Source organism: Toxotes jaculatrix, chromosome 15, assembly GCF_017976425.1.
Source record: "Toxotes jaculatrix isolate fToxJac2 chromosome 15, fToxJac2.pri, whole genome shotgun sequence".
NCBI classification, from domain to species: Eukaryota; Metazoa; Chordata; class Actinopteri; family Toxotidae; genus Toxotes; species Toxotes jaculatrix.
The window spans coordinates 18607321-18679409 of record NC_054408.1 but is presented as its reverse complement, the minus strand read 5'-3'; the positions used below and the strand labels follow the sequence as shown (position 1 = coordinate 18679409).

The 72089-nt window shown below is 39.8% G+C and overlaps 1 protein-coding gene across 1 annotated transcript; it reads right to left on the bottom strand.

The window, feature by feature from the left end:
* Positions 1–39513: 39513 nt before the first annotated feature.
* wnt10a (wingless-type MMTV integration site family, member 10a) lies at positions 39514–63869 on the bottom strand. The gene is made up of 4 exons (XM_041057713.1): positions 63423–63869; positions 61221–61486; positions 55347–55720; positions 39514–42162 (listed from the first exon to the last, which is right to left on the bottom strand). Exons 1-4 carry the CDS (start codon positions 63482–63484, stop codon positions 41617–41619), a joined length of 1248 nt encoding a protein of 415 aa, XP_040913647.1. The 5' UTR covers positions 63485–63869; the 3' UTR covers positions 39514–41616.
* Between the last annotated feature and the right edge of the window lie 8220 nt (positions 63870–72089).

Below are 72089 nucleotides of genomic sequence, written 5' to 3'. Positions count from 1 at the left end.
TTCTCCCAATAGCTCATACACAAGATTCCCTGAAGAGCTATTGGAAAGAAATCTGTACAAAGTATTTGTTCCAACTCTGGGCAAACTAAACCCAAAATGTTTTCTAGAATTTGAGTTATGCATAGTATGCTTGATGCCAGGGAGTTTCAGTGATGTTCAAAAGACAAAACATCACCTGAACTTGTTTTACATGAAATACACTGACTAGTTGTCCATTCCTTATGTTGAATCATTGACTCCTCTTGGTCTTTAATCTGCCCTCTGATCAAAAAACTTCACATTAAAGAAAGACAATGACTTTTCAGGTCAGCTCTGTTAAGTTATTTCATGCTTGCACACTTAAATATATCTTTTGGCCAGGACTTTGCCAGCAGAACCTTTACTAGTATTGTTACTGAAGCCATAACAAAGTGTTTTGATAAACCTTCCTGCATGAGGGATTCAGTGTAGTAGGACATGTTTTAATTCCACACCCACTTATTGAAGGAGTGCATAGCACATCCTTAGGAGACTCCATGGGTGATCCAATTACCCAAAGAAGAACTGGCAACCCTCCACTACATTACAGGACTACTGTCTGATCTCCTGATACAGTCTGAAGTGGAAACAGATACAAATAGCAGTGAAAATCTAAGGCCATGGAGCCTTCAGAATGAGCTTTGCCACTCCACTGAACTGTACAGAATGTGCATATTCCTTGCTTATAATAGTCGATAGACTCATAAGTAAGATATTTCACTCTGAGGGTTATTTGTGAGGTGACTGAAGTACATACAGATAAAAATAAGAGAGATGTCCAGTAACTTTTTACAACCTTTCTTTTTTTTCACATTTCTTCCAATCACGTGAGTATTTGTGGAATTTGACTGAATTCTCCAAAAATCAGCATCCTCACTGTTACTGTAACGGACACCAGCAGCACAATCTAATTATCATCACCACCATCATAGCTCCATTGTAATAATGATCAAACTCAGTTTTGCACATCAGTAATCATCAGTAAAATGTTGTATACACCTGTTAAAACTGTCAACCAAAACAAACGTGTCAAGATAAAAAACTGAAGCAAGCAGGTGATTCAGGCCAAACAAAATTCAGACAATAATGTCCCAAAACTGTAAAATGACCCCCATTTCACACAAACTCCTTTGATCATGCCAATGTTTGATCCAACACATCATAAATCAGACGGTGATCAAAAGAAACTCTTTCATCACAAATCAAACAAAATGCAACAGGATGTGACACAGGAATAATCTCAATATATTAAACATGAAGCATAAAGCTTTTCTGGCTCTATTATATATCACTAGTCTGATACCAAAGAAAAAAAAATATCTAAAAATCACAGGATTGGGTGATACACTATATGTTCTAAATATGAAATGTGTTGCATGTCAGTAGTCAAAAAGTGAGTTAACACAATGTGGAATAATAAATGTAATGCACAATCAAAGTTGCGTTAACTGATTTTTTTTGAGCCAAATGTAACAGTGGCATGTTGTTACCTTAAAAAGTCATTAGCAACATTAGCATTCATTTGGAGCATTTCTGTTCTCCTGATGAATCTCAGCTCCTTTTAGCTCTGTTTTGGTCTCTACAAACTCCTGATTAAGATTCCCGAGTTTTCTGTCCTCCTCTTTTCAGCAGCTAGTCATTTACCTTTTCTATCATCAGTACGGTTAAGGCAGGTAGTGAATGGTGGATATACCAGACCTTTTAAGCTGGAAAACAGCTGCCTACTGTGGCTGGAAATGAGCAGGATATTAGAGTTTGTGGGCCTGAAAACCAAAATAATGATCCAAATTAGACTAATTAGCTGAAGGGAACAGCAGAGTTGGGTGATATTCTCTGTGGATCTGTCAGTTCACATTACACACAGGTGTTTGATTTGTGGTTTATATAAAACATTGATTAGTGTAGCTTTAAGTGATACTTAACTGAAATTAAAACCCACCATGAGTAAAATACTGTATGAGATCTTTATAAAAGTGGCCATGTAATTTGAGCATGTACGACAAAATGCAAAAACAGTGTAGAGTAGGTTCATGACATGCAATTTGCTGCTAAAACTAATTAAAGACCACCTGTTAACGTTCACATACAGTGATTGTGGGGAACGTCAGTCATTCTGCCTGGTATAGATATAAAATGGAATATGTTAATATGGCAAAATAACCAGAATCAAATGCAGTGTTACTGAAAGTGCTGCTTATTTTTTGGATTAACATTACTGATCTTATGATGCTAATGTTTTTTTTTTTCTTTTTACCAATATAGCATCCCTAAATCCCAACAGTATCCTTTCAGCTCACTATTGTGTGTTTATGAGTCTGAATTCCTACCACCTCACTGAAAAGGAAGTGCTAGAAACTATGGGACTTGGGGGAACTATTGCACACTTCAACAAAATCAGCTGTGTATCATGGAACATTATTGTTAAGCAAGAGCAGTAACAAGGGTGTGACTGCAAATGAGGGGCAGATTCTCAGAGGACACAAAGATAAGGATGGAGGCAAGAGTGGCATTGAAGACAGACATAGAGATATATCCTATGTTATCAGTCTACTGATTTTAGGAATTTGTGATGTTGTAGCAGTCATGTCACATAAACCTTGAAACACATGAATCAGGTAAGAAAGAAAATTCAATAAAAACATAAATAATACACAATACACATATCAACCCAGGATGTTACACCATATGTATAGATTATGATTCTGCTATATGTATATGTAATGTGTCTAACCTATGCATGTTACATAACAGCAAAATATCAAACACAACACGCCAGATATATAGTATGTTCCCTTGCTTATGAGCTACTGACAGAGCTGAAAGAAATAACAGCAAAACATCATCAAAAAATTCAGCCTCTGTTTGCATATTCTAGATTGTGCAAGAGGATTCTTCAACCAGGGACACTCACAAGTCTCTGTCTCTCTGTTTCCTGAGGAAAGTTTGCCTCCTGGTGGTGATTTAGTGCAATCATAGCAACTGCAACAACTCACATTGTCCTCTGCATTACGCATTTTATAGTATTTTCTCCTAATCAGACCACAACACATTCATTCTCAAATCACCGCGCTTTCTCTCAAACACACTGTCAGAACCCTAAATCAACTAGCTGCTGCAGCATAAAATCATAAAGCATGTTTTAACTCTTGATTTACAATGAAATAATTTTTCTTATTTACATTCAGATAGTCTCTCTTGTTGTCTAGTTTTGTAAAGACCTTTGTATTCAAGATGTGTTGTTAGATACAGTTATTTAAGTTATTCCTTCACCATTAAACTCCACAGGTTTTATTTTATTTTTACCATTTTTATGAATATTTTAAAGCTTCCATTTTGGTTGCCAAAGCAGATCAAAGCAATTAGAAAAAGATGTAACACTGAGATCCCCTTTTATTTATCTATTAATTTTATTTTCAGAAGAACAAATGTCACATCTGCAAAGGGGATCATATTTGTACTCTTTCTACTTGTTTCTGACCGGCAGCCATGCAGTGTAAGTCTTTGACAAAGCTGAAGAAATAGGAAAATGCCTAGAGACTGTCAAAGGTGGTTTTTGAAAGATTGACTGAAAAAAATGATTTTGATCACATAAAATACCTGCAGTCAAATGTGACCCTGTGAATTACACTGTTTCAGAATCTGTTTTTGTCTTTTGTGATTAATCAGCCCTAGAAACAGAGCGGTGTCTTTTCAAACAACCAACCACTGGAGGGCAGTCACATCCAGTCGACTGCAAATCAGGCCAGACTGTGTGGAAATGTTTGTCATGAGGGGCTCTCTCGTGACATTTCCTGTCAGCAGGCGTCTTCGCCAGCTCGTCCCAGCATTTAATTAGTTTTAGTGAAACTGTGGAACGACATATCAGGCAGGATAACTGAAGAGAGGAGGAGTGAAGGTTTCTGAGACCTCTGACTAATATTAGCTTTAGTGACAGAATTCTCCCATCAACCAACTGAGGTTTTGCCAACAGGACAGAGGGGGTGAGCAGGGAGGCAGAGGGTGGTGGAAAGTGCTGAGACCACTGAGAGGAGAAAGATAATACAATGCTTTAAAATTGGCTTGTATTTTAATGTTAGCCTTCAGTGTTTTGCACAGATACATATAAAACACACAGGTTTGACAAATATGGAAAAATTGTCAAACTAAATGTACTGATTATCGAGTCTGTGCTTATTTAGTTATGTCAAAGTGTTATTCTCTGCATCCCCTGTGTTTGTATATATACACACATACACATAATATTATAAAGAATATCTACTTCACTGCTTACAAAGAGAAGACAGTGGTGATTCATCTTTGGTTCAGAGAGTAATGGAAATATTTTTATTGCCTGTACGTTACAAATAATGAGTAAAAATGATCTAAACACTGTTTTGATCTGCCTATTGAAAGCATTCAGAGGGGGACCTGTCTCTCTCTTCCTCTGTGTGTGTGCGTGTTGTGCAGATCAAACGGCAGTAAAGGGATCGGGTGTCTTGTCTTATCGTAGACGCGTCTGTCAAAGCCAGTGGGAGGGATTAGCACGGCTGACACGGGCAGGTGGAGACAAAATACAATCTAGTGAGAGCAGAGTGAGAGAGGGGGCAGGTGGGATCATACAAACACACAGAGAGACAGACACACATCCACACTCAACACACACACACAGGCAAACAGGTGGGTCACTGTGAATGTCACAGACTTGTGAAAGAGCTGCCTCTCCTCCTCTTGTCTGCAGCTGCGTGGTCATGGAGTTGCTGATAGAGGTGCACACACACATTTACACACACTTGCCAGATATTCACATATTTTCCCATCCATGACAAAGCAGGATTGTTAACACCACTGAATGGGGCAGTTCATATATCATAAAGAGTCATCCTCTCATTGAGAAATATGCAGCTCGTCTGTACAGCTCTGTCAAGCTGCGTTTAGTGAGTCGCTCTTTCATACACAGACATTTAAACATGAGAAATTTATGTGTTTACTACTCTTATGCTGAGCTGTACGGCTTAAATTGATCAAATCTGCTACATTGCCATGCTATCAAAATGTTAAAGTGCTACAGTGGAAAGTATCTACAAATTGTACAGATTTGATGTACTTAATCTGCTGCTTTATTTTTGGTCTTCCATACATTTTAAAATAGAGCCTTTTATTCTGCTGTGTTCACCTGACAGCTGCTGTTGCTGGTTGCTTTGCAGATAAAGATTTTACAGATGAAATGTGAAGATTTTATGAAACATACAAACATACGTATTGCAAAGTTGAAATTAGCTTCACCTCCAACAGCAACATTATTCTCCTTAAACAGTATTGCACCAATAGTAAAACCCCTAATGATAATTCAGTTCTGCATAATGAATCTGTATTACCTTTGATACTCAAGTACATTTTACTCTCTGATATACTTTTGATACAGTGTTATGATGAGGACCTCCAACCATTCTAGATGTTTTATGATACTATTACAGTTGGATGTATTAACAATTCACCCATTAAAAAAACATTATGGATACCAACTTAACAAAGCTGATGTGGCCACGCTGTTCAGGCACATGTAACCTGCAATGACACAAAAGCAGCATCTGGTGTTAAACAACCCCACCTGCCGCTTCCTATTGAATTGTGTAACAAAAGACAAAAAACAGTGATATCAAAACAAGGCTTTAGCGCTACATCAGTTCAATCAAACACAGGCAGGTGATCAAAGGCTATGATCTCCCTAACACATACACACACTCACACACAGAGTTAGGGGTGGATGTAGGTCTTTCCTCTCATTTAAAACCAGCCTGCAGTCCTGTCCTGTACTGTTGTGGCTCACTGCTATAATTACAACAAGAGACGATAAGCATTCAAATGCTTTGATGTTCTTATCTGGGGCAGCCAAAAGGCAGATGGGGACATGCACACAGTCAAGGCTCAATTGCTCAAGCATTCTCAAGCAAGCTCAGTGTAAACCCACAGATTGTGATTTTAAATTCTGTCCTTCTTTTAGCTTCAATAAAGTGTTGGAACAACAAGACAAAGAATAATCTGTAAGTACTGTCACACAAGGTGGAAAAACCTAATGTAGAAATGTGACGGGAAAATGAAGGGTGTGGATGTAAACAAAACAAAAACAGACAAATAAATAATGAAACTGTGTGTGAGTGTGTGTTGTTTTCAGCCCTTAGTTCATGCAGTGCAGATGTGGTGGTGTATACAAGTGCAGATTAGGTGACACTACCCTCTATGTCCACCAGGCTGCGCCCTTGTCTGAATGTTAAGCAGTATTTTGCTGTCAGGAAAATCAGCTGTGTGAGTGTGTCTATAGATGTGTGTGTATCCCTGTGCACTTTCGTTTGTGCATGAATACATGCACATTCACAGACAGGGTTTATCTTCAATGCCCAATCCTCACCAGACAAAACCCACACATCATAACGGGGCCCAAGTACTGTTGACAAAACCAAGACAGGCCCACAACCACAATCCTTTACTTGTACACACACACACACACACACACACACACACACACACACACACACACACACACACACACACACACACACAGACACACATACTGTGCTTGTCATCAGCCTCTGTCTTTGATGGCATGCTGTCTAGTCCTACCAACCCCTCTTTGTTCTTTCAAAATAAACCCCTCTTGCTTCCTGTTCTCCTCCCCTGTCTGGAAGACCCTGTCACAAAATGAAACAAAAATAACAACACCAAAAAGTGGAATGGCACAAGTACAGATTTCTAAGTAAATATATTTTGCTGGTATGATCCATTCAAAAACCATTTATTAATAATGAACTGTATATATCAGTCCTGCAGAACTATACCAATGGATCAGTGTTTTGAGAGTGATACCATGCATCTTGTCTTAAAAAGTCTTCATTATTGCTTTCCTTTTCACTCATGAAGGTAAATTAGACCCAAAACAAGATAAACCTCCTTCCACCCACACCCTAATTTGCCTTTGGCTGAATTCTACAGTATAGATGTTGAGGTTCACACGCATGTTCAAATTCAATCTGTTTCTCAGTTGGAAAGGACCAGAGCGATGTTTACACAGTCGGGAGATTCCTGCTCCATAGGAACAGAGTGTGGAGCCTTTGATGCTCAATAGGAGCTACTGAAAAAGAGCAGGAAGAGGACAGAGAGAGAGTATGGTTGGAGAGAGACAGAGATTAAAGTGATGATGACCTTTTTGGAGTAACCTCGGATTGCTCCTCTTGGAAGGATCACAAAATATGGGTAACAGATGTTTTATGTTTTTTTGTCTGTGGGCTTATCGTGCCCACAGGGCAGAGGCACTGTAATCTGTCCTGGTTTCTGTGGAATTTCTGTGAAAATTTATATCACAGATATAACAGATCGAAACAGATCATTTTGCACCATATGTCATTATTTAAATGTCATTGACTCTGAGATTCGTTAAGGGCTCACCGCACAACGTATTTGCAACGTATTTGCAAAGTTGCAGGTGCGAGTGCAGCTCACAAACCAGCAAATCATTAGCTCTTCAACTGTAAGCTGTCAAAATACAAAGAAAATACTCAAACATCTATTGTAACTGCAACAAAACACAACTGCCCAGCGAGCTTCAATACAAATAGACCCTTTCAGCCCTCCCTCTAGCCCCAGGCTGTTGTATTTTCTCTGAGCCAGAGATCAGGGAGAGCTCCAAAGTTGAGCCAAAGCTGCTGGCCAGCTGGCTGATACATTTCTATCAACTGGTGGCTATCTAACTTCCCCTCCCTCCCACATCCTCCTCCTCCGCCTTTCTCTCCATCCCACTGTTGCATTAGCACAAAAACCCACAAAGAGACACACTCGCGCACACACACATAGACACATACTAGGTGGCTGTGAATGTGAATTATAATGGGAAACCCCCCCAGCTGAAGTTATAAGGTAGCATTATTGTGAAAAGCATAATTTCTTGGGCTCCAAAACTTTTTCTTTTCATACAATTGGTGTGTAACCTGCCATGATAGACATCAATTGAGGAGCAATACATGGTTTTCAACAGAGAGCAGGCATACGTGAATTAAAATTGAGACATCATGCGTCAGAAAGCAAAACTGTCTCTGGAGAGTGGGTCCATAACCTGTGACTCCTGGACAGACATGGAATCCAGAACATACTGGACCTCATCTCGCAGGTGCCCAGGGAATGCTGGGGATGAGTTGACGGAAGGTTGAAAGGGAAAAGGACAACTGCTGCTATGCTCATACTGTAAGTAAACTGCTATTGACAAATTAATGCACCAGTATTGGAAATCCAATACAGACTAACACAGCAATCATGGGGGTCATTTTTTAACATACAGAGTACTACATTTTGCTGAAAACTCTTCAACTCTTCTCCATCAAATTGTATTTTTACATTGGACACACAACTTGTAAAATGGCAGTTATAGTTTTGCTAAAGGTCATTTCTCTGTCCCTATCGATCCACATATGTGTCCCTGTCTTACCCAACAACAGAGGGCAGCATTGCATCTTTATGTTCCCTTCTCTTTCTCCCGCTCTAATAGCTGGAACACATGACATCAACCCCTGTATTCTCCCCTGTGAATTACCAGAGTCCTCACCCAGGGGTAAGGAGTCATCCAAGGAAAACAAACCAAAGCAACCAAAAGGCTCTATTACTGGAATGTGGGTTTGTTACACCCACAGTGATCTGCCATCTCTTCAACAGGTGCTGAAAATATGTGGAGGACAGTTTTCATTAGTTTGATTATTCTCCTAACGTTTTTTTAATGTAGCTTCATAGATTTTTTTTAATTGGCTGTAACCACAAATATAAACATGGGAGGAAAAAGTGAACATTTACATAACAGAATTTACAACACATACTTGTAGTCAAGTATTAGGCCTGCTTAAATGTCCTTTCCAAGGCACAAAATGCCTGCCAGCTCCTGTACAGCAGGCAAGCAAACAGAGAGGCCCCCAACACCAGCAACAGTTGTATTATTCCTATCGGATATCAAAGACATCACAAATATGAGAACAAAGTACATCTCAAAGAAGCTATATTCAACAAACTACTACTGAAAATCTCTTGCTCCAATCATGTTTGATTTGTTGTTTTTGTGCAGTTGCATCACATATCACACGGTAGTAGTAACACAGCCTAGCTTAGCAGACAGATCATACGGCTACTGCTAATGTGGATCTTGTTATTGCAAGGGCACCCAGAGGAGCATTTTAGCCCCACAGTGGGCCTCCATCGCTGGGCCGCTATCGTCCCACATCAGCCCTGGGCTCCTTGATGTGGTTTGGGAGGACATGACGGGGCCGAGCAGGGCCCAAAGTGATCAGTCGCGCAGTAACATCTGAAACCCATTTCCCCACAATTAAAGAGAGAGAGAAACTATCAGGACCAAACATCACCCGTTTCCACGGCATCGAGTCAAACATTTGCGTGTGTGTGTGTATGTGTGAGCTGCACCTCCCCACCACAATCACTCACAGACACACATACACACTCCTTTCCCACCCTAAACAGTGACAGAGCATTTCCAAATGTGTTTACTTAGAAAGAGAACCACTTGCCACCAAAAAATGAGAAATATCAAGATTGATACAGATAGAAAAATAAACAGAGAGAATGTCAGATAAAGCAAGGAAAGAGAAAATAGATGGAGGAGTCAGAAAAGATGGTGTCAGGCTAGTTTTTCTTTACACACCTGTGCTGCTAGCGTCACATACAAAGTGTTGGCACCACAGTGAGAAAACATGAGAACTCGCTCACAATATGTCAGTAGAATGGTGGCCTGTCTGAGATTTCTCTTCATCGCGTGTGTGTGTGTGTGTGAGTACATTAGCAGACTATGCGTGTTGAGTTGCTTCGTCTCGATGCTCATCGGACATCAAACACAATAAAGCAGCGAGTGGAATGGAGCTGATTGCTATCTCCAAATGTAATCAAACCAATTCAACCCACTAAAACACAGGCACATACTCTGTCTCTGCTCACACACACGCACACATGTCCACACATCCTCTCCTACTCCAAACCCAGAATAAAGGCCACACTCTTCCACTCCTTTCTCAGTGCCTCCTCCCTGGTTCAGATCATTGGTCATGATGTGCTCGCCATGTCCTTGGCCCAGGATGTACGGCACAGTCACCGAGTGCTGCTCTTTACTGTGGTATCAGTGGTCGGCCATTTTACAAACATCCTCCAAGAAAACCTGTCAGTGAAGTTCCTATCCAGTTGAGCCAAGAACTGCAGCTTCCCATGACCCTCAGCTTTCATGGGTTAGGTTGACCCACAGTGAACCCAAAGATGACCTTTTGGAACAGCTCAAGGTTTTTGATCAGTTTGTCTGTTATGAATGAGGCATGAATATGATAATATCAGGTCACGTAAAAGGCTACTTATCATGCTCTGGGTTTTTTAGGTTAAGTTGCCTTGCGCTCTCTGATCATCTTTGGCTCAATGGCTTTCCACAATGACCTTGGTTCTCTGTGAGTCTGTATGTGAATAGGAGAGATGGATGCAGACAGGGAGAGACAGAAGCAAAAAGAGTCTATATGTGTGAGACACAAAAACAGAGATGAGCTTTGAGATGTCTGAAGGTGCTTGATCGGTTTAATATGGATGATATCTGACACTAAGTGAGGAGTAAATGTCATTTTGTGGTCAGAGAAAAGCTGCCAAAGATCATTTTTGGTTTGTGTGCAGTGTGAGTGTATGTGTGTCTGGTCATACATGCTCCTGGACAAGTTATGTTTTGTTGGCTCTCACATTGTAGAAGAGTAGGCTACTTCAGACAGAACAATCTGTTACAGCAACAAATGAACCAATGAAATGTGAGGAGGTTAAGATGACAAAGAGGAAGACTGACAGAGAAAAGAGAGAAGACACAAAGAAAAAGCCAGAGGGACACCGAGACAAACCAGAGAAGAAGTTGACAATGCCGAGACGATTTAGAGAGCACCAAGATAAAACCCTGAGAGAGGGAGAGACAGCAGAGGCAGTCAAACAGAGCCAAACCATCAGTTTGAATCTTTGCTAAGACAAGCATGTTCAGAGTGTCCAGGAGTGAGCAGAACTTTCACTGGCCTTTTCTTGAAAACACCATCACAGGGAGAGGCATTCCTTAACCCTTCACCTTTTGTAACTTGGCAACAATCAGCTATCATCTCCCATTGCCTTCCTCAGGAGATGGGAGGGGAGCTGAGGAGCATGACATCAATTTGTGGCTGGGGAAAATCAAAGCTCTAAAAACAGCGAATCCAAACTAATCTGTTATGGGTATGGATTATGAGCTTTGCTTGAACTGCTTAGTGTATACAGGTCCGACGTTTTAGGGATAATTAAGATATTCTGTAACCAGGAACCAGGCTGTATAAAGGATTCAGTAACACACCCATATGCATACACTCCTGCAAACACACATGCATTCAATATGCTCCAAAAATACATACAGAGTATAGGTTTTAAAACTTTAAATGATTAGTTTGAAGTTTTCAGAAATATGCTTCTTCACTTTCCTAAAGATAAAACCAGCTAAACGGCTGCTACAGCTGGTTAGCTTGGCACAAAGACTGGAAGAACAGCTAGTCGTACCCTCTAAAACTCACTTAACATGTGATATCTTGCCAGTTGCCAGTCTGTGCAATAACCCAAAGTGTAGCTTTTACACTTCGGTTAGCTTGTATGTAACATGTTAATGTTGTTGCCTTTGGATGAAGGCAGATTGACTGTTACCCCTCTATTTCCAGTCTTTATACTGAGCTAGCTGACATGTACTGGCTGCAGCATTCTGTTTACTGTACAGACATAAGAATATTGTAGATCTTCGCATCTAACTGATGAGAACAAAACAAGTGTATTTACAAAAATGTAGTAGAAAGTGCCTATAGTACTGATAAGAAACGTCAAACTTAGCTTGGATTAGCAAGTCAAATAGATAAAAAGGTAAGGCAAGGTAGTGAGATCAAGTGCCACACGATAAATATAAATAAATATTGTGTTTGAAAATACCTGCTTATGTTACACTATCTTGCTGAGTTGTATTTGATTCAGCCTCAATCAGATATGAATCCGTTTGTAGAAAGTATAGATTAATTTTCTTTGTGCATGGTGTTCCACCTTTGGTGTTAACCTCTACAGAGGGCCCCTTTTGCAAAGTCATATGAAACAGATTTACCTGGCCAGAGCAGGGAGCAGAGAAATGCAGAGAGAGGAACAAGACAGAGCAGTAAAGAAGAGGGAGGGAGAAAGAGAAAGGGGTGAGAGAAGATCCTCTGAGGGCAGCAGCTCTGGTTTCATCCAATCACTGATGCTGACTGGCAGCCATGTCAAAAGCTAAGAAGTCAAATGATGCTGATTCTTAAGTTCATCTTTAGGGCACGTCAAAGTAAAGCTTATTATACATGGTTCTGGAGGACCAGGAATGTGCAAACACACTAATTCACATACACAAACACACATATGGAGGCACACATAGACACACACACACGACTGTGCGGCCATGCAACATATATACGTTTTTGTACTTGTGCTTGTGATGTACTGTATGTCTGTATGTACAAATGTATGGACACACACACTATACTTTGTCATAACATCTTGACTGTTAGTATTTAATGAGCAGTAAAAACTTTCAAGGTTATTATCCACACATATTGAAGAGTGGATTAAATATAATTACTGCTAAGACATCTTCATCTGGAGATTATCTGTGTGATGTAGAATGAAAAAGCTGGGCTTAGACCTTTGTTAGGATACAGGGCCCATAGATTACTGCTCATAACACGGGAAGGATAATCACGTTCTCATTTTTTTCCTGTATGACTATTACAGGTCAAAATCTTTGTATCTTCATTGGTTCCATCTTTCCTTTGTAAGCTGATGATTTTCTTTAACAGCTAAAAGAATATTGTGGTCAGTACCCATAAAAAACAAGATGTTCTCATCAGCAAAACCGTGTCTTGCTTTGGAATCTGTAAATATCCATTTTCAGTCATTGATAAAATAAAAGGATAAATGTTTGGCTGGTGTTTCTAAACTGAAACTATTATCAAAAAACACTTATTAAGTGGAATAATTGAATGATTCAATTTGCCTGTTTTGTTTTTTGAAGAACTATGTGTTCATACAAAACTACCAGTTAAACAGTAATACTGAATTTTTGAATGAGATATTTGTATGCTTTCCCACAACAGTTAAATCAATTGCTTTATTTTTTTGGCTTTTTTTAAACAAATGTTTGAAATTCAAAGTCCAAAAGACAGTCTGACTTCATTTAGACTTGATCAGTACCTAACAGGGCCCCAAGGCACATCTCATCTTAGTTAATGTCTCATTTTAGCTGTTACTTTTTCCAGTTTTTGCTGTAGTAATTTTGTTCAAGCATGACAAAACACTCATTCTCTATTTCCCTTAAAATAATTTCAAGTGGCAACATTTTTGCAGTGGCATCCTGATTTATTTAGCTTATTAAGTAAAGAATCTGTCTACCAGAGCCAAGGTATTGCCTAAAGCAAGACTGAGGCTTCCTTTGTGAAGCTTTCCTTCACTGGGTGGTAGGCTGTGGTACAGCTGTGCCATCCCTCTTTTCCTTATTTCTTTTCCTCCTGAACAACACAGGGGCTCAGGGTCAGCAGAAACCTGGCCTTGAGAGCTGTAAACCTTATCCAAGAGGGAAAAAAGTAGCTTCTTCATTCAATTTATGCTTTAAATCTAAAAATCACAAAGTCAGTCAATGAATATTTAAGTAAATTCTCATTCCATGATATGTCATGAGTTGAACATTTCAAGGTTCAGTGGTAAATAGACTTCATTTATATAGTATTTTTAAAGTCTTTTCGACTACTTAAAGCACTTTACATTACAAGTCACATTCACACATACATTCATACAGCACTTTTCAACTAACACACATTCATACACCGATGAGCACATTGGGGGTTTAGTATCTTGGCCAAGGACACTTCAACATGCCCCGAGGCAAACCGAGGATTGAACCACCAACTTTCTGATTAGTGGACGGCCAGCTCTTCCTCCTGAGTCACGGCAATATAGCGCAATATATAGCGCATATAGTTCAATATAGCGCAACTTTTTAGTATTGAGAGGTCAGAGTACAAGTTTGATGATTCATTGTCACTGTAAAATTGGTATGTTTGATGGTCTCAACAACACTGTTGCCTCAATAAATTTTGCACCATGAAAAGGACTGCTTAAAAACATTATAGTTACATAATACTGTGTAAAATGTTTCGCTTTTTTAGCATTTTGAAATACTTTAAAAATATTTTTTCACCAGTAATACATACTGCTGTATGCAAAATTTTCTGTAACTAGTACTATATACACAACTGTATTTACTGGTTTTGTCTTATCTTTTGTCTTATCCAAAATACTACATAAGACATACAATACACTGGAGCTATTCAGAAGAGCAACATCACACACACGGATGGGAAATCTTTACAAGACAGAATAAATCACCAAAGTCAGGTGCCTTTTACTTAGAACATGCTGTGTTATGCTGAGACCATTTTTCATTGTGACTTTAACGTGAATTGCTTGAGTCTCACCATTGCTGCTGAGGCAACTATACATGCTCATGAAAAAGGAAACAGAATGGGGAGAAAAGTTAAGGTGGGGAGAAAAAAAGGACATTGTCTAGCCCCCATATGTTTCATTCAATTTTCCAATGGCATTAACACAACATTTACCAAATTCTTGTGTGCAAAAAAGTCCACATGGCTTTAGCATTCAGCAATTTTTTTTATGAAGCCACAAAAATGCTCCATTTTGTTTTACAAACTTGCACTCCATTGTTCATTTTTCCTCTGGTGGGACATATACCGTTGACATTACATTGCTTACAGAGACAGCCAGTTCTACCTTCAATAGCACAGCAAGCTAAAACACACAGAATCTGAGAAATCACTTCATCACTTCTGCCACAGTGGGCCTAGGTGCCCAATGCCCCAAGGGTACAAGTGAAATGCTCTGCTTGATAGTTGATGAGAGCTATTTTGACCTTTATTTCATGTTTTAATTCAGGTCTGTTAGACACATCGATCTTATTACCCCATGGGGGGCAACCTGTCCTTGGATTGAATGGTCCTTGCCTGGGCATGTCCTGACCTATCCCTGTCCTCACCACTGAAGTGTAAAGCTTCCCACTGACCTGTAGAGGGAGCAGTGCCCTATGCTCTTGCTGTGTTGCCTCTTTCTACCACAGCTGGCTGTAACACCTGCTCTCCAGATGTCTTCTCCTGCAAGAGAGGAAAATGAGCTTGACTTTCAAACTTTGTGGTGCTTTTTTCAGTAAGTATCTCTCTCTCTCTCTCTCTCTCCCTCTCTCTCGCTATCCTAAAAAAAGTACCCGCACAAATGCAGCCTTCTTCATGAACTCTCCTCACCTTTCTCTTCTCACCTCTTACTTTCTGTCTCTCTCAGCCCTTCTTTTCCATGCCGTGATTGTTTACACAAATCTTTATTATACCCAAGCTACTGGAAGCGAAGGTAAAGTGAAGGAACTGAAACATCACCTGGCGACAGACTGCAAGAGACACAAGAGAACCTCTTCACATCACTGCATTACAGCACTAGCTCCCATATGCCTTCTGCACGCTCAATATAGCCCCTAAAACCGACAATGATGAAGTATTTGTTTTTCATGCCTCTTTTATACACTTCAACACCTAAGTGCACTGCGGCTGAATTGTGTAATTAGTATATTTTTCTTTGGGGTGAAAAGAAGGAGGGAGTTGCCACACACAAATGTTTTGTGAGTCACATAATGATTCAGAGAGAAAATTTGTTGTAACTTGAACAATGAATAAAGTGCTACATGTGGGTTTTTGTCAAGCCTGTGAAATGTAATAATGAACTTTAGCAGCAGTCAGTGAAGTGTCTTTCCAGGCTGTTGGAGTGTAAATCCTTTGCCGTCGTTGCAATTATCCCCGGTGTGTTTGTAGTAAATCTGCACGCATATGGCCCTGCCTTTGAAGAGACAGTTACTAATCCCATAACCCTGTCAGAGAGAAGAGAGAGAGAGAGAGGGAAGAGAGAGAAGGACAGCATGGCAAAGAGAGGGAGAGAGACCTGAACAAGGGACAAGAGAGTGCTCACTTGTCCTCAGGTAATGTTGGAAAATTCTGCAGTGCCTTCTCTAAGACTGTTTCAGAAAAATGTATTCTCACAGTTTAAAAGATATCACAAGAATAAATAAAAAAGCGAGCCACTGAAAGTGTTTCAACACATGTGGATGCTTCTCTGTGTCTCTGTTCTTGTATTTTTGGATTTCTCCAGATTCTTAGTCAACAAACACAAATAATGAAGATTATAATAATGAAATGCAAGATTATATTGATTTTTTTTTTCTCTTATTCACACCACCACAAAATGGCACACATATAAAGGAAAGCAGAAATGGCCAAAGGGGAAGGCCAGGTCTTTAATATTTGTCAGGAGAGGGAAGCCACAGGGAGGGTGTTTCCCTCTGGCCCAGGGGCCGCTGCTGTGGTGACCGCTGCCTGCCTGCCTGCCGGGGCTGCCTGTTAGCAACGACGTTTGATCCCGAGAGCCCAAGATCTCTGGAAAAGCTGAACTCCATTTGCCTGGGTTGGTTGACTTCTGGAAGCAGAACAGTCAAGTCAGCAGTGGATTGGCCCCAATTCTGTGCAGCTGCTTGGAGAGTGAACACCACGAGAACCGCTCAAGGAACCGCTTGGGGAACCGCCACAGTACCGCGTGGAGAACCTCGACATGTGTCATAGCCACAATTTACAGAGCTGTGTGTTGTGAAACAGATATATGATACCACGACACTTAACAAAGTTATTTTGGAAATGGTATATAAGTCCTACCAACTACGACCTTGGCTGAAGCAACGTGGAGTTTCTCATTAAAGTTTGCTCTCTGCATTCGTTCACATTCAGTTGCAGTAATTTAAATTTTTTTTCCTGCACATCGCACTGTCATGCCTTAAGGTCTTTCCAAACAGCAACATGTGTACCCAGACATGCATGGGACTGCTCTGCGTTGGTCTCCTACACTGTAATGTGCATTGTATTAGCACACACAGGGCTGCTATTGCTTACTGAAGAGCAGGGCATTGTCAAATGCTAAACTGAAAGTCATGTTTGACTAAGCTGCCCTCTGAGTGTGACACTAGTCGCACTGGTCTGTGGTGATGCATAGAGTATTTTTCACAACACAGAGACAACAGCTCTTTGCCCAGAAACAGTACATCCCTCTTAGTTATTGCACAATTTACAAAGTCAAAACACCTGAAACTGTACAGAAAAAGGCAGTCAATCTAATAACACAAACAGCGTCTCAGAAAGCAGTCATCCAGGGATTCTAACGTGGGACATCAAACCCTCCTCTACCACAATGAACACAAGCTGTCCTTGAGTCATTCTGTTCCTTCATGAGAAAACACAACACAGCTAAACAAAAGAAAGGCAAAACAACAGGATGGATTGATAATATTGCTGAAACTAAAATCAAATCATAAGTGTTGCAAGACATTACTGTGCTAATTCCTTATAGGACCCAGATAAGCTGCTGCTGACCATATGTCCTCATAAGCTGTGTAATATCACATATAAAAAGCAAAATTTTTATAATAAACACACAAGGAGAAATCCATATGCATACAGTGGAAGAGAAATATATTCCCAGGAAGATTGATAGTGATGGCGGTGTACCATTCAGGGTTAGCAGGGCAGCTGTTCCTACTATCTGGAGCAAATATTCCCAAGCCATCGTCATGACCCACAAATACATAATGATCAGTATGGCCACATCAGCCCATCAAAAATCCTACTGTACACACACGCACATATACACATGTGCACATATGAACAGAGACGGTTCCCAGACTTTCTTGGTGATGCGTGGAGCCTCATGCCCCCGTCACCATGTGTTGAAGTAGCGCAGAGTCAACCACATCAGGGTCTTTCGCCCCTCCCTGCTCACCCACAGCATCCAACACACAGACAAACACAAACACACACAAACACTCGGCTTGGTGAGCCTTTTGTTACACAAATGTACCATGAATGAACACAAATATGCAAGTACACAGAACACACGCAGACCAGACTTCTGTGTACACTTTTCCTCTATATGTACAAATACACTCACAGAACACATAAACACACACATACACACAAACAGATGTATGCTCAGTCAGACCATAGACATATGGAACCATGCAGGGGTTCAAACCAATAATGTTTTTTCAACTAAGAAATGTTCCTGGTTGAATCTGGTTGATGTTACTGTGGTTTTGGTTAGTTTTAGAAATTTTTGGAAATCTAAAAAAAATGCCGTGGGAAAGGAATGCCGCTAGTATTTGAATCATCATCAAAGGCAAGCATTAAATACCATATTTCAGATGTTTAATGAATGTTGTTTTGTATATTCTGCAGCTGTTGGCGCTACCGTATTGTAGTTCTATTTTTCGACTCAGTGACAGAAGTTCTGTAATCCAGAGATTACCCAGCTTTGACTTACTTTATGATAGCTCTAGCTATGATGATAGCTCCTACAAGGGTGTCCAGGCATCTTCTTCTTCCTTTATGCCCCAGTAATTTGGCCTGATAATTGAGAATTATTTATCGTGTAGGCATAGACGACCATAATTATTTAGTATCACATTTGGCTTCTACAGATGTTTTAAGCGCTTCAAACTCAAAATTCTGAAGTCTTGCATCCGTTTCAGATTCCCAGGCCCCGAAATAATTTTATGAAGAGTGATGGTGACCCTACTTGACCCCTGCAGAGGACCTGCAGGGGTCATACCTATTAGAGTGGTTATAAACTCTTTCTGGTATTCTTTCTGTCTGTAATTAAAGCAATAAATTACCTGCTCATGTTGGCAGGGTGTTAATGGGGGCTTTTTGGGGGCAATAACATGCAGGTGTGGCCTTTGGGCAGATGCAGATATCTTACTGACAATGGTATTCATACACATTATGAAATGATATACACATTCTATGATGTGTTAATAATATATATATATATATATATATATATATATATATATATATATATATATATATATATATATATATATATATATATATATTACATACATTAATAAAATGAACGAGACATACTTGATTCACAGCAGTGTTATTCTTGCATGGTTTTATAGACAGCTATGACACATACACTGTGTAAGGAATATGCATGTTTGTGTAGTTGTGATTATTAAGTTGTAAATTATTACGTGTTTCTAACTATATGTGGGTATCTGTTAGCTGGCAGCTCTCCAGGAACAAAGCCACACTACACTGATGGTAGCTAAATGTCTGGCCAGTGTGGAGTAAAGTAACCGTTGACTTAATGGAAATATTGACCAAGCTGTCAACGTCTCACCCCTCAGGCTGGACCTCTGGTCCGCTCGATAAAACCTTGCCATGATACAACATGTGCACACACACACACAGCCGTGATCACATTTTCATCAGCGTCTCTGTCTTGTATGGTTGCTATGGCTATGAATGGCCCTGATTTCAACCGTAACCAACCCTCACACAGATCCAAGACCAAAAAACATCATGATAACCAGTGACTGTATATTTCGGAGACAGTCAGCTTTGTTCTGCTTTCCAGTGCAGTGATTTAAAGTTCAAAATAACACGAGAAAATGAGAAAAGATGGAAATTACGCTAGATGGCTGGCTCAAGCCTGGTACGTTTTACTCCAACTTAGTGCAAAATTTCTTTTTCAATAGAAGGCCTAAATGAGATGTTACGATCCTCTGAGTCCTGCAGTGTCAGAATAAGTTGTGAAATAAGCACTGAAACTGAAACAGAAAATATCATGATTATGTTCACCCTCCATGAAGGGGATTATACGTCTACACTGTGAATTGGAAAGATAATTTTCAACTCTTCATTATGTGTCAAACCATTTAGGACATCAATTCTGGTTAAAGACATGATTACGGTTAGAAACCTTAGACCCCTTGGGGTTAGCATCAACTGAAAACTGACAGAAAAAGCACCTTGACTCACAAGAAAGTTGTAGAGACTGAAAGCAATTGTAAACACAAATCCACCACTGTTGACTTTACACTCTTACTTTTCGCTTGGGTTTCTTTAACTGTTGGTGCACTAAGCAAATTATTTCCATCTCAAGACAATGTACTCACATCATACTGGTAATGGTAGTTAGCTGCAGGGAAATCCTAGCGACATCTTATGAGAAGTTTCAGTTTTCAGGAATGAAACTTAATTGATTCAAATTCAACAATGACTAAACAGACATGAGGACACCCTGATGTAGGAGTATGGCTTCTCTGTGTTTGATCAACAGATGATGAAAGCACTGCTTAATTATGATGGTTATCTCAATCAGAAGCTCCAAGTCAGTTTGTCAGTTGGATGTGTGCATTTGTAAAAGCAAGTTAAAAAAGTTCCTGTGAGAAAAGACTTTAAAGAGATCCTCCCCTCCATCAAGATCATCTGGATACAATTGTGTCATTACAGCCGACTTCTGTCTGCGAATGAGGGGATGTTAAATACCACGACGATAAGGCTTCAAAATAAACTTTTATTTTCTCACTCCAGTCCCTGCTTGACTCCCTCTTTCTGCCCTGCATCCAATCTCAGGAGCCACACAAGAAGCTTGTGACTTCAGGAAATAAGGTTGCTCCTGTCGAGGCAAGCGGGACCTCATTTGACCTTTGACCTCACTTTGTGACTGGCTCGCGAATGGTGACTCAACGCAAACACACGCAAACATTTACCGTAACTCAAGGTTCTTGTTCCCGTAAAACATTTTCAGATAAATGAGACAGCTTCCAACTGTGTATAGAAGCGTTGGATGTCACAGAGCAGCTGCTGGAGTTTTACTGGGAATACTGACGAAAATCACCTGGTTTCAAGTATCTATATATCAGGAGCTCTTTATGGTAAAATAACATGATCTTTACTAAAGTACAACATTATAATTCCTAGAGTGCAGCTTTTGAAAAGAGTTTACAGAGCACCAGCCTCTGAGCAAAATGCCTGTAATTTTCCCTGCAGTGAAACGAGAGAGGGTGTTATCTATTCTCACCAAATTAGTAATTTTAGCAGAGAAAATGACGCAATTAACCTAACTATAGAGATGTTTTTCATTTTGTGTCAGCATGTTATGACTGTGCGTTTGAAGTGTTGATTTCATGCAAATGTGTGTATCCATGTAAAGGGACCACGCATGTGTCTGTGAGCACATGTGCGTATGTGATTGTGGCTCATTTAACAAATAATTTTCTCTTGATCCTCATAAGTGACAACTACTCATTCACCTGTTATGGGAGACAGCCCCACCCTGTTATTTAGCTCCAGCAAATAGCCCTCCACCTCAGCACGGGTCAATACTAACCTCTTCATCTAATGACTCCCATGTTATTACTTAGTCCGCCCCTAGAATCAAAGACCTTCAACCCACATGCAGAGCAATTTATGGTCATTTCAGACATCTTAACGGTCAGAGAGATTTATACTGGGGACACAGTGTAAATTATATCGAGAAAACAGTGGTAATTTATCAGTCAATCAGTTTTGGAAATAAAACAGATGGGCAGAGTGAAGAAGATTTGTTTTTCACAGTGTTTAAAAAAGTTTTTCAATCTGGCTCCAATATTTGGGAAATACAGTCTCATCGTGGGACACATGCTTATTGAATCATAGAGTACATGTGGTGACCCAGTGGACACAAACCTGTGACTCATTTTGCAGTTGCAGTTCTATGCAACAGACATATTTGACCTGTGGACAAATATAGGATTTTGGATGAAATAGTTCAATGGGTTACTTGGAACTTGTAATTAAAGTTTTATTTTTTATTTTAAAAAAGTAATTAATTCATTATGTATTTTACTTTTAAAGCCTTCAAATTTGAATAATTAAATAATCTATAAGCCCTACACTTCATAGATATATTTACAGAAGTGTCAGACAGCTAAAGTGATGGGGCTATAGCTGTAGCTAAACATCTGCCCCTTGTTACCTTTTTAATGGTCTTCTTAACCATTTGGAAGAGCACACACTGACTAATCTGTTTTCTGAATTCATGCTTGACTGAGTGGCAGAATTAGTAAAGTTAATTTTACTTTAATTGAGAAAAATTCATGCAGATTAAAAGCTTGTTGTTGTAAATAAACATCTCTACCGTTTGGTAGGTGCTTGTCATAAAAAAAATTGTCAACTGGGAATAAAATGTAGTTGAAATGCAAATAAGTAAAGAATCCATTTTTGATTCAAAAGGGCAAATTACATTTGTAAATCACAAATTTGTGCACACTAGGTAAAAAGAAGTTGCTCCTGACACCCGTGGGGCTTCATAAATAACGTATGGGAACATCTTATGAAAAACAAAAGGATTTTCCTCTACTTCTCCTTCCCTTCCCTCCTCAGTAGCTCCTACTGCCACTGATTAACAACATCCTGAATCCACTGTGTGTATGTGTGTGATCAGTTCTGGTTACAAGATGACTGCTTTGATCTCACCATCACCTCCTATGAACAGACACAGCTGGCCACAGCCCTGTTAGCATGTGTGTGTGTGTGTTGTATTGTATAGGCTCTGCTTGAATAAAATGTGAATGGAATATATGGCATGAACAGCTGAAGGTTTTTTTTCCTCTGGAAAAGAGGGGGCATGCTCATCCCATTCACCCTTCACAATGTCATGTTTTCAACTGCTGGAACGGTGAAAGTCAGGTCAGGTAACAAATGTGTGATTCAACTAAACCTTTTCAAAACATTATGGTGCATTGATCCTCCTTGGTATTCATTTCAAAAAAACCACAAAATCCTCAAAATAAAGCATATTTCAAGCAACCCATGGCATCAAAGAATCAGGACAAACGTTCCTCCACTTCATTTGCCTATGACTGGTGAGTTGTTTTGTTGGTCTTAAGTGTTCTCTTGGTTCCGTATGTTCAGCTTGCATTTCTCCCAAGCGATTCAGCAGCTACAAATCTACACATTGTTCTACTTTCAGTCTTGTGTAACCACATGTAAAAGGTCTCTGTTGCATTGTAAACACTGTCCTCGATGTAGCATGATGCTGTTGGAATGTGGAATACTCTCCACAGCACAGACGCACTGCTGCTCATGGGGTTTAACACCATACACATGGCTCTGAGGCCTGGATTTCATACTGTGCTGTCAAGAACATATAAGACAAAACATTTATTCAGTCTCTATTCAATTAGTGAATTTTAACTTAGTGCTGTACGCAGGAAGCTGCTTGAGCAGTTTTGTTTACACATCAATAATGCACCTGAAGCTGTCTGGTAAAAGCGAAAAATTCTCCAGGAAGAATTACCTGTACGCCTCAGCAGTTTGGTTACAACCATCAATGTATTAACGTGAACTGGACACTGTGTACAAAGATGGCGCCCTGTTACTTCCTGTGAAGGGCTTCCTCATGCCTCCAGTCATTCTCCAGTCAAGCTGATTGAGAGCATGTGCGTCCATGACTTCATATCAGCTCCCCACACACATAATCATACAGCTCTATAGACTTTCCAAATATTATTGGACTGAATAATTTACATTCTGATAATAAATAGGAGTCATTTCAGAGCACTTGAGATGCTCAGAAAAATATATTCAGTGTTTAACAGCTGCTCCTTTTCTAATAACTATGTTTGGGGGAAATGCTTGTGCATCTCTTGACGCTGATGGAAGTTGCAATACAGACCATGGCCACTGTGCAGCTCAGGGATTCCTGGTTGCTTTGTGACAACAATAGTGGTTTAGCTAGTTAGCTAACAATAATTCAGTGACCTGGGTCAGTCATATAGTATACTGTGATTTCCCCAGAAGACAAGAGAAGAGAGCAGAAAAGTTAAATTGAAATGTTGTTACCTAGTGGAAGTTTACAGTGCAGTTCTATCAACTAGTAAGTACTTCTCACAGTTCAATCATAATGAGAATTTTAGGCCTCTGTTAAAAACCTTTTGTTGCCACTGCCAGCCCATGGAGATGTTGACCATATTACAGATATTACCCCACTTTCTTTATATAGACCTAACCCTGCCTAGCCCTGCCAAAAGCTTTCCTCATGGCCCCAAACCTGAGAAGAAAAAAAAAAAAAAAAAAAAAAAGAGGGAAGCAGAGAGAGTGAAATATATTAGGACACAGGGTAATTAATAAACAAAATGTTTCTGAGGATGACATAGTCTCTAAAGATGGCAAGTGGGAAGATAACTGAGGGAGAGATCAGAGAAGGGAAGAGAGACGGACAGAGTCTGGATCTGAGCTCTGTAGAGGAGGAAACCGCGGAGAAAACCTCTGTGGCCAAAGCATCCATCATCCTCATGTTACTGCGATGGGAAGAGATTGCTGACCTCACCAGCAGATGTGCAGCCTGCAAGCTGGGCTGGGCTGGGCTGGCCAGGGTTGGGCAGAGAAGAGTTGGACTGTTGAATTTACATGGATGTTCCCATCCAAGTTCTTGCATTGGTCATTTTGCTTGTATGCTTCTTGCGCTTATGACTGAGTGGTCATTTTGCTAGAGAACCCATGATTTAATGGTCATTTAGCTTTTATGTGTATGACTGACTGGCTAGCTAGTACACTGATGGAGAACATGATATAGTCTATATTGAATATTTTGTTGGTTGGGGTTGCTGAGAAAAACATCCAGGAAAGGCTGTGTCAGAGGCAAATTGAAAATATCAGCAAATCATTTGCTGTCTGTATTTAATTTTTTTTCTGCAACATCTACTTTTGGCAACTAATGTTTTTATGGTTGTTTAGTCCACTCAAATTACTTTAATGTCGTGGTGATGTTATGGAAAGTCCATGGTTTTGGTTAAATATTTGAAAAGATTAACGCTGACTTGATGCATTAGATCAGATAAGTTGACTTTTTAAATACTTAACAAAAACCACCACCTTATTCTAACCTTAACCGCGTGTCTAAGTAGCCTGAACCTGACCACATGTGGGACGCAGGGCTCAAACTCCTGTCAAGTAAAGTCAAGCCAGTTTTATTTATATAAACCAAAATCACAAATGACGAACACCTCAACATACAAGACCCACTATCAATTTAGACAAGAAAAAAGTCTCCAGAAAATACCCCTTAATGTCTGCTTTCAAGAAAATGTTTGGAATTAAAGTCATCAATCCTCTGCCTGCCCAGTAAATTTCACATCAGTAAATATTTCCTCAGATGTGAGAAGCGTTTACAGATAACTTTGCCCATTTTCAAGTCAAACTTCTGTCAAACTTCAAACAAATTTTTTGAATTATTTGCCCAAGTTTTCCAGATCTCTTTCTCTCTACGCTTCTGCACTTTTCCTTTAACCTCATTCTTGTCTTCTTATCTGCTGTCCTTTCCTGTCTGGCCTGCATGTTCTTTTGTTCTTTTTCTCATTATTTGTTTTCAAGTTACCTTGCAGTCTTTACCTCCCTTTATCTTCCCCCCATCTTGTAATCCCACTGTTCTCACTCACTTCTCTACTGGAAAGTCCCCCGAGTTCTGCAGTAGCACCAGGAGCTGCAGCAGCAGTGTTTGGGTCATACTGGTGAGGGGAAGGCACGCCACTGGCAGCTGGCCTACCACATGAGAGGACTTTGGTGTATGTATGTGTGTATGTGCATGTATGTGTGCGCTTGCATGTGTGTGAGTGCATGCATGTGTGTACAATAATAAAAGCCCTGCTGCCTGTCAGCCACAAGGCAGCAGCTGCTCAGACCCACAGATTAGAGGCTTGCACTGCACTGGATGCCCTTAGTGAGTGGTTAGATGGATGGATGGATGGATGGATGGATGAACGGATGAATGGATGGATGGATGAATGAATGGATGGATGGATGGATGGTGGTGAGAGTTTGAGAGTTTGGGAACTGACTGTTCACTAAGCCCCGTGCCTCTCAGTTACAATTTCTACACCTGCCAAGCTTTGCATTATAGCAAGCAAATATACAATGATAATACTGGGAAATGAACAGGTAAACCTCTGGGGTTCTCTGGGGTCATTATCAAGGCCACTGATGTCATTTGACTTATTAGTGCTCCTTGCTGTTGTAACAACAAATGTTTCCACCTCACTTATTTGAAAATTACCACCTGTCTGTGACATGCTATTGCACAACAGTGTCGCTCAGCTCTTCAGGGAGAAGGTCATGCTGTAGTGATGGCCACAAACTAACTTGGACCATGATGGTTATATTTTCCAGTAATTTCAGTGATCTGAAATTAACCACAAAGTTGGAAGATCAGAAAATAAGAGCAATAAATATGTTGATGCACATAATTTATTCTGTATCTACTTGACTTTCTTTTCCAAACAATTAAACCAACAAAGCTCAAATTCTCTAAAGTGAAGTCATTTAGCTCTGATTATACTAGTTTGCCAGTTCCATTAAAGTAATAATAAAAGTAGTAATAAAATAGGTCTTTATACTGCCATACATGTTCATTTAGTTGCCTTCACTAGTTCCCCCTAGTTTTACCTCCTTGTAAATATAACTCAAGCCCGTAGTGCACTGTAAGTCAGTTTTGTGGCCTTTGGAATCTTGACAATGGCTCAAAATGCAGAATACTATATTACTAATGGATGGATCTTCATAAAAAAGAGACTAAAACACCTACAAAATAATATAATATAGAGTATAATTACTTTGAAGCTCAAAATCAGTACAGGTATAAGTAAACATCCACCCTCAAGTATAATTCCTCAACGTTATTTCAGTAGTTTGAGACATTAATAATCTCAGACATTATTTGAATGTCTCAATAAAGTGTAATTCAATCAAGGATCTAATCTGCCTTTGTTGTTGATAAAAGAAAACCTACTTACTGTAACTGCAGACAAATTACTACAATGTCAGTGAACAGGAAACAGGCTTAGTGGCTCCTTTGATGTTTGTGCTTTTCCACAAAATGAAATATTCTAGTGCTAAATACTACGATAATACATTCCAATGCTAGTGAAATCATCAAGTCAAACCATAACCAGACCCACTAAGACCATTTCCTACACACTTTCCTTTGATATTTTACAATAGAGTTGTGTAATGCCTCCAATTAAAAGCTGCCACTTTGGCTTAGTGTTGTTGTTGATGCATTAAAAAGCTTATTCTTTAACTTTAAACTCTGCCTTCCAGTCATTTAAAGTAGCTGAGATAAAGTGGACACTTTGCCAGCGTCTAAAGTCAAGTCATCACACATCGGCTGCTCCTCCGACTGCAACAACATTTTCATGTGTTCAAACTGACTTTAATTCTGTTGCCAGCAACACAAGGACCTCTATAAAAGAGTAGGTGTCTGCCGTTTATCCCACCTGCGCATAAAATCTGTTTTAGGGTGGAATTCCCCTTTAGGCGGGACCCATCAGTCATATACCACTGAAGTATCCCCCTTGATCCTCTGTTGTGGTTTCTCTGGGTGAGATAAAGGCTATTGCTGTGACTCTGGGAGGCAGGCGCACTCTTAAATGCTCCCTCTCTGTGTCTGATCCATCTGATCTCTTTGTTCCCTACACTCTGGCACGCGCATACAGTACACGAATGGAAACACACTAACACCAATGAATGAATATCCAATGAAGTACCTGCAAGAGCACGCACACACACACACACACACACACACACACACACACACACACACACACACAACCACACATTCATGCACACGCCGTTTGTTGATCCTGGTAAGAGTATACTCTTAATGTCATAACCTCAATAAAAGCACAACCCTCCAGATGTCTGGTGTGTGTATCATTGTACTGGGCAGATCACGTAAGCTGCATGCTTACTCACTACATCAGAGAGTATTCTGAATTCCCTCACACACTCACACACGTCATCCAGCCAGAAGGTGTGATCATGTCAGTGGTACAGTGGTGGTGAGACAACCTGTAGTGGCTGCCTCATACAAAAAGGAATGTTGTTCAGAAGACATCTGGTGCAGGTAAGGATGCAACCTGGTCGAACATTATGTCATCATGTTCAGGTGCTGGTGGTGAACAAGGGGAGTGTTTCATACACCTCATTTCACACTTAACACACAATGACATAAACTGTCTCACTTGCTTACAAAGCACAAGCACACCCAATGATAAAATGCCTTTATACTCTTTACAGGGATCAGTTCACAACTGAATTTTCAGTTTTGCAGGCAAAGACATGCAAATACAGCTAAAATGTAAGTGAGACAAGACATGATTAGATTACTGGATATCAGTATAATATGATGTAAACATGTCAAAATAAACTTATTAACCTTATCAACATTTGTCAACCATATCTCTACATTATTGTGACGCAGGGGCACATAAGAGTAAGGAGGAGTCAGTGCCTGTATTTTACTGTAAATGTGTTAAATTATGTTTCTTATCATACACCCAATAAAACATATTTAATGTAAAATATAGACAGTTTAAATTATTCATATGTGTAGCTTGTATATTTTTGTATGAGTGCTGTAAAAAACCATTGTGCTTTTAGGACACATTCACATGAAAGAACAGAAAACTGAAACTGCTATTTATGCATGAAAATGACTTTTGTCTATGTGGGCATTTAAAGCATTGTTCCTTGTCATTAATGAGTTTGCCCTGAAATGTAAAACCAATTTTAAAAACGGCAACATTTCTCTGTCTCCTTTAGGTGAAAACAACAAAACTTTGCATGACACCTATTGTCTGTTGAGGAGGGACAGTCACTCTATTCTATTCTTTTCTGTAGCCACTTGTTTTTTGTGATCACCTCCATTTCACAATTACTCTTGTTCTTACTCTTGTTCTTACTCTTGTTCTGAAGAAGTGAGCTTACCCGACCACTGTAGCCCACTCCTCACCTTTGCTTGAAGCTAGCGCCTCAAGGCTACATTAGCCACGACTAGGATAACACACCTGAACTGTTGGTCACATTGTAAACTGAATAATGCAGGTACCAAGTTTTGACAAGGAAGAAGAATGCATGGAGTAAAAAGGTGATATCTTTGGTTCTGCTGCATCAGTTTTGATCCTTTTTTAGTTGTAATTTTATTTAAAAGCAGAAATCACAACTGGGGGCTACAGAAAACTTTCTTTCTTCCATCTAGAAACCACTCTGAGTAAGCCTAATGTCCTCATTTCCTAAAAGCATTGTTTTCTATGTCCACACTTAACTGTCACTGTCAGATTTCAGAAATGCATCTGCAAAAAACATCCCTTTGGGAACAACACTGATTTAGTGTGTTTAGTGGAAATCCAAAAGGAAAAAAATGCATATTCACATTTAACTCCTTTGTGCTGTGGTTTTTATTGACCATCATTAATGCACTTCATAATTAAGACAAGAGCCTAGCATTTAGAATACTCTGCCTACCTGTGGCTTAGGTCTCTCACACTGGGAGGTGTCTTATCTGCAGAGATACATACTTGGAAAAGATTGTATATGTGTGTACATGCACATATACATGTGCAACCACACACACAAACACAGTCACACACCCGCCTTCAGCATGGGGCAGGTTTGAACACTGTGGTAGCAGTGAAGCCTTGGCACTCCCCTTCTGACATGTTCAAATCTGTCCTCATCACCGATTTTCAACTTAATCTGCACCGGATCACCTCTGTCTGTCACATCAAAAAGAGAAGGGAGGGGTGGCAGAAAGACAAATGATGCATTCTGTGTGTGTTCTTCTATAACATATTATATTCTACTAATAGGAGGTCAGTAAAGCACCTCTGAGTTAAACTGAAAATGCAGAGAACAGCATCTCCAGGTTTAAGTGGTGGTGGAGGCGGCGGGTGGTCGGGGGGGGGGGGGGGGGGGCTTTGACATGAAACAGGAGCTGTGAGTTCCATTCACACCTGTATGAAACAGAAGGTGAAAGTGTGTACATTCCTCACACTCTTCCCTTTAGTTAAACACATGGAATGTACTGTATGCTGTACAGACACAAACCAGCAAGAAACTGTGTGCACACATGCTTTTCAGAGGTAGAAGTTAGGCACAGACATTGCAGACAAAGGATCATGTACGTTTCCACTGGCAAAAGATGTCGGCAAAAGTGAGTTTATTTGAATTTGAAAAATTGTAAAAGCACTTACTTGCGAGAGATACAGATGTGCCTGTGCACTCAGACATCAATAATTGACTGTATTTCTAAGTCACAGAGGTGGCAAGTGCTCTGTATAATATATACAATACATTCAGTTTGGAAATAATTCAAGCCAGTGCGTGGGTGTATAAGCTTATATAAAGACTATATAAGCACACAATAAGTAAAATAACGCCAGGTGATCCAGCCTGTTCCTGCCCACATTGTGGCACAGTATGCAGACAGCGCTGCCCTGCGGGATCATGGGAGAGAGAAAGGAGGGATGGACAGGAGGGAAGAATGTGAGGAATGAAGGGTGAGCTCAGTCTGGCAGGTCTGTGCAGCGACAGCCTGTGCAGTGAACTCTAGGTAAGGTAGTAGAAATGGCCTAGGGACACATCTTTGCCTCTGCCTCTGCACAAAGAACTTGCTACTGATTAACCTACGATCAAATCAACTCACACACCCATTCTTCGACACTGTCTCCATCCAAACCTCTGATTTTAAGTGTCAAAAAAATAAGGGAAGTGATGCATCTGTGTGTCTCAGCAGAACAGAATAAATTGGTTAGATTTAGAAGTCTTGAACTAAAGCCCCCTTGTTGCCCCATAGTGTCACAGGTAAACTACCTTCTATCTCCCTTATCAGATTTTGTTGATTTCTTTATAAAACCTGCCATGCTTCCCAGCTTACATTAAAGATTCCACTGATTTGAGAAATTAATCATCTGCAACTGGACTCACAGTTAGTGTTTTTCTCCTCAAACATACCCTGTCTTTATTTGGGAAAACAAAGTTATATAGAAAATCTTCCTATACAATTTATCATTGACCTGGCAAACCTCTGTGACCTGTGACCTGAGCACAAACAGGAGATTTTAGGCTGACGTGTTAGTTTTGTTTTAAAATCAAACCCTGAATTATCCTAAATGTTTCATGATGGGTTTTTCATGTTTTATGGATGTCAAAGTTTACCAACACTGAACTTGTCACAAATGATTCATGGCAAACTATTTTGCCCCTCTAAGTGAATCTACTGATCATGGTGATTATTGAAATTAATTGATCTTGATGCAAAGTTTTGCTGTTTTAAATGCTGGCGTGACCAAAAATCCTACTGACAGATATTCCCAGTCATCAGCACTTCATAACCAAAATTTTACAGTGGGCAAGTAGTGGAGAGCTGTGAATCTTGAGCTCCAGTGTTACTTAAGTGTTTCCGATTTATTGGGATAGTGAGCTCCACAGCTATGAAAACACCCTCATGATGGAGCTGATACTGCTTATTATCACTGTATTTTTCCAAAACACTGACATGAGGCTCATTGCAGGAATCAGCCAACTGACTGTGATTAGGTCTCATTTACTTAAGAATCCTCTGAACTACCTCTAACTTCTCACAGACTTCAGAGCTGGGTTTAATGTCACAAAGCTTGAAGAATTGGAGGAGACCAAACCCAGTTAAGACTAACATGCCCATTAATTCTTAAGCATTTTTGTGAGTCTAGCCCCTGATATTTACCAACTCTGAGGATGAGGAGGAAAACTCAATAGTTTCTTTCAAGTACTCATCAAGGCTATGTGAACAGCTGAGAACAGTTTTAGTAATGAACATGATTGAAACCAAGGCCATGAAGTTGAGGATCAAGATTGTGACCTTCAGTGCTACGGATAACTGGAATTCCTGTGTAGTGTTGAATCTCCAGCAAAATTGCACTATAATTGCGCTAACTATAACTATGTGACAGTGTTATAAAAATAGTCGGTATGATGTGGCCTTCCTAAACAACACCTGTATCTTAATGAGGATGAAGTTTAGGACTTCAGAGTTTTATGACGACCAACACATGAGAAAAACATGCACATGTAGGCTAGTTGCATCGTCCTTAATGGCATAAAGGTTACACAGTGTTACTCCTGATCCATGAGTGGAGACAGCTCATCAACTCAAGCTAAACAGTACAAATTATGCAATTTATTTTGAATCAGCCAATCAGGCTGGACCACCTACTCTGCAAACAGTTCAGAAGAGTTACTTTAACTCCTCCGTGGATGCTTAGCATTCATTAGTATCCTTTGATGCATTACAGGTCATCTAAGGCATTACAAGACTACAAATGAGAAATTACTCACAAATAAAGTTGTTTGGCTAACCACTAGTTTTCAGGTCTGTCTCAAAAATCATACACACCCTCTCTCTGAGGCTTAAAGTCTAGCCTGGTTCAAGACTGTGGGTTGCAGTTTATCATGGGTCACTTGAAGTAAAGAAGAAGGTAGGAGGTGGAGAGGAGAAGGGACATAAAACAACCCTCTGAAAAGCTTAAGATTAAAGGGTACCAAGCTGCTTGTCCCTCGTTGTGTTATTAATGCCAAAATTACTAATTATACAGTCTCAGATGTTTTTAAGGCTTGGTTGATGATGCAGCAATTTAACTTGTTTGGGTCAGATAACTGATCAAAGCCGAACACCCGCCTGGGTCGTAAAGGGAAAGGCTGAAGTCCACACAACTTTGAGCAGAGGAGAGAGCAAGAGAGAGAGGGAGAGAAAGAGACAGAGAAGAATAGAGATACTGTATACATAGGCTATGACATGTATGAGCAGAGTAAAATCACTGCAGTTTTGCTTGAGTTTAGAAGATGTGACTGCTTCATTAATGTGACGTCAAGTCATCAATACACTGAATATAAAAGATGGATTATAAAAGTTTTATTTTTGTTTTGTTTTGTTTTCTAGTGACCTCAATTTAAGACCGCACAGTGCAGGCTTAACCATGGCACCCATGCTTTGCTTAAAAGAAATTTGTTTCAGCCAAGGAAACAGTTGCAGCCATTCTGGCTAACTGATCCTGCTAACTATACACTTGCCACCTGTATAGGGGAAAGCCTTCAAAAGCTCTGGTAGTTAACTACAGAAGAATCTATTGGGGCACCTTGGAGGAAAACCAGGTTGTTTATTCAAAGGCAGTAACAACAAACTCTTATTAATTATAATTTTATGTATAGCATGACTCCAAAGGTAAACTTAACAAAAACTTTACAAAAATGTCTTGAAAGATTTTCATAATTGTCTGTAAGTTCATCACTATGAGCAATCTCTTTCATACTGTCACATTATTCTCGCATTGCAATTGATACATCGTTGTTAATAAAATATACTGATTATAGTCATTTTAAGGATAGCCACACAACATGTTTGTTTTGCCCATGTTTGAGTCCATGTTTCAGTATAACAGGGATGGTGTGCAAACCCATAGTCAGAAAGGCCATAAATAATAAGAAGGATAAGATCCAGGTTGAAAAATACATGAATTATACTTTAACTGTTAATGTTATTAATCATTTTATCATTAATAGTCCCTTTCAGAGCCTCCCGCAATACTCTACACCATATAGTTTAGACTTTGCAGTGTATGAAAAGCCAGTTATAATAATCAGCAACAGAGTGGCTTTGCCTAAGACATGCATATTGTTTAGCTATCAGCAGTGTGGGTGGATAGAGGGCACCTTTGCCAGCACATCATAATTTTGTAATCTCTGTATTCTTTTCGCCGTACGTGGAGGTTGGCGCAGTGGGTGGGAAAAGGTTTCCAGCAGTTTAAGAGCATGCATGACAGATGAGGAAAGAATGCAAAGATAAACCAAACATAAGTGGCACATTAAGTACATTCCTTTGTTTGGGGGCAATAATCAAGATATCAGCCATCCTCAGATGTGTTTTGACTTAAGCTGAGGTCAGGCCTCTGAGGTTAAAGGAGTAGATTAAGTAGTTTTGTGAAATATGCTAACTAGCTTTCTTGCTGAGAGTTAGAGTGACTGATACCACTAGCATATATGTCAGTTCAACATGAAGCCACAGCCAGCAAACAGCTTAGCTTATCTTGGCCTAGAGACTGGAAATTCCGAAAAAATTAGGCTGGCTATGTCCAAAGGTTACAAAATCCACCTACCAGCACCTCTAAAGCAAAGATAGAGACAAACATATGTCCAGTTGCCTTCGATTCAATTTTCAAAGAGAGATTTCAGGCCATATAGTTTCCTGTTGTTGTGATCCTGCTGTAGATGACACCAGGTAGGAGACACAAAGTTTAAACTACTGATTATCATCTTACTAGTGCAACACCACTGGATGTGTCAAAAGCTATCAGGCCATGACATACAGTGGGGTCCAAAAGTCTAACATCACTTTCCCATGTGACCTCAGATATGTGAACCCCACTGTACATCTTAAGTAATCATATTTGTTTGGTATTACAGTGGGAAGCTTGGAACTTTTTTTTTGATCAGCTGAAAAGGTGATTATAGCTGAGCCAATCAGTTGTCAATACCTGAAACAGAGCTCTCTCGATCTGCCTGTAGCCTACGTACAGACTTACAAAACATCCTTAATGCCAGTGCCCATGCTCTGTCCTAATTCAAAGTCCGCATTTAGACAAGTACATCCCAAATACCTGCAGACATTTTACTGTCTTCCACTTTGTTGAGCTCAAAGTGCAATATTTCAACCAGTTCTAGGTGAATTAGTAGAGCTAAAGGGTCTTCCTGGGGAATACCGTTGGACCAGGGGGGTTAGACCTCTTCCATAAATAGCTCTTCTTATGAGGACATGTTTGACCCTTTCCGATCAATATTTTAGGAAATTGCTCCTTGTGTCACTCTCCATCTCCCAAGATGACAACGTCTTGATCATAGTATGTGTGTTGTGTGTGTGGGTGTATGAGGCATGAGCTAAAGTGAATCCGTCAGCAGGCCCATAGCATTTCTCTCCACCATCTCATTCCCTGTCAGGCTTCAAGAAAGTGGAACTCAAATCCAGTGAAGCAAGTGTCAACTTAGGTCGAGTGGAACATGTTGCAAATGGTGTTAAAAGCATGTACTTGTTGGCCTCCGCTCTTAATAATTAATGTGAGGAGGCCCACAAAAAATGATCCCTGTTTCCTCTTTGATCCTTCCCTGGTGGAAGAGGGCATGAATTAGTAACACAGATCAAACTGCAGTGTTAGCGCAGATCAAGTATTTGTAAAGAAGCTGAAAGGACTATATACAAGAGAGGCCCTATGAGATAATGTGGATGTGCCTTGCATGTTGCCTGTTCCTGTCACGTTAAATTTTAATTTGGAAAGCAATTCTACAAGGTATAAGAATGATGAATTAGTTATCTAAACGAAAGACCTATCTTTAGACAGAAATGTCTTGAATAAGAGTTTTAAAAAACTGTCTTCATAAAGTTTTTGGTGAAATATTTGCAGCCAGATAAAATAAAGGGCATATAGTCCTCAATCTTCTGGAGAATGTACTTAAATTTAATTTGAGGCCAGTGAACAAATCAGTGAACAACAGATCATTTCAAACTGATTTAACCTTAGAGTCTGCTTTAGCTAATTGGATTAAACTATCCACTTGTGTGGTCTCCTCTGATCTAGCCTCAACCAGGGCATCTACGCTGATGTGGTGTATCTAAAATGGCAGTCAGGGACTGCAATGCTTCCAAACTTTACTGTAACATGCATTTTGAGCAGTCCCTACTGAATTTGGAGTGACTGGTCATGAGCAATCTATTAAGAGCAAGCCATGCGACAGAAAAAAACACTGACTTAAGTTACATGGGTACAACCCCCCCTCATAACTTGATAGCATTCTTGGCAGCAACTAATAACATTATACAGAATCTACAGAGAACCAGATCATGGATTTATTTGCATGACGCTCTTGCTGTCTGTGGCTCAAAGTGGATAAGAAAAAGTTATAAATCCTAATCCAGTGCAAAACATTCACAGAGCTTTAATTAACTCCAATATAGCATCTCCTCAGTGCAGGCAGGACACTGAAGACATTCATTACATCAATGGCCAGTTGACTCAGGACTCCTCATTGCTGTTGCTGCTGAACTGCCTGACTTGCTGTTCGCTGCATGTGGCAAGCACACACAGCACATGAGGATTACTGTTATAATGCACTATTCAGTGTTTTTCTCCTGAGTTTACTTGTAGGGACTGGTCCTCACATTTATTCTTTTCAAACCACCCTTGAGGGAAAAGGCAAGAACATTTATTCCTCATCAAGCCTGTAGCAGCTAGCTGCCTGTCTGTTTCCTTATCTTTGACTTTCTACATTTCTGTCTTTCCGTCCGTGGAATTGTATTGTTAGCTCACTCAGCTGTAACTCTGCCTGACCATGTCTCTGTCTCTGCATCTTATCACTTTCAAGAGAGAACTCTGACATAATTCACTGCAGTAATGCAACTACTTAGTCTTTTGGTTTGGTCTGCATGTTGTGGTGAAACTAACAACCTAAACTAATCGGTTTAGGTGACTGAGGATACAAGGTTTAAACCTCAAGAAGGACAGACAACAGGCACCAGATTTGTTGGTATTTACTATACACAAAAGGCGCAGCCATACTCAAACAAACACACACATGCCTGCAAGTCACTTGCATGCACAAATGCTCATACACAAAAAAGGCAGTATGCTTGAAATACAGAGGTATGCTCTCTGCTACTGTCTCCTACACAGATACTTCATGCACACATGCCCAGAAGTGACAAAAACCCTGATTACAGTTTGAATGCTGTGGTCTTGTTGCTTGTAGGAATATACAAAAATAATGCCCTTTAATTATTTTGTTTACTGTGAGGATAACTAGCTGAGCCATTAAAATGTTCTTTACCAGCCATCTCAGACAACAACAATATAAATTAAGTAATTAAGGTTAAGATTAATGAATATACTTGTTGACAATCTGGTATGCCGCATGAAAGAACCAAAATTGTCAGTGTCCTCGGACAACCCTTTATTCCCAGAGCAACTGACAGAAAGTGGTGCATGTTTTCCTCTAATGCAAGTAGGTAAAGAATGACTCAGTTTTGGGTTATCCATTTCAACTTGATTATACAAGATAATGCAGTGGTTTTACATGTCACTTGGTTCTACACACCTAAAACACACATCACTGCTTGTTATTGACAAGCACAGTGAGTGTCCATTGAGGCGTCATTGCAAAACAACCTGATCTTGTCCTTGAAATCATTAAAGAATGCTTAAGTAGGGATGCAGACCTGCTAGTTCATGTGAAGGGATCATAGCGTAATAAATCCCGTTCACCAGCATAATGTTGTTTCAGCTCAAATCTGCAGTCACTTTGGGACCTGCTTTCTATCAAAATAACAGCCACTGTTTAAATAAACCCCACACACAAGCCCAGGCCTGATGTTTCTGACATTCACGGGCAAGAGGTATTCTCATGAAGATTAATGTTTCTTTTTTTCCCTTTGAGTAATCTAATATTAAACAAGTATTTATCAAGGATTATGATATCTGTTCAGGCTCTGAACAGTAATATGATCACTTGGCATTTGTTTCTGTCCATGCAAGGTGAAATCATTAAAGCAGAAAAAAGAGCAATGAACATTCTGATTAATTTATGTACGATTTCTTCTTTAACGTCTCAACAACAGAGAGGATCAGCTGAACTTTGATTTAACTGCCACTGAATCCTACTGATGGAGGAGCCCAACAGGGATGTCTGAGCAGAAGTTTAAACACACATGCTTGCATAAACAAACAGACACATGCAATTCACACATGGCGCTGTCACCGCAAGTACACATCCAGACATAAACTATTTATATATGTAGAGAGGGAGATGAAGAGGATGTTCACTTAAATCAGTTCACTGAAAGATGCACTGTGCATGCTGAACTCAACATACAGATGGTGCAGCGGAGAGGAGGGAGAGGGGCAGGAGAGGCAAAAGAAAGCTTTTTTTCCCCTCCCTGAATGTAAGCAGTATGTTTGGATAAGAATAGAACCGCATGACTCTGAAATAGCACCTTTTTACTGCACATCTGTTTACTTTGAAAGTGTATCTCTTGCATTCTTACACTTGACTTGGTGACTTCATCACTTCCCTCAGGGCACAGAATATATTAGTGAGTCAGGACACTCAACAGGATTTCTCTCTGCACGCAAGCAGCAACTGGTAAGGGAGGGTCTACATTTGACCACAAACTTGTGGTCTTATCTGGTCTGGGTATATCTGAAGTTTACTCAAAAAACATTCAGTCTATGTACAGGCAAAAGTAAGTACTATAATGACTGCAATTCCAATATGGAGGCCACATATTTCAATGGTGGGTCTTTTTTTTTCAGTTTTTCAGTCAGTGAGATTTACATTTTAAATTCCAAATTTACACAGCATAAACATTCACACAACACAAACAGTGGCACATGCTATATATGTGTGTGATGTATAGGTCTTCTGCGGAACAGTTTTATAAAGTCTAAAAAAATAATCCCAATAATCAGTATTCTCTCATTTTAGGCATGTGGAATACAAATTTCTAACAGAAAGCAAGCATTACAAACGGAAGGTACAGATATTGGTCATGATTTAAGGCATGATCATACACTGGTCAGGGAAGGCCTCAATGCACTGTTGGGTTACACTGAGATTTTCAAACTGCGAGGCATGAAACCATGAAAGGTACAGGGGACTTGAAGGGGTTGCATGAAGGAAGAAAGGTGAGGCAAAGAGGCGCATGGAGAGGCCTGATCAACTTGCAAGTCAAAAATCATAGTCAACACACAGACATGATAACAAACATTTTTGGTGTGACTTACCCACAGGATATCATGACCTCCAATGTCCATCACGAATAAATGTCCATAAATCCACTTAAATATTGTCCATAAAGAGACGTTTCTCATAACTTCAGAACATGCCCGAGGATCATCACATTTTTATTTTTTCTTCAGCATCAAATTAATCCGGTGGTAGTTGTCTGTATAATCACAGGTACTCCAAACAAGAACTGTTAACAGCAAATTCAGCTTGTTTTTAATTCTGCCAATTTGTTAAAGTTTAAATAAAACTAAGACTAAAGAAACAAGGCCCAAGGAGGTTAGCTGTAACCCACAGCTAACTGACTTTCTGGCAACCTTATGCTTCCTTGTTAAACCCCCAAAGCATTATGGGAAGTGTGTTTTTAAAACTTTTGGAACTACAATTTTCCAGTTGGGTGGTATAAGGTCCACAGTGTTAGACTTTGAAAACTCCTGTATGATCCAGTGTTTTGTGGGCTTCAGCCTTACTTGAGATTAAACATATTTCAAACTGCCTTTTGTCTTTTTTTTTCAGAACTCTCTGATCTCTCTGTCTGTAACAATTTTAAGGTGGTTTTATTCATCCACAGTTGTGCATAAATACAGGTCCAGCATCATGCTCCTGGACCCATGCACAAAAGCTACTGAACAAATAAAGTAACAATAATAAACAGAATAAGTGTTTTCCCATAGGATGGAAACGGAAGAAAACTAATGACCGCTGAAGTAACCTTACCACAAACATACTGGTGCATTACCACAAACATACTGGTGAATTCATCATCATTACCACACAGATGGCAGCTGGCGTATGACAAAATAAACATAAAATTGATTTTGAAGTTGATTTACCAGATCCACGGTTTTCATGTATTTTATTATTCATCACATTAAAGCCCCTTTCAATATTATGGTCTTTCTTTATTGTCTTACAAATATTAAGTTATCCACAAAAATAAAATAACTTAGATAATAATCATATTAAAACATAAAAATACAGACATACATTACATTTATGACATTAAAAAAAATGCATATTGCTGATATTTTCCCAGAGTTTTCCTGGACACAGTTCTGTATGTGCAAACTACTTATCAGAATCAAAATAACCTGTTACACTGGAAACATAATCCCAGATTATTATTATTTTTTCCTCTGTTTTTAACACACAAACATATCTGCTTGAAATAAATTACACTGTCTGATAAGGAGCCTCACTCATAATAGTTACTTGAGACCAAATATGATCTTCAAAATGTGCATAGGCAGAAATCCATATCAACTTTGTTATTTATATACTTTAAAGTTGACATCAAAATATCTCTGTTGTACACATCAAAGAAGTGTGAAGAAGGTGAGTGTAGATATATTACAAGAAGCTTACAGTGTCGCACACAGTACTTTGCATCACAAAACAGGAAACACTTTGACTGATGACAACCTAGGATGTTTATTGTGTGAGGAACTGAAGCCTGTTCATGTGCACTCAGTTTCCTGAGGCACTTTAAATGTATTGATGATATTTGTGCAGCATTACTTACTGTTTTATTTACATTGCTGTTCAGGTCGTGCTGAAGATGAAAACTGCATTTGTTAAATTAGGGTCTACTCTGCACTCTGACATTACACACCACACACAGGCACAGACCACACATGGTACATTTTGGGTAATGTTAATGCAGGACAACGTATCTGTGCTGTGTTTTAGGGAGGTCTGAATACAGATGTACAAGTTTGTGTCACAAATGGTTTGCAAACAGTCATTTTCAAATGGATTCACAAAATGAATCTTGAATAGTGAATAGTGTGTAGGAGTGGTGCTTGTTCTTACTCTATTGAAAGCTGATTTGTGTGATTTTTATTTCACCATCCTCCATTACAGTTGTGAGGGCATGATATGAGGAATCCCAGGATGTGGCACCAACAATCAGGCTATCAGATCTGTTTTTTTGATTGGCTCTAGCTTCAGCCACTCTGATCATCATGTAATATTCTCCTTCACACAGTGGCCATCATTCATGTTAAGCCTGCTGCTTTAATGCAAACTTCTAATTTAAATAGTCTTCCCTAAATTGTGTGAGTGATGTCATTACTTTTAGCAAGGTGTGAATTTTGTATACAACATAGTGATATTGACTGATTCGTCTCCAGAGCGTCAGTTGAGCCAGACAAATCCCTGATGAGTTCTAGGTAAACATAACATCTGCTAAAAACAGTAAAACCAAAACTACCCTTGAACAACACACTAAATCCTTGAGCACTCCAGAAGTGTTGTGCTATGTCAAATCCTGTAAATCCTGATGTGTGAAAAGATCTATATTTGTCTCTGTATGTAGCTGATGGAGACATAGCAAATTCTGTGTAACATGGCTGTGTTTATGCTGTAAGTTATCATATAGATAATGGAGGGATTACTGTATAGAGTGTGATCTGTTTGAAAGAAAAAAATTAATGTCTGTCCCCATTTTTAAAGTCTCATATTATGCAGACATCAGCTTTTCCACTTTATATGTCGCTAGTGCTATGAAGCAACGTTATTTTTCTTTCTGCATGCAACCTACTGCTGACCTTCCTTTTTGCTCACCTGAATCTCATGCAGCTGTACGTTAGTCAACATTTACTGATGAAACAACAATAATTTGTCGTTTTCGGAGCTCAGATTTCATATTTGGAGTTTTCAGATATTTTTCATATCTAACTATATTATCTGTTGTCTCAAGAGGAAAGCAGTAAACATCCAAGGTCTCTGAGTTGTGGCAGCTTTAGACATATGCTGCATGTGCACACTCTTTACCAACATGTACATCTATCTTTCTGCTGGCTCAACTGCTTCACACTCTGTCCTTGCTCTTCTGGAAAACAGCAGTCCACCGCAAAAAGGTACGGGGCACATATATTACAGTCATATTCCCCTTTCAAATTAATAGGCTTGATTTAAAAATGTCTCTTTTTCTTTGTTTTCTTTATTTAGTCTTTTGGTGCGTGTTTCTTCATTTACAGACACTGACCCACTCTGTTATCCTGCACTCTTCGCAGACCACATAGCAGCACCAGTGAAACTTGCAGTTGCAGCGTTCACTCCGCGTCTGCTGTAGGATGTTGTGGCCTCTACCGCAGCACAGACTCTCACAGTTGTCCATGCCATGGCTGGTCTTGTTGCAGATCCGGCCCTGTGTTCCGGCTGAGTCTGACCCCAGGTCCCGTTCACAGAAATCTGGCGACTTTTCAAAGTAGACCAGTTCGTTGATGCTTGGCCGTCGTCGATGTGTGTGGTGGTGATGATGGTGGTTGTTCTGATGATGGTGATGGTGGTGGTTGTGGTGGCTGTGATGGTTATGGTGGTTGTTGTGGTGGGAGTGGTCGAGCTGTCCGGTGTTCCGGTTGTGAGCCTTGATAAGCGTGGCGATGTGGAAGCGCTCTTTGAGGATTGAACCCACCACCCGGAACTCTGGGGTGACTTGCCAGCAGGTCTTCAGCTGGCAGCTCCCCGACGTCCCGTGGCACTTGCATTTCCTTCTCATGTGGTCAAGCACCACCTGCAAAAAACAGAGACGGAGACAAACAAAAAGAGAGAGTGGGATGGAGTGGAGGAAATGAGCAGAGGCGAGGGAGTCAGAGGAGGGAGGGAAGGAAGAAAATTAGATAGATTAATAACTTTCTTGATCACCAGTTGCATTTGAAGTTTAATAATATACAGGTATAGCATATTACACGGGGCATGCCATTTTTCAGACTGTGCTGGCTTTACTTCACTGTCTTTCATTTGTTTGTTGTTCTAAGCAAGTGACTGTTCCAGCGCAAACTGAAAGGCGCATTATCGCCCTGAAGAAATTGGTCCCACATTTAAAAAGCCAGGTGGTCCAACTCCGAGCCGGTTGTCAAACATGCTGATATCGAATAACACAGATGGATGCAGGTATTACCCAAACAGATAGTATTGTCATTATTCATCTTTTGGCAGCAGGGAACGATTCCAAGCATGACCCACATGTAGCAGCACATTAGGCATCGGAGCATTTCAGTATTTACATATTTTCACTTTAATGGTTTAATGCTAGCCAATGGAGCCCCATGGATGTTAAAAGGTTTGGTTTTATTAGAATTCAGGAAACAGCATGAATGAACAAATGAGAGCCATGTTCACACACAAGTTGGGCCTGTTCATCTGAAGGCTCACTGTAGGTCCTGACATATGCAAATACTACACTACGCACAATTTAATTCTTATATAGGGTGAGTGATGTCTACAGTACATCTGCATTCATAAACAAGCACAAACACAAAATGTCTTGTTAGAGCATGACGAACACGACAGGATGTACCCACCCTTTGTCAGTGGCACACACACACACACACACAGGTACATCCCGCATGGCATAAACCCTGTCCATCCCCGTAATGTTCCTCAGGGCTATGGCAATGCATGTGTGTGCATATGTATGTGTGTGTGAGTGTGTTTGTCAGTCATCACCCATTCTAAACTTTAAGATCCAATTACCAACAGGAACACAAGGCCACCCAGAATACTGACAGATGCTGCTGCCGCCCCTATCAACACACACGCACACAGACACACACACGCACATGCAGCACACAGTTAAACACATTCCACGCATGTGCTAACAATAATGCTAATATCCATAGACACTAAAAATATGACTGTCACCCACGTGCTCATCCACATAGAATGAGACAGAGATGGCAGACATACATGTATGACCAATTTGTGGAGTTTTGTACAACATGGTATATGGCTGTTTAGGTGCGTAAAGGCAGAGAACAAATAGAGAAGAAATCGGAGGTATAACTATTAATAGTAAAACTTCTACAAAGTCAAGGTCAGTCTGGACTGATGCCTTACTTCACTTTCTGTTTCCTTGTTTACGTTTCTGAGGGGGGGCAAGAACAGGTTGTATTGGATGAACAAGCGAAAGTACAGCAAAAGAACACACTCCTGTTTGTCAAAGGGAATAAAATAAAACATATAAATCAATCTACTGTTGCAAAACCTGTGGAGCTGTAAACTTATGATGCATCCATGTAAAGCTGCAAGAAACACTGCTTTGCGCAGGCTTAAAGGCTACGAAAATGTGCTCATGTAAATACTGGTTATTTACTTATTTAGACAAATGTATACAAGTATACATTTATTTATATCTGAATATATGTTCATGTTATTATCACTCAACAACTTACCAGCATTATGCAAAATAATTCCAGTCTGTGCATTACTGCATGTTCATAATGTGTGTTAAGATAACAGAAAGTGACTAAAAAGTATGCAGTTTAGATAAACATGGTCCTTCTGTAATTGAGAGTGTTGAAAAGAAAGTTTAAAGAATCTGAGATCAGTGGTGAGGAGATACTAGAGGCAGTAAGACTTTATAGTAAACAACACTATAATAGCTCAAACAGCACTTGCTCTCAAGTTCAGATTGCAGCGTTCGTTTCAGTTTTTACATAAAGGCAGAGGCAACCCCAGAATCACAAACGTACTGGCCTTAAACACACAGCGAAGTCTGTAATCATAAAACGTTCTAACCCACTTAAACCTTAAGGAGACAAACTGACCTAGGAGTCATAATTGCATCCACATTGCTACTGTTTGATGGTACTTTCACAACAGGATAAGGGTTTAAAAGGACAGTAAAACAACAAAAACAGCTAAAAAGTGTTAGTTCTAATGACAGTTATATTGCTGAAGGGCAAAAATTAAAAAGCCAAATTGTTCTGGGAGATTATGAACCACAACAGCAGTATCAATCCTTTTTTATATGAATCAGTGTATGACATGTTAAAAAAAACAACTGTGATCCCCACAAAACCATTGCTTTCCAGTGGTGCAGCACATCTGGCTTCCATGCCCAATGTTCAGAATGCACTAAAATTCAACCTTTTGCGAAATCCCTCCTCTGAACAGCAATTGTTCAATCTTAGTTTAGCAAGCATAGTGGGGCATAGCAGGGCTCTTAAGAGTTGGATTTTTCCATATGCCACAGCAATGTGTACAGAGCTGGAGTGTGAGCAAAACTGTGCATTTAAAGAGTTTGGAGGATGGTGTGTTCATTTTAGCATTTCTGAAAGTATAAAAGCAAAAGGAATTTTTTTACATGGCCCAGAGATTTTAGCTGCTTTAATGTCAGCTGTTATTGTTAGCCTGTCTGGCTATCGGAGTATAGGCTAACATTAATATGTCTATTCTTCGTTCTTCGTTGGTTTTATGAAAGTTTTCATTCTAGCAACCCAGGCCAACTTTTATCCGACATGGTGTTTGGTGTGCCACGTCATCATCACGCCAAAAGACTTTTCTCTTGTAGCGTTAAAAGAGAAATATACCATCCATACAAACAACTATGTAAGCTAGACAACCCAATTTTATTCCAGTCTAATTTTACATTTTTCCTTATTACACTTATAAAATAAGACTCATGTACAGTATGTAGCCATCAAGTGCATATTTAAAAAAAAACCTGTAAGATTCTCATTTTAAAACGAGTCACCTGGAAACATTAAAAACTGTGTGAGTTTGATAGGCATTGCAACAACTTGGTTGTGGGGCTTAGCCAAAGATTATTTTTGCCCCTGGTTTCTAAGGTTATTCATTATGTATCACTATAAAAGGATAACACTGCATCCTGGAAGTTTGATTCATTTTGTCATTGACGCAGCCAATCAGGTTTGCAACTTGTTGCTACTCAGCTAAAGGTCTGTAACAGCTGTTTAGATTTACAGGGAAGTAGCACTTGATTTAAAATTTGAAACATTTGCCAGTTCAGCATCAAAGGAATAGCATCAGTGAATTCTGTTTTATGGTGGAATTATCCATTAAACACACGAGGCACGCTGCACACCCTGCACTCTGACTGAGCAGAGCATAAAAAAGTTTGCAAGCTCCCAAAACCTCAACAAAAGAACATAACTCCAGGTGAAAAGTACTTTGTGTGTATCAGGGGGGAAATGTCAAATATTCCTTTGACGTGCAGTTGAAAGGCGAACGGGTACAATCCAGACCCTTAAAAGGTAATAGGTAATAGGAAATAGGGAAGCTGTCTGCTCTTGCTATATTAGAAGCGGTCCGTCATTATGACATGTGAAGTGCTGATCCATCTGACAAAAGAGCCAGGGGTAACAAGAACATTTTGTACAAGAACAAATAAAGACAGAGAGCAAAAGACTCCCTGATTTAGCTTGACGTAATTAAAAGCAATACTGCATCCTGAATTTAATTTTGATTGACAAACGCTGAAATTTATGACAAACATTCAAATGCATTGCATTGCTTTTTATAATGAATTGGAGGAAGGAAAGAAACAGAATCAAACCCTGAGATTGATTACTTGTAGATTTATTTTGTTTTTAGAGGGTGTTTAGTCTTTACTGGACTAACATTGTGAACTTCCAAATCATGTAGACCACTGTTTATCAGACTGGATAAATGATCAGATGAAAGGTTGTGGTTTTCTGGTTTCTTCCTGTTCTTTCTCATCGGTACCTGGTGCTGTGGTGTGGGTAATAAAGACAAAAAAGGGAGAGAGAAATCACAGAAAAATGTTGTGTGTCTGTCTCTTTGTCTTTGTTTACAACATCTGACTTGACTACTGTGGAAAAAAAAAGGAAGAACACTGATGCACGTGATTTATTGTTGCCTTGAGAAGTTGCCCTAAGGATATGGAGGGTTTGTGGATGGTAGGGGCTGGGTGGTGGAGTGGAATGGGAGGGAGCAGTAAATGCGGAGGGGAGGGGAGAGGAAAGGAGAGAGGAAGAGAGAATGACAGGAGGAGGAGATGATCTTCAGATTATCTCTTTGCTGTCCCTCCACCGATTGATACACAAAGGCTATTTGTGTCTGTGTGAGGATGTGTGTGGGTGTTATTACAAATCACTTGTGTATCTAGCTAGTACTCTATCTAGGTTCAGTCATCATGTCCTGCTGCTGTTAGCCATCCAGATTAGATTGTCATCACCAATGCTATCTAACCTGCCAACAGCTGTCGTTGTGGCAATGAGAGGAGGGAAATATACAAATATTGTAGGTTTTACACATGACTCACAGGCTATAAAAAGCTTGATTGAAAATAACACTTTGTATGACACACTTGCTTTGAGCTATGGTGTTGCATGTTAATGTGCAGAGACTTGGGTTTTGGTTCGTGAAGAGTAAAATAGGTCAATGTGTTAAACAGGGAAAAGAGCTGATGGGTTTTAGATGAAATAATTGATGGTTATCTTTTAAAAACATGGGTTACTGAATATAAAGATGGAAACCTGTTAATATTTTCTATTCCATGACTTACACTTTAGCTCAAGCTGCACATACACTACTGACATGTAAATGCTTCAAAGTCAATTGTGGACCACAGTTGGAGGCAAACATCTGGCAACTTTTAATTGGCTTAGAGAGTGAGACAGAGGCGTCTATAAAACAGCCCCAGACAGAGATCAAATACGACATGTTGGTGGCAGATTAGGACTTCAGGCTACATAATACAGTAGACAGGGAGAAGTACAACATCTTGGAGTAGAGCAGAGCAGACTACCGTGCAATGATAAAGTAAACTACAGATCTGAGCCTTGTTAGCACTATCTGATGTTGAAAATGGGTCTGAATGCAAGAGTACTTTTTAGTGTAGAGCAGAGTGATAACTTGTGACCAGGTTCATCAATCAGATCTGAACCAGAAAAGTTGCAGGAATGTGTCTTTGATGACTAGGACAACTGCGTTCTCACCTGTTTTTGTTTGTTACCTGATGTTGTTATTTTAGTAATTTAAAACAACTATTTTTTTGTTTTGTGTTAGAATAAATAGCATGTGTCTAATTTTTTGCACGTTTAACACATTCCCTTTAGTAATAGTTATTACAGTGATTTATTTCTAGAACATACAAACTTAATGAGGCGGTTTTTCATTTGCTGCCTGCAACTGGCTCTTACAGCCCTGTCATAATGAAAACTGCAATCCAGAACTACAGTATGCCAAAGGTGAAGTGTTGCCACATTCATTTTAGCCTGATGTTACACTTGATTTTGTCATTCTGACCAAATATCCAGATTGGTAATGAAGCCGTTGGTGATGGCTTAGAGCATGACTTGTTTTGAAAAGGGAAAGTCCTGTTGCATGACATAAACAACAACACAAGTGGAGAGAAGCGACAGTAAATGAGGAATTGAGAAATCTGCATGCCTGTGCTTGTAACACCTTTTATAAGGAGTCCCTCACCATAAAAAATGTATTACACTGAGCTCCTTGCTGTGAAATGTGTGATCACAGTCCCTGGCTAATCACAAGCAAGATGGGACATCTGTAATGGTTTGTTAGTTAGTGTGAAGTACTTAGGTAAATGCGGTACATGTTCACCATGCAGAGTCACTTTAGCTGAGCAATTTCACTGCCAGTCATAACCAGCTACATTGCACCAGTATAATTTGTTCCTTATTCTCTGTTTTGTTTGGTTCATTGAATTTAATTGTTGGCCAATCCCTGTGTCATCACCACTAACCACTTTTGGGAAAATCCTAATCTAATGACTATGTGTCCCACAGTCGACCCTTCTCTCTGATAAACAGCAGACTAGTCTGCATGCTGCCTTGTGTTTGTCAGTTCAAAGACAATCTACTAAAGGACCTTTAAAGCCAAGCAGAAAGCCAAGGCGATATCAAAGCACACAAACAAATCCCACAGCAGCACATTAAGCCCAGACATCACTTTAAACAAATCAAACGCCTTGCTTCAAAAGAACAATTACGCATACACAGACAAATACACACGCACATATGCAAACACAATGACATGCAATTACTGAGCAAAATGCATATCTACAGCATACAGTAAGAACTATACCACATTTGAACACGTGTGTGCATGTGTGTAGTATTTACTCACTGTTAACTGCACACAATGTCCACAGCTCTCATTTAGAGACTCTAATAAAATGTTATTACCAGCATAAGCACTTCCACCTGCTGAGCTTTTACTGTGAAACATGTGCCTCTGTGTATATTTGTGTGAGTGTGTATGTGAGTAAAAGAGAAAGAGAGTTGTAACGGTAGTGTATGTGTGTTGCTGTGTGTACAGTATGTGGTGGGTCAGATCAAATGCTCTGCTCCTGTACTGTCAGGACTCAGGAATGCTCTGCACACCGCTGATGATATGAACTGGCCTCTGAGGAGCACAGGACCAGCCCCGCGCTAATGTTGCTATTTTTGATCAAACACACTTTTCCTTTTGTGTGGGTTCTGAGTCAATGAATTAATGTGAATGGGCTCTCCAGAGCAGTTTATCATCGCTCAAGGGTTAAATTAGGCAGAAAAGGATTTAGAACTTCCACTATTGCTGGTTTGGATCAAGCTAGAGGGGGTGCTGCGCAAATCCATTATGGTTTAAATAACTTTTACAACATGCTCAGTGCTCTGGTGAAGCAATGTTGTGCCTTAGCACACACAAAGTAGGTCTTTGATGGCCTGAAAACATCAGGTGTGAGTGGCAGATGTCCATCAGATGTGACGTCAGACACAAGTGAATCCACCTTTTTGAGAGAAAGGTGATGTTCTTGTACAGTAGGTGAATCACAAGAGAATATCTGGCATCTTAAATTAAATTAACCTCAGTTGGGTTAAGTCATTCAGTTGCTGTGTTTCCTTGGTACCAGGGGAACCATTACCAAATGTATGCAGGCTGCCAGTAATTAGGTGAAGAGCCACACTTTCCACAGATGTTTGGTTATGGCAATGAGGCATTCATAAGCCAGTCCATCACATGATAGAGTGACTGGCCGTTGAGGATTTGGCCACTTACAGAAATTTGATTTGGAACAACTAGCTACCATCATTTAGAATGGCACTCGACGGTTAGGTCATTGGTCGTAGTGGCTAACAGAGCAGTATATATATATATATATATTAGGCGGTATGTGTGTGTGGATGTTTTTCTAAAGCGTGTGACTGTGCTGTAATTTCCAGTTCTCTCTGTCCTCCTCCTCCTGATCTAATAATGCAGGTTAGGGACGTGGGCTGGAGGTCAACAGTCCTTTATAGCTCCATAATGTGTTTGCAGCTCTCTACACTGTGGCGTCTTCTCTAAGCCACGCCCACCCCTAACACAATCCAGTCAGATCCGAAGGGTTTCATCTGAGTTGCTTTCTTAGCTACACCGTTCAAACATATTCAGTTTCACTCTGAAATATATTACATTTTGGGAATGTAATGTGACGATAAGCAAGAGTCAACAAATCACCAAAGACACATGTGCCATCATGAATAAAATAATTTGAGTCAGGGCAAATGTCTCAAATGTTCAAACGATTACCAGTATTGAACTGTGGGTTGCCAAATGTGCACGTTTAAAAAAAGGGTTGAAAATGAGTTGAAATGTATAGTTTCCTTCCTGCAAAGGGGCCACACTATCTCCCCTTACTCCCCTGAAGTCAGGCCTTGATGGTAAATTGTAATTAGCAAAAGACGCTTGCCAGTAACACTACAACTACAGACTGTTGCATAGCCAGCACTGTCACCACCTGCCTAATGAACAGACAGGACTCAACAGAACCTCTGCGTGGCTCTAAGCTCTGCAACATGAACACAAGAAAGCGTGCCAAGCATTTGTTTTGAGGTGTGCTCTCTAAACGATTGAGAAAAATGCTCTGAAAAAAAAAAAAGACTTGGCCAAGAAATTTACTGCCCCATTGTAGTATTTCCATATCATAAACAGACACTTTAAACTTGTTATTGAGCCTTTAAAAGTGCTCTTATTAACAACTGTACAGCAGTGTGTTATGGTTCACTGCGGCAACACAACTGAAAGCTGAGTTGTGCATCTACACAGGAAAATTAGTGCAGAATTCGAATTACTTGGCATATAAAATGAACAATTCACATTAGTCTGAAGAAAAACAAAATATACATTACTTGCATTAAAGAACTTTCATCCCTCCTGTAAAGCAACTTTCATATTAAATAGAATATTAAGTCAGTAAATACTTTGATTTACTTGTGTTTTCACATTTTGAAATTTGTTCAGAAGGGATCTATCTCACAGCGTCGATGCTGTATTATTTATTATTTTAACAACAAATTCTGCTACTCATTCAAATTCATTTTTTTAAATATTTTTTTTATGCAAGTGTAAGTATAAACAATAAGATTGTAAAGCCTGAACTTTACATATGTATGGTGTTAGTTATATGCTGACATCACATGTAAATAACCCTCCCCTCGACACAAATTTCTTGCGCCTCCTTAGTGTACAGTATTATTTCTGTAATCAGCCCTGCTGGAGAGAAGTTGGTGGAGGCAGAGCAGGAGAGGGGGAAGAGGGGAGGGAAGGAAGGGCGAATCTCTTTCTACTTTCCGCCCCGGTGTTTGAAGTCTAAAATCTTTTGCAGGGTTTTAAACATCTGTTTCCAAACTGCCAGCAGCCACTAATTAGGGCTAAAAACAAGACGGGACGTCGTGAGAACCCTGGGGTGGGCATGAGGCGACATGCTTGCCCCGCTAAAAAACCACCGCATTCCTCTGCCTAAAGACTACTTCTCTGAGAGGGGGGAGTGGGGCAGGGGGTGGAGGGGAGGAGCGGGGTGGAGAGAGGTGAGGTGGTGGGTCGGTGGGAGGAAAAAGACACGGGAAGGCTAGGCATTATTTTGAGGCCCCACCTGTCAGTGTTTTCTGTTTGATTCTAGGGGCTGTGTGCTTGTGTGAGTGTGCGCACGTGTGTGCGTGTCGCAAGGTCTTAGCAGGGTTTTGTTGTGGCTTTCTATAGCATTTGAAATCATCAAGGCACGTGGTATTTTACAGTATAACAGCTTTACAATGACTCATAGTAAGTTTGCTTTTGGTGTCTTCCTCTTTTTCTCAGTCCTTCAGTGCCTTCTCTCTCTCTGTTTCCTCTATTTGTCTCTCTCTCTCTCTTCAAGTTGTAATCTCTAACTTGTGGTGAGATCTAACAAGTCACTTAGACCCCTGTGAACCACTCTATGTAAAAACAGATTTATGAATGTCCATTAAGCTAATTTTTGTAATTTGAACAAAATAGTAACAGTTTGGATTCACCTCTTTCCCGATCATAACTGAGTATTTGAAGATGTTTTTTTCTCCTGTGTAACAGTGACGTATATTGAGATCTGTCAGATAAGTTAGCAGGCAAAATACTTCAGCTTTGAACCCTACCAAGGTCATCAGGGGTCATCAGGCTTGTGTCGGAATGAAACAGGTAAGGGTCAGGATCACCGGGTGTCATTTAGTCCCTGCTGGTTGTAACCAGAGTCTTTGCCAAAAACAACATATAAGCTCTTTGATGTTGGTGACTTTGAGTCAACGTTTTTCTTGTTTGATGGGTGCCTCAGCTCGCTTGGCTGGAAATTTGCAGCCTGGCACACTGAAAGCAAAATTTATTGTGAGTAATCTGAGAGCCAATATTCAGCCTTTCTAAACATCATTCTTGAAAGATCAAACTGTAAATTAAAACGAAGCTAAGTACTGCCATTTATAGTTTGTTTTCTTTGAGCTACTGTTGTACTTCTTAAAGTTTAAAGGGTGTGATTACATATTCTGATTTTGAAAGGTTTTCTCTGGGGCACTTCACCCTCTAAATGGTGGAAGTGGCTTGGTTTGATAAACTTGTTTTCAATGTATAAGCTTTTATAAAAGCATTAACATCGTTTAATTTTACCATTCATTTGTTTGTGCCTCTAAAAGTGAACCTCCTCTAACACAGTGGTGTCACTTCTACAGGTAAAAGCAGTTTTCATATATAGTCATATTAAGCTACTACAGTGCCGAACAAATTCATGGACAAAGTATAAAAGAAACAGTAACTTGGTTCTGACTCTCTCCAGCTCCTAAAAGTGATTTTGTCAGTTTGTCAAAACATGAGCAGTGATGTTGTTCTTCGCCAGCCTTTTACTAACTGGCTTCTGTATCTGTAATTATTTAATAAGATGTCCTGTATCACATCGTGTAATTGAGGTTATGCCTCAGTAAAAGCAGCACTTAAATATCGGGCTAATAGGCAAATTGGTATCTGTGTCATTGTGTCTTGGTAAAAAGTTATTATTTGAAATCAGTGACAATGACATATGAGCATCACCAATTATTAGCAGAAAAGCAGAATTAGCAGCAAAGTGAAGCTGTGTGATTATTTTAACAGCTATTTATACTAATTTACACTTATGTGTTTGCTTTTCTCTTCCGATAACTGCTTTTTGTAAACCTTTTTTTCCATTATTACAAGTTCAAATCACAAGAAGTTCCTCATCACAAGAAGACAGATTTCAGCATATTTTTCAAAGGCATTTCAACAGGATACATGGCTGCAAAAAGAAAAGAAGAAGAAGAAAAAGAAAAAGAAAAGACACACTGACAGAGAAAACCAAAACAGCATCAAACCTGGGATGGTTTGGATGTGTGTATAAGTCTCTGCCACCCTCCAAAAGTCTAAATACTGGGTTGAATTTGACCTCAAGCGGTAGACAAAGAAAAGACAACATACATGAGGCCTGCTACTCATGTCATATCAGCCGCCACCCAAAGTTTACTCCTATGTCCACACCACTCATTGGGACTTATGTTCTACATCTATGAGTAGTGCTACCGTTATGGCCACAGCATGGAGGCCATCTGTTGTTGAGTACGGCTGACGCGCTCCACATTTGTGTTTTGTCTGCATAATCAAGGAAACCAGAAGTAAACTGATTGAAAGATACAGTCCCAAATTACTCAAGAGGAAACAGGGAACAATGAGTAATTTACGGCCGCTTCTTGTCTCTGTTCCAGCACAGAGCTGGACATCATCAAGGCTTATCACCGTCATTTACATCTTTCTCTTGCGTTGCCCAAGGCAAAACACTTTTGTACCTCATTGGCTGAAAGAAGTTTAGATCAGGAGAGCTTCTAAAATATGGGAGCCTTTAAATATTTTACCCTAGCATAAGAACCATAAATGCTCATAATGTGAATATAAGAAACAACAATTATGTGCTTCTGTGTTAATCAAGGGAACAATAGCACTAACAGGCTGACACAAAATATAAATGCAATCTACTGAACGTGCAGATTTGGATATTATGCTTATCTAATGGCCTCATTATTCTGTTAATCTGATAACAATTCAAAAATAACATTAAAGCCACCAAATCATTTAAGACAATGCTTCTTTTAACTTAACATCATCATCCATCATGTGAAATAGAATTTGAATAAAATGGAAAATTACTACAGACATACTGTATGTATTAATGTAATCCCAGAGGCTACATGTTAAGGCAATACTAATACATAAAAGATGAATCAGACTGGAAATTCCCGCAGTGGCCACCTTAACCAGTACCTCTTTCCGCTCTGGACTAGGAGAGGGGAAAAGGTCAAAGCTGTTACAGTAAGTAGATGAACTTTACCAAACATTTACCAAAACCTAACAATAAAAAAATCAGTTATAATCTACTGCACCTGTATCTGTCTTCTTCTTATGCATAATGAAAATGCACTAGCAAACAGGTTCACAGCCTGTTGCTCCTTGATTAGTGTTGTTGTTTTCCATATACTTCTTCTCCAGGAAAACAACAATGTAACCTCTCTTCAGCAAAAAGTGTTTGAGTTGGACTTTCTACAATAGTGACACGTTTGTACAGAATACAACTGTATCTGTGATAAGACATCTAATTCCTCTTTGAAACGTAATTTATCAGAGCTGTTAAAATAAACATACTGTGTTTTGATTAACGTCACATTCTAGTTCAAATTACTTAAAACTTTTTTCAGTACTTGAACTGTAGAGTAACCGTAAAACCCCTATAAACAGTCTCCACCGGCGGAAATAAACAGCATTGTAACAATGACAGGTCACTGTTGACCCAAGCAATTAAATCAGACTGTGTTGTGCATTGGGACATTACCACTTGTCCAGCAGCACACAATCCACCCACTATCCACAATCCACCTGTTATACTGTGTAATCATCTATAATAATATAATGTAACTTGTAGATATAAGAGATAGAGTCAACTCAAATTTAACTTGGCCAATTTCAAATGTAAGCAGAGTTTTCTATTTGCATAAACAACATTTATTTTCAGTTCAAAACTGAAGCAGCAGAAACTTGAATCCAGATGCACTATGTTGATTGCTCTTGAAAGGGAAACGCTAGTTTCAAACTAGCTGCTAGTCACTAAGAACTTGTGAGGCCCTTAAGTGTTAACATATTAATAGACATATGAATAGCTGGTGCAACACAGTCCTGACCATTGGCCTCAGACCAAGCTCCAAAAACACTTGATCCCATAATGGCACTAGAAGCCATCTTTCATTAGACCATCCCAGTTTAGTAGAGCTCCCTTGACAGCCACAAAAAGACTTTTTTTTTTTTTTTTTTTTTTACAGGAAGTAGCATTTCATCTGATGAGTAAACTGCTCTGGATGTGTATCAGTGTCTCAGTGATCAGTGGACTGCCTCTTTAATTAGACGGAAATCCACAAATTGCTAAGTATGTATTGATAAGTACTGTATTGCTGAAGCTGTTAGGTGCTGGTGCTCTTAGGTGCCTGACTAAAAACACCACAGAGAAAACAAAAAAAAAATTAGATTTGGGCATGTGATATGGGTAAGCTGTGGGTGTCTGACAGGGCTTACTCTAATCAAAATCGTGCAGGGCAGTACGACAAATATTATAGAAGCAGGCATACAAATTTGGGAAACAAAAACACACACACTCACATCTTCTCACTTCACACTCACCTGTCTCCCAACTCTATTGTTGTGCAGCCTCATACGAGCATGGATGTCTTTGTAGGTCTCGCGGGCATCCAGGAAGTCCCGCGAGAACTTCTCTCCGAATTCCACATCAGGGCTGCAGCCGCCCCACTCCCATGAGTCCTGGGGTCCCGGCAGGTCGGCGGGGAAGTGTTCCATGACGCCATGTACCATACCCTTCCCCCGGTGGATGGCCTCCAGCTGCAGGCGGTGCAGTTTGATGCGAAAGGCCTCCTCGTCCCCACGTCGCTTCTCATCACAGCCGCATGCCTTCAGTTTGCCCATGGAGCAGGCGTTGGCCACTGCGTGCACCACGCCTGCTGCTGCAATGGCATACGCAAAGGCACTCTCTCTAAAACCTATGGGCAAAGGGAGATGATAGTGGTGTTAATATACAACAAAATGTAGAGGAAGTTTTCAAGGAAAGACAGGGATATAACAAGTGTGATAATACAGTTTAGTCCAAGACAGGGAAGATGGAATTTACTCTCTAAACTGACAGCACTTTTCAGCTATTTCCAAAATGACATAAGCATGAGGATTGACTGATTGACATGTGTATACTGTACATCAGTATTTGGTTAGTATTTGGTTGGTTTGTTCTTCAAGCAGCCGCTGCAGAGGCATACCACGTATCATAAAAGGCAGTTCATGTGAAATGTTAGAACATTTTCAATATCCTGCAGTCAGAACATACCACTGTGCATGTGTCATGAACCTGTCAGGTGAAATGAGAAGATTACCAGGTACAGTAAACGGATGATGGAGGATGACATCTGCTCGATAAAAAAATCCAAATTCAGATGACTCTGACTGTGCTGCTGCTTACAAGTGTTTTTTAGCTGTGGCACATTTTTTTTTTACTTTTAACCCAAACAACATCAGAATAGAAGCAAAACTATTTCATTCCCCTCATTAAAGTTTGGTGGTAAAACTGCTGGATACAACTTTAAGATGTAAAGTGATTTTCCTAGCCCTGAAACTCAGTTTAACAACTGCTAAATGAGAGAGACGGTCATTTAACTTCTCTGTTAGAAACTTGTGCCATAATGCTTAGTGAGTTTGCACTTCAGTGATGCCTTGTATGCTTTGTTTGACACATTCACAGTAAAGCTGTAGCACAAGAGCTTCCTCTGTTTTGATAAGGATACACATAAGATTTTATTCACACGTTTATATACACACGCCAAATCTCATAAAACCAGGGGAAACATCTGGGACAATAGCAATTAAGTGTTCCAAACACTTGCGTATGTCGTCTCTGAGGATCAGCTGAACACGAACAGGCCCCCACCACTCCCATCAGAGGACTCACAGAGGACTCACACACTGTTACTAAACAGGGCTGTGTCTCCTTCTGTCTGTCCAGCTGATTATATACATACATATTCAGCTGTGAAACTCATTGTTGTCTGCTTACATGTGCAACCTACTGTGAGTAGAAAGGTAGCTAAAGGGTTCATGAATTTGTGCTGCAGCACTGCATGAAACATCACAGGCCTTGAACCTCAGCGGGTGTATTTCAGGCTTTGTCCATCAATCTCTCTCTCAATCTTTCATCAGATTTCCATCTCATTGGGTCCTGGGTGATTGGCAGCAGAGGTCACTGACTTAGGGACTGAATGGCATCAAATGGCTGGAGTATGATCTGTTCTTGACATCTTGCGATGAAAGTTTAGGACCAAACAATGTGTCACTGTACTTTACGTGCATGTGTTTAGCTTAGGGAGCCCAATTATGCCATACCGCGGCTTTTGCCTTATAATCACTTCAAACTGGCTCCGGCGGACTACTGCATGTAGAGGAGGTGGTTAAATGACTGTGTGCATGTAATCTCTCTATAGGACATTTGCTACTGCTATTGCTTTTACAGCTAAACACATCCCTTTCTCCTTTAGAAAGTCTAACTTGCTTACGGCACATGTAATGAGCAACTCGACCGCAACTGATCTGTAATTCAGAAGACTAATGTTACAGTACTCTTCTCTTACACCCACATACACACTGGCAACATAAACACACATACACATTCACCCTATCCACGTTGATATATTTCTGTGATATACTCCAGTTGTGAAATCTGTGAATATTGAGGGATGTAATGCAACAGCAGCAGTTGAGCTCGTACCCTCTACAGTGTTTTTATGTTGGATATCAGCTTACTGCCTGTGAGCATGGTACCCTCAGGTCCCGTAAAAGAAGCCCCAATGGCGGTCACTTACTGGTGTAGAAAACAGTGAAGATTATAATGGAAACTTGTAAAAAAAACATGAAAAGAAACCACTTAGGGGTTTATAGCACGCCGCTTGAAGGGGAAATGATTCAGGCTGCTTGCTGGAGTCAAATAAAAAGCTAATAACTGGTACCGCCCCTTTTTGATGTTATTTCTTTATTTATAAATTCAAGTAAACTTGATGCTAGTTTGGTTATGTGAGATGTAATGTAAGGTTTGGCACTATCATGTTGGAGTTCTTTGCTTTTGTGACACTGGACAAACAGTCAGAGGCAACAGAATCACTATAGGCCTATGTGAAATGGAAATGTACCCACTGTAGTTCCCTTATGCAACTTTACAACACATATTCCTCTATAGTACACTAAAACTTAACTATACTCACATATATTTTGGAATACAAAGCTTGTTTCGCTCCATAAGACCATCATCATCCAATATGATGGTTAAAATGCAAATGTTTAGCTAAACATCCTGTCACATTCTGAAGGATCACTGCCATGCTCTTCTTAAGCGTTCATGAAAGCAAGCCGAATTATTGGTGTGCAACTTGTGCAGTGTCACACAGAGTTATATTAGCATTCACTGGTAGTTTTACACTGTTCAGTGGTGAGTGTTAACACCAGATGGAGACTGACTTTCACTCAGCAACAAATCTGAAGCAGTATGCTACATTTCAACAAGTCGGCAACATGAGCTGTCTAGCTGCACACAATCTGCCCGTGAACCTTCATTATCAGATATTCCACTGACAACTTTCAACAGAGTGACTCTGTAAGCAAACAGTTGCTGTGGAGCAACAGTCCTGTTTCTGGCCACCTGACAAATACAAGTCATTAAATCAGAGCTTTATTTGCTGAACACAGCCTCATGCTGTATCTGAAAACACAAATGTGTTGAGACAGTTATGTTAAAGACTCCAAAACTCTCCACAGAGCTGAGATGACCTGCAAAGTCAGGTGATAAATCTAGGAGCCATCACTTTAACATACAAGTAGATCCATTGTCATAATAAAAATGAGTTATTGTAGCAGCTTGAATGTTCAATGTCTGATAAAGTACAGCAATTACGTGTTTGGCTTGAGACCTGAAAAAATGGATTGTCTGAAATTGGACTGACTACATATATAATTTGAGTCCCACTCTGCCCCTCCTACCCCCCTACCACCTTGACTCACACGAGGAGGGGGAATCAAGAGGGACGGCACTTAGGCACATCCTCATACATAGAAAGCCTGTTTTAGCTCTAGCCCCGCTCTGAGCCGGGCTCCCCGATTCAAGCCCCCGGAAGGCTGGGAACAAATCAATCTAACAAATAATTCACCGGCTGCGGCACGCCCGACTGAACTGATGGTAGAGGAAGTGGCAAAATGAATTAAAGATTCAAAGGAAACTGTCACTTTGTGTTACAGAAACCGACTAAACAGGTTTATGCTTTTGCCACTGAGAGTTGGGAAAGTGCTGAGAGCAAATTCACAAGCACTTGCACTGGCAAGGGAAGTAAAAGCATTAGGAGCAGCCCAGCGAGGGAGGACACAGACACAGTGACAGAGAAAGAGAGGGAGAAGGAAAGAAAGACACACGAAGAGAGAGATTCTCCTATTTCTGTCTATCCATGTCTCGCCTGACGTCCTTTTTAGCCTAGTTTTTAATGCAAGCTAAACGGGAGTGAACATGGGCCCATAAAAGTTATTACAGACCATCAGCTGAGAGATCCGTGGCAGGGCCAGAGAGGATCCAAACAAACACTGAAATGTAAAGCACCTGATATTCTGCTCCGTTTCAATTGTATCAGTTTCACTAGAATTATTGTGTCATAGTGTGTAAACACTGCTTCACAGGCTTTTTTTTAAAAATAGATAAACTTGTTGTTATTGTATATGAATTGTCAAGCAAAAATACCAGTTTGGTATACATACACCTTGTGTGAGACCATGTTGTTTATTTTTCTATGGGCAGTTAAACTGAGAACTTGTGTTAATCTCCACAATTCCATCTAATCCATGGCTGTAAATCTGTCTCAAGTCCTGCCAGTAGCTGCACGCAATAAAGGCTGCAGCATGTTAACGTGCATCAATTTTTTAGCTTCTGTGGAGCGGAACGTATCAACATGTAACAGATGAATCATCCAATTTAAAGAGGTTGTTTATGTCAGTGGTTTGGAGTTTCTGCACCCGAGGCAAACCAGGGATGCCAGACAACTAGCAACTGCCTCGACTAATAATGACAAACAGCCTTTCAATGAGTCAGTGAGGAGTGAAAGTATGTCCAGAGGTGTGTAAGCATATACTGTAGTTAAGAGTGTATTTTGTTAAAAGTTCTGTGGCGGTGACTGGATATAAAATCCTCAATGAGAGTTATAAAACATAAGTTGCATGATTATATGGCACACAGATTAAGGAGGACATAAATTTATGGCAACACCCCTCCAGGAAAAACCTGATGCATTTAATCAATTCATCTTTTTTTTTTTTTTATTTTGGGGGATTCCATCAACCATCCATCAGGATATTTACAGAAACCAGGTTTTCACACATTTTGAAAACTTTTTATACACTTTTTTATGCTAAAAATTTGAAAACCCATATCTGTACTTTGCTGTCATATAGTACCAAAGAAATAACCAAAATTACACACAGTTTAATGATTATCTCAGCCAGTGCACTATGATGCCTCAAGTCTCAAGTCTAATTTCTCAGCAATTCCTAAAGGGTTGGATACAACATTGGCATAGAAGTCTCATAATAATTCAATTTTGAGCACTATCGGCTTCCTCATTTGGTGCAATTAAAAGGGATGTCAACACAAGACTCAAACTATGGACAACATTGTCTGCTGTTCATCTATCCAGGTGCTCAGGCTACTAAGAAATTGATGCCTTTTCCAGTCAATTACCTGGGATGAGTCCATCTAACGGCTTCCCAACTCTAAAGATCCTCTTTCATCCTTTGTGGCTGACTTGCAAAGCTCCAAGCACTACAAAGCGACAGAGAAAACTGATCTGCACCAGGCATGGTAATCTGGAGGTGACTAACTGCTTTTGAAGTTACCTGCTCTTTTGTACAGGTTATTGAGGAGACATAGAGAGGTGGTTAGAAAGAAGATACCAGTCTGCTAGTCACTAAGGATAACCTAACCATTTGGAGGACCTTGCTGTCGTGAGATAACATTCAGGAATTGTAACGATGGGGAAAATGATCTCTTTTTATGGCTTTGTTTGAAGAATTACAGTATATTATCCCAGCGCTTGTTTAGGACGTGTATCTTTGTGGCAGCTAATCTTTCTAAGCCTATCCTTTCAAGGTATTCTATTAAAGTGTGTTTGAAGACCAAACTTTTGAATTTACTCTGTTGTTTTTTTCAGCAGGTAGTCTACGGCAACATCTCACCTCTGTAGCCTAATGTACAAACTGTTTTAAAGTCCTTCTTAGCTGATAAAGAGTCTGGTAAGTGATTGGGTATTGGGTATTTTGTCACTTTTAAAACTTGTTTTGTACCGCCACATTTTCATGAAAGACATGGAAAATGTCTACAAAACTGAAATGTGAATTCAAATGAAGTTATATATCAGAACCATCTCTATAACATATTTTGTACTGTGACTTGTATGTGTGTAAAATGCTGACCTCTTTTAAAGACTATGCTGTCGTAGGGTATTTTGTTCCTAGTCTCCAGGCTGGAGCAGTTCCATCGGTGGCCTCTGAACTGGTGCTGGCACTCATGAATGGCAATCTGGATTCCCTGGATTGCTGATGCCGTCACGTCCGGGTTCCGCATGCACACCTCCAGCTGGCGCCGTGTCAAGCCCGGCAATGTCAGACACACCGTGTTGGCGTTCAGGATTGGGTCGATGTTGGGGAGCTTCAGGCCCAAGATTTCATTGGAGTCTACCCTGCATGGAGCACACAGGTCAGGTTATTGACAAGACATACGACAACAACATAAAACGTTTAAAATCCCTCTGTCTCCGTACACTGCTGTTGCTAGTTACGACTGGTAAGAGCTCTGTTAATGTTCCTTGGGTGTCGCACCAACAGTCAGTTCCCACAATACCAGACAGGCGCCCCGACTTGATGGGTCCCCAGTATAGTTGATTGCTGTAAAACCTCAATAATACACATAATGTGGGTTAACGCTTATAAAACCATCTCCAGATGCTGACAGAAGGGGAAATGCACTCTATTTGTTTTTTTGTTTCTCAGACTGATTCAGTTTATGATCATGCAAAGTTGTCGCCAAAATAAAAAAGAGAGCTACAACTGTTGACTATGACATGATTTGGCAACAAAATAACCAATGCTTACTGACAGCAGATAAAAAGAAATGGGTTTTGGATCATGTTGGTGATTTTACAGGAATGTTGTCTCATTCTAGGTTTCTGAAGTCATAAAGCTACAATAAAATGCTGATTTAAATGTATGCGCTAAAATGTGAACATTTACATTTAGTGTTAATTTGGCCTAATTCAGGTTTGTTTGTCTCCTTAACTGTGCAAGATAATGGTTATACAGTGGAACAAGTGAGTTCAAGTGGGCGATGAGGGAACTGCACCAGTGTGAACTACTGTTACTTGGTAGTTCTAGTAACAGACTTTACATACCTGCAGGGAAAATAGCAACTTACCTGCCTCATAAAATCACTACAGAAAATACGTTAGCATATAAGTTCTGTGACTTTTTTAGCTGTAAGTCGTGACTCTTCACTCAGTTGCCTCCTGCTTCTGTTGCAGATCAATCATGTGAACAACAGTAATTCAGTTGACAACAGTCAAAGCTCTTTTCTACTTCACAGGGAAACAGTAACAGCAGTAACAAGGAAAACACAGGCTGCACTGATGATGGCTTGAGAGCTGAAATGCACAGAGCTTTTCTTTTCATTATGATTACAAGTAAAACACAGGTTGTGTGTCTCAGTGTTCATACGACTGAGAGACATGCAGTGAGGAGCATACATGGCTGTGGTCATACACACACACACACACACACACACACACACACATCTGTGTACACACATTCTCAAGTTTACCCTGAAATGCACACGCAAATATCCAGGTGTAGGGAGGCGTGTACAGTAACACACACACACACAGCTGCAGCAAATTTGCATACTTCCTTCAGTTTCATGAACGTGTAACTTCTACACATTTATGTTTCGCACACCTTGATATCAGAGGAACAAACAAACATCCACAAATCACCTGGTGCTCTTTCTGAACTGAGCAACCAGCTCTGGACATGAATCAAAACACAGTTCGCAGTAACATCAGATGTTCATTTGCATGGTGGTGTCCTACTTTCTTGGTGGCATTGCATTTTGAACTGTGTGTCTCTGTATTGCAGTTAGGCTTCTGTTGCTACCTGTTGTGTTTCCTGCTTTGAGAGTAGACCTGTTTCAACAACTATCTTTCCAAAGGGCAACTTTTTATTGATTGGCAACATTTTTTAGGAATGAGACAGCAGATGATTGGCAACAGATAGTAAAACTGCAAACAAGTAGGCAAATTGTGCATGCTTTATTTTCTTTATCCTCTTCATGTGATAGCTTGAAACACACGTGTCAGCCAAAATAGAGTGGGTTATTTAACTTTTACTTGCATGGATGAAAATTGACTTATATGTTGTTAAATGATATTTTATTTATTCACTATATCCTATTGATAACTAATAATTTGTGCTATGATTTTTTGAAAAGTAAAACACATCTTTTTAACATAGAATCATTAGATTAGAAAACCTAGATGTATTCCTTAAGTATTCAACCAACACAAATATAAAGTTGTTTTTTTTTTTTAGCTTGAAATCAGATATCCCTAATTTCTTTCAACTCACCTTTTATCCAAGATACAGATAACCACCAAGATGCATGTTACTCTGAGCACTGAGTGATCCATTTTGTTTTGTAATTATGAAAAAAAAAAAGAATTAAAAAAAGAAAAAAGAAAAGAAAAGAGTCCAATATTCCGCCTAAAAGTTTAGGGAGGACAAAGTAAAAAAGGGGGTCAGGTCAGGTCCGGCTAAAAGTTGGCGCTGGAGATTTGACAGCTCCGTCTACCCTGAGTCCAGATGTGCCAGCCAGCGGCGGGATACTCATTCAAGAAAAGTTTCATCAACCGCTCAACTTACTGAATGGAGGAGCTTGCTACAAGTTTAAGGAAAAGTCAGTCCTTTCTTTCTCACACACATCCGTACACATCCCGGTATCTCCGTCAACAAGGTCTTTGTGTTGGTATAACATCCGAGAGGGTCGGCTGATCCAAGATAGGCGCTCTAAATGAAGTCTGCTTGACTAGTGATTTTTCGGTGCGCACCGATAGTCCTCTAAACTACTGCACTTAGCGCTTCGCCTGCCCACTTTTTGCGTCACTCGGGGAGTAAGAGAGCGCCGAGGGAGGTCAAGTGCCTCGTTAAAGCAGGATAGAGATCCTTTTAGATAAGGAAACCAGAAACACTTAGCCTGCGCCCTCTGTGAGGGCGAACATTTATATTCACTGGAGGAGCGATGCTGAGGATGAGGATGGTGATGAGGAGGAGGACTTTGTTGCAAAAGAGAAAATTACCCTTGTGTTTGAATTGAGGGTTTGCTGAGAATGATGATGAGGAGGATGAGAATGATGATGAAGCCCATACTGCTGTAATAACAGACTTTAAAAACAACAACAACAAAAAAAGTGTATCTTAAAAACTCGTGATTGATGATGAAAGACCATTAGGTTGTCTCTGATGTTTTATCCTGAGATCCATGGCCATGACCAACTCCTCTGTGTGTTCACGTCAGGGTGTTTAAGTTTTAACTTCATGATTTAATTCATTACTTCACTCTTGGCTTTAATGCTTCAGTTAGAACTTCCTATTTCAGAGTATTTATCTTTCAACACCTCCACCAACAGCAAGACATACTTTCCTACTGGTTTGACTTGAATTAAAGGGGGCACTCTGCTCTCCTGCTCTTCCCATGGCGTATCCAACAACATCTTTGAGTGAATGAGACTCTTCCTGATCGATAACTCCTGTTGACATTAGTAGCCACAAAAGACTTTATACAATTGTTTTAAAAGGCTGAGTTGCATTAACCATGTCAAGTAAACTGATCTTGATGTGTAAAGTCAAATGGAGTTGTCCTTTAAATTTTTTTTTAAGGGAACAAGCATTTATTTAAAAACAATCAGATGTGTATTGGAGGTTGGTTTGCAAAGTTTGTATTCCATCGATGTGAAGCCCCTTTTGTGCTCTGTCAGAAGGGAATGTGTCGTAAAGAAATGAGGGTTTGTTAAAATTGTCAGCTGAAGTTCCCATTGCTCTCTAACCTTCCCTGTGTGTCATGGCCTTTAATCTTTCGATTTAAATGGCTATAAAGTATAACAAAAAGCTCCCTTGTTGATGAAGACCACATGATATCACTCATCTCAGTGCTTTATGAGTAGCTTAGAATAAAGATTCAGAAACCACAAATAAAAAGGTTTTCCCCCACCAGTGGAGGGAAGCAAGCATTCTGCCAGCATGGAGTCACCAGAGTAGTAAAACACTACATAAGTTTAGCACTCAGACGCAATTAAGTTGCCATACACAAATTTAGAAGATCAGGGAAACAATCCCACATCAAATTTTCTCCCAAGGGATCCCAAAGGGGCAACTTTGTGCTTAATTATTTCAAGGCATATAAGGAAAGCAGGCCTATTAGTACATTTAATGTTTTTTCTGACTTCAGGTTCAGTTCTACAGCAGGATGTGTTACATGCTGTCATCCCGATCTTTCTTCTTCCCTTGCTGTCATCATGACTGATAATAACATTACTTTCTGAATCACAGTTCCTTATAAACATGACTCATTCATCACTAACACCCCCCAACTCACCCCCTCCACTTGGAGAATCAAGAACAGCAGCAGATGGGACCTCTGTTGTGATCCAGTGAAGCAATCCTATAAACCAAATTATTAAAAGGTGTTAAAGATGCTTTTTTTCCCTTTACTGTAAAACAGTCTGGAAGATATGAAAGCCAAATTCCCATCAGAAAAGCAAAAAAAAAGAAGTAATGGTAGTTACGATGAAGCTGAAAATGTTAATGGTAACTCAAAAGTCAGACTCACAAAGCCAGAATTAGAAGAACAAAAGAGCCCATAAGTCAGATGTGTAACTTAAAGCAAGACCGTAACTTCTGAAAGAAGAAATAAGACATTTCTCCTTGTGTAAGTTGTATCCATAAGCAGTAACAACCTATGCTCTGCTCAGGATACTCAGAGATATACAGGGGTTTGGGTTCTACAGCCTTCTGGTGTGACCAGTAGTGTATCATGGCTAATGTTAGCTAATGTTATCAAACTTTGGCTCGACACTGTTTCGTAACTGACAGGATTTCTGACTTTATGACTCTTTTATCCTGTAATTGTCACTCAGCTGTCTGTAACTGACCTGTTTCCTACATTTTTTTAAAGCAGGTCTGTGTAACTATTGATGAACAATGGCCACACATGACAATGAAAATATAATTGTAAAAAACAAAACAAACAAAAAAAAAAAAGCTGCTTTTGCACCGCAGCCCTGAACTTTTCTAGACATTACCTGGAGGAACTATCTGTGTGAATGGAAATGTCAGAAACTGTTGAACCACACGTTAATCCGACTTAAAGTTTGTGTTCACTGACATCAAATTATTTACTATATTATTACATCAGTGTGGTTTAAGCAAACATCTATAGAAGCTATGAACCTATGCAGTTTGTTGTTGTTTGTTGTTATATAGTAGTTCACAAAACATAGTAGGAATAAAGACTTTGGGGCCTCTTTTTTGTGTAGATCCCAGTAGGCAACCTCACATTTTAACACACACATTACATATTCATGCTATGGACCTACTGCACATTACTCATAATGATAAAGGATATCGTGCACATACTCCTGCACTGCATACAGACCCATTATACACACAGCTTCCATCTGGTCTGCAGGCCTCTGCCAAGGAGTTAGGTCTGCTGTCTTACTCCCTCTGACCCTTTTTCTATGTTTCTCCTTCTTTCTGTTTCTCTCTCTCTCACACACACACACACACACACACTCACACACACACACACATACACACACACACACACACATACACACACCTTTAATTGTTTTCCATTCTTCACTGGAGAGTATGTTCCTGTTCAGTTACATTCATTAAAAATGATGTGGGAAACATTTCAGTGCTGGTCTCAGATCAACTTGACTCCTGTGTCTAGAGACATAAAGACTTTATTTTCGTTAAACGCTCATGCCAGGTTCATTTCATAGTACCCTATTTTGAGCCTAAAAGTTTTTGTCTCATCGCGATTTTCCTGTAGCCCTCGAAAACCTTTTATTATTTTTATCACTCTCGCTCTCTCTGCTACACGAAATATGAACCTGCTGAACATTTAATTCAATAATAAACTAAAACACAGAGTTTTCCCAATAGTGCCCATGTTTTTGCAGAGTTGCAGTGTCTGGTTCAATTGAAACTTTATTGTCCTGCAGGGAGAGATACGGCCGAGCTAAGTTTTCACAGTCTGGTGGCGAGTGCCATGTAAACACATTAGGTCATACTGTATTTATGAATATGTAGTCTATGGTCTTGTGTAGTCAGACTGTTAACTTTTAGTGTGGTAGTATCATGGAACAACAGTGATTTACCACTATAGTGAAACACATAGAAATACAGAATTTTATCTTTGGCTTTTACTGTTTGTCTTCTGTCAGACAATACCACTTTTAAAATTTTAGATTCACGTGGGGTTTTGGCCTAAACACAGTAAGAGTTAAAACTTCATTTGTCATGTGGCCGTTGCCTTGGGTTCAACATAAAGTCAGTGATGACTCCTTTTGTGATCTTCTCCTACTGACATCAGATTAATAAATAAATAAATAGCAAATTTGTACTGCGTAAATTTATAGTATTTGTTAAATAAAGCAAGACACTTCTAGCTTTTTTTCATATTATTAAAAACTGGCATGCACAGTGTTTGAGGTTGTTACCCACTGTGTACAAGGTATGTTTTTGCACAGGTTAAACAAACAAGATGTAGCATATTAATGAGTGAGCTTTGGATATACTGCTAGGGAGATTTTGTTACATTTTACATTTTCCTGCGAAATCCAATCCATGTGAAACTAAGCTAGTTGGCTGGGGGCTGTCTCACCAAATGGCATATGAATAAGACAACAGCTTCCCTAAGTCATTTTGATTGTTATCACTAGGCATTTTTTTTGCTTTTTGCCTAACCCCAACCCTAACTGATACGGTGTTAAATAACACACAAAAAGCTTAAAATGCGTTCAAATGACCCTGAACCTGGCATGCTATTAAATGTGACCCCATCAATGTGATCAGCTTAGTACTAAGCATGCAGACATGACAGTGGCATTGATCTTCCTGTCTTATACTAGGAGATAAGTGTAGTTTCCCAAAATGTCAAACTATTTCTTTCCTGCTAACTACAAAGTTTAGCTGCTTTGCTGCTTTCATGCTTGGTTGAAAACCATGGTAACTTTGGCCTGATTACGTCTTATACACAGTATATTACTGCCCTTTACTCTGTAGATGTTTCCCTTTGTGCCTTGACTTTGGTGCATTTTATACAGTACATTAATGAGTTTCCATTAGTTTGGAGTGACCCCCTCTTTACTGCCCTGAACTTTTTAAGATTGACTTCATTGTTGCAGAAATAGCAGAGTGAGTGTCATGGTTACATTCACTGTTTAATGCACGCACATCATGAACCCTAACCGCTGTTACTCCCCAGGATCTCAAACATCCCAAATTAAGTAGAAGGTACAGTGATAGGATTTATGATAGAAGGTCAGAAATAATTACAACATACAGTCATTTAAAGATAGCTTGTGGCTATTTTGCAAAATCCCTCATCTTCTTTCTTTCTCCGTTTCTCCCTCGTCTTGGCCTTTCTTTACCTCACTCTCTCTCGACACATGGGCCAAAAACACTGTGACACTACACTGTGCAGTATATTAACTGAAAGAAGTTATGTTTGTCACACCCTCACTCGCTGTGTCTCTCTGAGAAGGGAGTTCAAGAGAAGTTCATGTTTCTTGGAGAGTTTTGGACTGGGCCGACGAAAATGAGCAAAGCAGAGGAGAGCGCGGCAGAGCAGAGGTTAGTCAATTACAAGGCTCAACACTAGTAACTAACTTCTAACAAGCAAATTCTTGGCTCGGTCTGTGTGTGTTTGTGTGAGCGCATGAGACCAAGAGAGGAGAAAAATAGTGTGGGTGCATGGGGCTGTCAATAAGCATGGGTGTTTGTATGTTTTTGCATGCAGGGACACATGTTTTGTGAGCGATTTTGTGTGAAGTGTGGGGAGCAGACAGGGTTGGACAAAGAGTGCAAAGGAAGGGACAGATGTGCAATTACAACATAGGGAGCTGGGACAAATGACAGGGCTGCCAGTTCAACAATCAGTATACGAGATCGATGGCGTCTATGATTGAAGTGTTGGTTTGAAAAAGAGAAAGTTAAGAACAAAATGTACTCCACTTCATTGTTTTTTTCTCCCTCTGAGTCTCTTTACACAGGACACTTTGACTGAAGCAACAATATGGCATTGTATGGCTTTATCTTGCAGCACAAGTGGGACAGGATTTTAAGTCCAAAGGTAAATCAGCAGGACTCTGAATTTCTTCACCATTACTGACACTTCAACATTGTCTCATGCACAGAGTTTCTGTATAATCAATCACTTTATCTAATCTCCAAAACATCCACCCACACATGCTATGCTTTGCTGCAGATCAAGTGTCTGCTTTACCTTTCAGTGCCAGTAACACATGCATGTTATTAGAACTGTCACAAAGTTGTTTCTTACTATAATGCACTGTATCCGTGTTGCAATCCCCATGCCAAAACCGTGGTGTAGTTCTAATCAATTAACCCATATTTACGGGGGATGAAAACATCCTGGGGCATTGAGAACTGGCTTTATTTTGGACGATCTTTACTATTCACAGAATGCACAGAGAGCACATGCCTGAGGGGAGGTAAAACTTTGCTGAGGATCCTTTAACAAAACATGCACCAAACTGGGATGCTAAACATCCATGTGTTTTTTTTTTTCCTCTGGTGATTGGAAAAGAAAATATTGCTTGGGTTATATTTTTTGTGAAAGGGGGAAAGTGAAAGTCATATTTTAGAAGCTCAGTTCAACCAAAGTATCCGTAATAATTATTCATTTTAAAAGCAGCTCCCATGGAATTTTTAAAGGTTGATAATAATGCATTACTTAGAATTTGCTTATTTACTACCTATAAAGGCCATCAGAATGTTGCAATTTATTTACTTTGTGCATGTAGCCTCCTACACATTCACAAAGTTTACACTGATCATAATTTGACTCATGGAAGTGTGTTGAGGCTCAGTGTTCTGCTGAAAAACACTTTTATGAGGCACCCTATGGTGCTTACTATGATGTCCTGGATTTGAATCCTGTCCATGACCTTTGCAGAACCTCATCCCCTCCTACCATTTTTGCAGGTTTAAACCAACCACTGTCTGTTGACCTGAAAAACAAAACAAAACAAAACATATTATTTCAACTGAACATGTGACCTCCTGCACCCCAGCAGGGCACCAGATCAGTTAAGAATGAAAGCACATGAAATCAAAAAAATTCTATGTTGAGCCATGTAAGTAAGTTGTCTTCTTTATCTGAGACTAAGAAGCTGTCTCAGTAAGAGCACTGGCAAAACAGGAGCATGGATAAATGGATAAGAGAAGAAAGCCATGCTATTCTAAAAACTTACAGATACTGCACAAAATGGAAATACATGTATGGATTAACACACACACACACACACACACACACACACACACACACACACACACACACACACACACACACACACACACACACATAATAATTCACTCCGTCTTTTTGTTTAAAGGAATTGAAAGTGCTTGTTGTCCTCACCGCCTCACTTACCCCTGGGTATCTCTAATTGGGGATGATTACATGATGATTATGTTTGCATGCTATTGTTGTCTCCAAACATTTGTGTGTGTCTGTGTGTGTGTGTGAGTGTGAGCGAATGTTTCTGTGTTTTTGCGTGCGTGTGTGTAATTCAAAGTAGGAAGTATGCAAGGTAGCAGGCACAGCCAATCCAAGAATGTGTTTACAAAGCCTTATCGTAGCTTCAGAGCAAAATTAGCGTATAAAGAACAGTTATATGGGTTACTTAGCTAGAAATGTCAATAAAAATCTTTCTTTCTCTGTCTGACACACATGAAAGAGTGTGCAACCCTCATGCGCAATTACACACATGCAGATACACACACTCTAACACAAGAAAACGTAAACTAAATATTGTGCATATGGTGGCACTGGCTGAAAATTTGAGGTGGTTAAAACAAAGCCAAATGAAGGGCCATTAAACTTAAAATGCCTTTCTGCCATATTTCCTTTTAATCCATTATTTTCATTATTTCATATACTCTCTGTTTTACTTGATTTTAGCTTATTTTAGTTTAGTTTAGTTTAGTTTAATTCACTTTACTTGATATTTAATATTCTATTTTGCTCATTGTTATCATTGCCATCAGTCCTCTGTGTAGAGTGCCATGCCTGGTAGGATGGAGGTGTAGCGTTACAGCAAGTCAACTTTCTGCTCCAAGGACGCCATCTTGTGTTCAAACACCGAAATTAATGGACGAACTCTATCCCTGTATATTGTGTAGTATCCTTCAAAAGAGGCAAAACACTGCTTAGACCTGTTAAACTGTAATAATGTCATACTGTATCCTAATAAAACTACACATATACAAGAAGTTTAAGTGACTGAAGTTTGTACTTAAACACTGCAGTGGCCACTTTGTAGCTGAGGTGAAGAGTTGTGTTCAATGTTTGGACAGTATTGCTTATTCATCCTCCTCTCACAGAAGCATGAAAAAGAGGAAAAGATGCTTTATAAACTGATCACATTTTCCCAGTGTACATGTGCATGTGCTTTAGCAAGCTGGTTGCCTGCTTCCCATCAAGGCATTCCATGACTCTTGTTGTACAAACAACCTTGTTTATTGTCTCTGTCCTAAAGAGAAAGAGACCTGCCCTGTCTTCACACAGGACCAGATACCGAGCCAGAGCAGCCACAATAGACAGCAGGCCCCCTCTGTCTCCCACCAACCTCTGGCAGCCATGTTTTCACAACTCAAGATAACAGAGGAAAAAAAAGTGGGGGATTCGGGGGGTAGGGGGTTGTCGGGCGGGGGTGTTACAGTCTGGAGTTTGATAAATGGCAAAATCACAAGCAAGACTCTGTGTGTGTGTGGGACGCAGAGATTTAGAGAGGGAGATGTGGGGCGAATGCATGGAGATTTGGGGGGGGGGGGGGGGGGGGGCTTTAAAAAGAGAGATGAGTTAAAGATTCATTGCGAGGTCATCTCAATGTTTATCCACCCACAACAATAATGTGGGTCAATGAGTATTTCTCAAGTGTTGTTTCAGGATGTTGCAATGATGACAGGTTCCTCGAGAAAAGC

Coding starts and splice junctions, on each gene's coding strand:
- wnt10a (XM_041057713.1), bottom strand. CDS start 63,484: ATGGATCACTCAGTGCTCAGAGTAACATGCATCTTGGTGGTTATCTGT. Junction 55,721..61,220: donor CAGCATAGTCTTTAAAAGAG/GTCAGCATTTTA, acceptor CTTTGCCCATAG/GTTTTAGAGAGAGTGCCTTT. Junction 42,163..55,346: donor ACAATAGAGTTGGGAGACAG/GTGAGTGTGAAG, acceptor TGTTTTTTGCAG/GTGGTGCTTGACCACATGAG.